General features: G+C 38.7%; 2 protein-coding genes across 4 annotated transcripts; one reads left to right on the top strand and one right to left on the bottom strand.

Moving 5' to 3' along the window:
* Positions 1 to 16,975: 16,975 nt before the first annotated feature.
* METAP2 (methionyl aminopeptidase 2) lies at positions 16,976 to 44,948 on the top strand. Of its 2 annotated transcripts, none has more exons than XM_060111862.1 (11): positions 16,976 to 17,220; positions 18,995 to 19,099; positions 23,206 to 23,271; positions 26,990 to 27,092; positions 36,591 to 36,752; positions 37,521 to 37,702; positions 38,940 to 39,034; positions 39,275 to 39,371; positions 42,852 to 42,955; positions 43,463 to 43,578; positions 44,265 to 44,948. In XM_060111862.1, the coding sequence occupies exons 1-11, from the start codon at positions 17,070 to 17,072 to the stop codon at positions 44,515 to 44,517; spliced, it is 1,434 nt and encodes a 477-aa protein (XP_059967845.1). In that variant the 5' UTR covers positions 16,976 to 17,069; the 3' UTR covers positions 44,518 to 44,948. The 2 variants fall into 2 exon arrangements, with proteins under 2 accessions (XP_059967845.1, XP_059967844.1); XM_060111861.1 differs by having other exon boundaries at positions 16,977 to 17,220; positions 18,992 to 19,099.
* Positions 44,949 to 48,002: 3,054 nt separating this feature from the next.
* Positions 48,003 to 71,077, bottom strand: USP44 (ubiquitin specific peptidase 44). Of its 2 annotated transcripts, none has more exons than XM_060111859.1 (6): positions 71,005 to 71,077; positions 60,029 to 61,520; positions 56,159 to 56,354; positions 53,621 to 53,729; positions 49,458 to 49,663; positions 48,003 to 48,614 (listed from the first exon to the last, which is right to left on the bottom strand). In XM_060111859.1, exons 2-6 carry the CDS (start codon positions 61,448 to 61,450, stop codon positions 48,415 to 48,417), a joined length of 2,133 nt encoding a protein of 710 aa, XP_059967842.1. In that variant the 5' UTR covers positions 61,451 to 61,520; positions 71,005 to 71,077; the 3' UTR covers positions 48,003 to 48,414. The 2 variants fall into 2 exon arrangements, with proteins under 2 accessions (XP_059967842.1, XP_059967843.1); XM_060111860.1 differs by lacking the exon at positions 71,005 to 71,077 and adding an exon at positions 70,744 to 70,802.
* Positions 71,078 to 72,089: the final 1,012 nt, after the last annotated feature.

Raw genomic sequence — 72,089 nt, 5'->3', positions numbered from 1 at the left:
GCATTTTAAATTTTTGAATCGTACCTTTTTCTCTGTCTCCTGGGCTTCTGTGGCCCCATTCTCTTCTGTTTTCTTCCTATTTCTCTGTCTTCCATCCTAGTCTTTGTCATGCACGCCTTTTCTCTACTTGGCCTCTAAACATCTACTGTACTAAAATCTCCAGTTTTGCCTCCCACCATTCACCCTCTTCACACAGTCCTTGGGTAACCCATACGTTTAACTATTTATGTCTACACCAAGTATCTTCCAAAGCTAGTGCTCTCCTCTGAGAGATTGAATTGCTTACTTCTTGATGTCTCCATTTTGATGCCACTCTGGTACCTCAAGTCAGCATTCCCAGTCTAATTTTTTCATCTTTTTCTTCAAATGTTGTTATGGCAGATTAAAGATGGCTATAAATCCTTTGCCATGCCACTCGTCGAGGGATGGGGGTCGATTTCCACTCCTCTGGTCTGGCCTTTGGCATGTTTTGACTAATCACATACTGCGTAACTGCAGAGATCTCCAGCTTCCATTTTCACCTCTTAGAACATTCCTTCTCAAAACACAGACCCCATGGTGTGAGGAAATCTGAGCAGCTTTGTGGAAAGGCCCTCCTGAGGAGGACAGAGACCCCTGGCCAGCAGCCATAACTGAGCTCCCAAATGGCAGAAGCACCACCTGCCAGCCATGTGAATGAGGCTGTTCTTCAATCCTCCAGCTGTACTCAACCTTCCCCAGCCAGTGCTACCTGAAGCAGAGTCAAGCCATCCCTGTTAAGTCCTGAGCAGGGTCCTGAGCAAACACATGACCATTTCTTTAAGATTCTAAGTTTCTGGGGGGTTTGTTATGCAGTGATAGATGACAGACATTTCTTCTTCTCCTCGTGAATTCCCTATCTCAACAAGGGGCGCTGCCCATTCTTCTAATTGTCCATATGAGAAGCTGAGAGACATCTTAAACTCTTCCCTCACTCAACAGACTAAATTTTATAGTCTTGCTTCTAACTCTCACTCATACTCAGCATCCTTTTCCATCCCACTGTCACAGCCTGATCATTTCTCACCTGGTAAAATGTAGTAACAGGCCTCCCTGTCACTCAGAAATTTTCTGGATCATTCTGTTAAAATGATCCTTCTAAAATAAAAAATATCTTCATGTTACTTCTCTGCTTAAAATCCTTCAATGAATGCTCTTACTGTCAAGGGGAGTTCAAATTCCTTATTCGATCTCACAATCAGGCTTTCTTGAGCCTCTAGCTGCTACCTCCTTCAACATGCACCCCCCAATACTCATTTATTTCCAGTCTCCCAAATTCATCTTCCAATTTCCTATCCTCTTGCCTTCCGACATGCACTTTTCCAACATGCCTTCCAAAATGCAGTTTATGGGACATGTTCTCCACCAAGTTAATTCTTATTGGTCCTATAAGACACTTCGGACTCGAATATTCTGTTCACACTTCTGATCCATCACTCAATTCACTGTGTTGTGATTGTCTGTTCTCTGGATTGTCTTCTCCTCATGGACAAAATCAGAGTCTAATTCATTATTCTACCTCTAGTTCCTATCACATGCTCCATCATTTGTAGGAACTCAGTAAATGTCGGTTATCTGATTTAATGAATATATAGAACTGTGCTGTCAAAAATGCTCCTTGGACTGATTATATCCAAGTAGATAGTGTTTTGGAATTATTTCCTCATTGTTAAAAGCGTTCAGCCAGGAATGCCTTCTTTTATCAGCTGCATGGCCTCTACAATTCCTGCTGGGCAAACATACGAAGCCCCTTCCACACCTCCTACCCACACAAGCCCAAGCACATATTCCTGAAATGCTAATATGAACCATTCCTCCCAATCCATTCACCTCATTCAATTCCACTCTTGTTTCCCTTAGCTGCTGATTTTCTTACTCCATACTGCTATATGGCATGCTGTGGTGCCTATGAGCACAGGTCCTAGTGTAAGACTGCCTGGTCTGAACTTCAGCCCACCAGCTTCCTAAGTGAGTAACCTTGGACAAGTCACTAACTGTCCTTCATCTCAGTTACTGACCTGTACTCACTATCATATGCAGAAAGACAGCTATTTAGAGTTCTTTTGAGAAGCAAATAGTATTACAGGTAAACAGTTGTTGCAATGCAGTAAGCACTCAATAAATATTTGCGCTCTTGATCTTATTCTGACTTTGCCATTTCTGATTAGTTCAGCAAACATTTACTGTCTATTAGTTGCCAGGCATGAGGGGGTGGTGAGGTGGGCAGGCACTGTCTACACCAAGGATATCAGAGCCCTTGGGTTTGATGCACTTTGTTGTCATTCCAGCGAGGAGCTGAACTCCTGACTAAAGTCTTGCTCTCTCATCCACTCGGCTTGTCTGTCTCTTTAGGGGAGACCTACCTCAGTTCACAATAGTCCAAGAAGCACCTCTCATGAGACCAAGAAAGAATTAGCAGCGACCATATATCCGCATAACTGGCCCTCAGGATGAAGAATCATTCACTCATTCATTGGTCCATTTATTCATTTGACAAGTATGTTTTAAGTGTTAACCATGTCCTTAGATCCAGTGATAGGCACTGGGGCTATACTGTGAGCAAGACATGATCCTGCCATCAGGAAGCTTCCAGCCTCTGAGCAGAGGACTCCAGCTTTAGTGCAGGCTGGGAGGGTAGGGCTGCTTCTCCCAGAATCTGTGCTCCCTGTGCTCCCCAAACCCACCAAACGGCCTCTGGGGCTCAGGATACCCTTTTGAGGGCTTTGTCTATACCCTGGATGCTTTCACCAGAGTATCCAGTGAATTCCCACTGCTGTTCAACTTCCACGTATAACTTAGCAATTTCAGCACCAAGCAGGAGGCCTCACAGGTCCCTGGTTAGGTGGAACGGAAGAGAACTAAGGCCAGACAACTCTTTGGGGGGAGACTGGGATTCTCCCGTGAATTTTCTGTGTTTTATAACCATCTCCATTTTTATTTATATTCCCTTTAGGGTCCCTGGTATGGGATCATTCTTTTCCTTTTTATGAGCTAAAACAGAATCTACTTTTTGGAAGCATAGGGTACACAGCCAGTTATGCCCAGATTCTTTCTTCCCCATCCAAAGTTACAAATTGACATGTCACCTCCTTGCAAGTTTACTCTCAACTCTGCTAGACAAAATAATATTTCTTAGCCAAATTTACATTTTAAATTTGTTTGTTTGTTTATAGTCTTCCTTTTTAGCAAAAGACCTGAGATGGTTTATAGGAAGAATAGCATAAAGAAAATCATAGGGGCTTCCCTGGTGGCACAGCGGTTGGGAATCTGCCTGCTAATGCAGGGGACACGGGTTCGAGCCCTGGTCTGGGAGGATCCCACATGCCGCGGAGCAACTAGGCCCGTGAGCCACAACTACTGAGCCTGCGCGTCTGGAGCCTGTGCTCCTCAACAAGAGAGGCCATGATAGTGAGAGGCCTGCGCACCGCGATGAAGAGTGGCCCCCGCTTGCCACAACTAGAGAAAGCCCTCGCACATAAACGAAGACCCAACACAGCAAAAATAAATAAATAAATTAAAAATAAAAGAACTGTTGTGTTAACACATACCTAAACCTCTAAAAAAAAAAAAAAAGAAAAAAAAGAAAATCATAAATTATAAAAATTACAATGAGAAGATTTCAATATAAACAGAAGCTCTAAATACAAAAAGAAGAAATGGATTTCAGATTAGTGATCCATAAGTTCTTACCCTATTGTTATAATTCAGTCTAAAACTTTGCTCTGTACTTTCAGGCAAAGTGAAAAGAAAAACTCAGTTGGGTACCAAAACTCTCATTACCAGGGAAGAAGAAACCTACCTGTTCCTCATGGGTAATAAAGCTTTTCTAACTTCTCATTCAGAGAGACATTTTCACATTTGGCTTCATATAGGAGACATTGGATCTGTAGCAGATAATTTAACATCCCTCAAAAGAAGCTCAGGGCATATTCAGGGCAACATCCTAAAAGGCAACTCATTGAAAGTAGTTCCACAAGGGGCAATGTGGTCCAAGCCCTCAGCTTTCACATGCTTCAGCCTAATGAAGAACAAGACCTGGGCTCTGCAATGGTTCTGTAAAGTATCCCCTGGGGCTGTCACTGGGGTTTGGATAAGGAACAGACCAGGCTGGGTGTGAAGAGCCCCAGTAGGAGCCACCCTCAGTATCACACAAAGGACCTTGGACTAGACCCTACAAGAAGTCCTTAGAGAGTTTTAAGCAGAAGCCTGGTGCAGTCATGTTTGGATATTAAAAAGAACACCTTGCAGTGTGTAGGAAATATCAGAGCAGCCAAGAACAGAAGCAGGAAAATCAGCCAGAGAGTCTGTTGGAGAAAATCAGGTGGGAAGTGTTGAAAGTCTAAAATAAGCAGAAGCTTTGGGATTGAAATGAAGGAACAAATAGGAAAAAAAAAAAATGTCATGGTAATAGAATCGATAAGACTTAGAGACTTATTAAATGTGTTGTGGGTACAGGCTATCATGTAGAAGATGTTTCATTAGTGCCTACATATATCAACTTGTAGTGGCTATTTGAAGTGTAATTAGAAATAAGAGTTTAGGGGCCAGTCCAGGTTCAGTCGAAAATAATGGATCAGTAATGTCTGCCATGGATGCAGAGTGGGAGGATGTTGGCATAACCGGTTTTTACCATTCTTATTCTCTGACAGAGGAAACATTAAAAAGTACTGTGTGTTTTGAAATGTGCACACTGTATGATTCCATGTATATGAAGGTCTAAAACAGACAAAATTAATTTATGGTGATAGAAGTCAGAATAGTAGTTACCTGGGATGGGTAGGTGGGTTGAGTATTGACCGAGAAGGGGCAAGAGGGAGTTTTTCCGGTCTGTAAATATTCTATATCTTGATCTGGGTGGTGATTTTATAGGTGTATACATAGGTCAAAGTTCATTAAGCTATGTATCATTAAGATTTGTGATCTTTATTATATGAAGGTCATACCTCAATTAAAAAAAAGTGGAGGAGGGTAAGCTGTGACAAAGCGAAAGAGAGGCATGGACATATATACAGTACCAAACGTAAGGTAGATAGTGGGAAGCAGCTGCATAGCACAGGGAGATCAGCTCCATGCTTTGTGACCGCCTGGAGGGGTTGGATAGGGAGGGTGGGAGGGAGGGAGACGCAAGAGGGAAGGGATGTGGGAACAGATGTATATGTATGACTGATTCACTTTGTTATAAAGCAGAAACGAATTAAAAAAAAAGAAAAAAAAAGTGGAGGAAAAACTCCTTCCATGATCCTTTGGCTGAGGAAATGTACTAAGGTATAATATGCAAGGAAACATTATTCCACAATTTGCCGTTATACACATGACACTCACCTGAATGCAAGGCGTGCTTCTAGATCTATTCAGTTCCCTGTACAGTTTGGCCACTTCTTTCATAGTCTTGTCCTTTTCCTTAGAGGAGAACACATAAACTATAATGATCTGATCCACAGAGAACGGCTGGTCGTTTATTATGTGATCATACTCCAGGTCTGTCACTTCAGGGGTACAGTAAGTGCTACACTGGCATGTGTTCCCTTCATTCCCACACAATGTCTGCCTTAGGACCACAGGACAAACCAGCTGGGAAGCAAGCCACACCTCCTTGCTCTCAATGGGGAGAGGAAGCCTAGAAATGTAATGGTAGAAATCATGTTTTAAAGAACTTAAAGGAGAGAAAGAACATCATTTTTAGAAGTGCCAAAGAACCAAAGTGGCTACTTTAGTAAAGGATTGAAATTTAATTCTGGACAGAATTTTATTTGCCAATATGCTAAAATACTTGTCAATACACCAAAAGAGTTTAATGTAAATTTTTTCAGCTATATAGGCACCTATGGCTCTGAAACAAACTAAGCTAGGTATTCAGGGGTCTAATTAATCCAAATGATTGCAAATAATTGACCAGTAAGAATGACAATAGAATGTTAATTGCAGTTTAACAATGTAAGAAGAATGCTGGTCTGTAAGATATTTACTATTTCCTCTTAGAAATGGCGACACTGAGGCTTGGGAAGTTCAATAATTTGACCAAAAACACACAAGTCGTAAGTGACAGCTGGAATTTGAACCAGTGTGCATTTTTTTTCTATTATTGTACTGCTGCCTGACTTCTGAAGATGAAATACCTATAGCATACTTCTGAGTTGATTTATGTCTATTAATAGAGGGGATAAGACATGTAACCCAATAGCCAGAATAGAAATCAGAATGCTAAATCCGGATCTGTCACTCTCAATGTGACTGTAAATTTTCTGACTCCTTTGTGCCTCAGTATTAACATCTGTAATGTCGGGGTAAGTTCACATTTCCCCAAAAGTTCCAGGGAAGTTATGAGGCTTAAAAAAACAAGTTTTGTGGGACTTCTCTGGTGGTCCAGTGGTTAAGGCTCTGTGTTTCCCCTGCAGGGCACATTGGTTCCATCTCTGGTCAGGGAACTAAGATCCTGCATGCCGTGTGGCTAAAAAAAACCAAGTTTTTTTTTTAGGGGGAAAAAAATCAAGTTTTGTGCATTTTAATTATACTTAAAGAATTATTAAAAGATGCTGAGGTTTGTTTTTAAAAAAGTTGCTTAAAACTGGCATTCCTGGATAGCTAGAAGAGTATTTTTTAATTATCATTAAATTATTCAATGTTGGCTTCATTATCTTTACCCTGAACCTGAGGAACTTAGTATTAATAAATGTGAAAAATACCCAATTATGTTTGTTGAAGTCATGCTTTTTGAAATGTCTTGATGTCTCCCCTCGATAGAAGCACACTTCTACATAATGATTTACTTGTCATAAGAAAATCCATGCTTGCAAATATAAGACAGTATATCAGTACTTGCCTTAATGCCCCCCAGATCTATTTTCAATGTCTTTTTTTCCTCTTTCTCAGCATAATGTTTATTAGTGAATTTAGATACAGGCCAACTTAGAAGTGGATCTTTTATGGAAAGAGAGGCAGATAATTTCAATAGAGTATTTTTGCTCTGATCAATTGTGTACTCATTATAGTAAAAGTTTATATATATGTGTGTATGCTAGTGTGTGCATGTAGTGGAATAGTTCATATATTCAAAAAATATGACGAATAATAAAACAAACTACTACCCAGCTTTATCAACTCTTAATATTTTACTACATTTGCTATAAATATATATATAGTTTTGGCCGTGCCACATGGCTTGTGGGATACTAGTTCCCCGACCAGGGATTGAACCCAGGCCTTCATCAGTGAAAGGTGGAGTCCTAACCACCGGACCGCCAAGGAATTCCCCATTTTTTTTATTATTATAATTTTAGATATAACCGAAATTTCCAAGGAGTCTTGCCTGATTTCACTCAACTTTGTACCCTGATCTTGGTATATGCCATTCTCATGTATGTTATACAAATATGTCATAATCCATAATCTATCAGGGTTAAGATTTTTAGCTGCCAGCAACAGAAACAAACTGACTAATTTAAGTAAATAAACAAAAATAAAGGAACTTATTAAAGAACTTAGAAAACCTTGGAAGGGTGGAAGAATCAGGTTTGCAGGCTTCACTGCCGGGGAAAACATCCAGTGGGGTCACCACAGTCACAGCTGTGGAAGAGACTCTACAGTTTGCACTGCTGGCCCTGACCAGGACACGGCTACGAGAGCTACAGCCACTGCAGCTTCTGGAAGCCAGTGGAGCTGCTCCTCCCACCTAAAGGGGGTCTGGGCAGCCTCTGCAGCTGCCTGAAAGTCTGGGGCAGGCTCTTGGGATTGGTGGAGCCTGAATCATGTGCCTGGACCCTAACTTCAGAAGAGACTGAGAAAGCAAGAATCTGGCATTTTGGGCCTCTAGAGTGGAAATGAGCTCGCTTCAGCAGGTAGGGGAATCCCCTCATGTGGAAAGTAGGTTCAGAGGCTGGATGGTCAAAACAAATTAGCAGTTGTCCACAATTTATACATTCTCTTGTTAATGGACATTTAGGTAGTTTCCAATTTTCCACTATCACAAACTGCTGCAATGAAATTTCTGTACATTCTTTTTTGTACATAAGACTTTAATTATAATGTAGTTAAACTTATCCACCCTTTCCCTTATATTTGTGGGGGGTTTTCTTGTGTTTAAGAATTTATTTTCTACCTCAAGGTGATAATGATATTCTCCTTATGCTTCTTCCAAATGTTTTATTATTTTGGCTTTTTATATGTAACTCTTTAGTCTACGTGGGGTTTATGATGGGAATTGGGAATCTAATATAGATAGATAGATAGATAGATAGATATAGATAGATAGATAGATAGATAGATAGATAGATAGATAGATAAGCAGTTGTAGCACCACATTTAGAATAGGCCATTATTTCCTCTCTGGTTTGTAATGTTAGCTCTGTTGTATATCAAGTTTCCATATGTGTATGGGGCTGTTTGGGGCTATCTATTCTGCTCCACTGGTCTAACTAGCCTGGTGCCAATACCACAATATCTTAGTTACTAACACTTCAAAAAATGTCAGCAAGGCCTCCCTTTGTTTTTCTTCAAGTGTATTAACGTTATTTCTAGAATTAGCTATCTTACACCCCAAAGAGCAAAACGATAAAAAAAGAGAACTTTTTCATGTATGGTTTGTATACAACATGAGCCACAAAGAGCAACAATACCACCTTTGCCAGTGGCTGGACAGCAGCAGAGAGCTCAGAGAAGGAGGCAGGGAGTTATCATCGAAGACATCAGGTGTGTTTGGAGTTAAGGCTCTGATCTCCCACCCTGTAAAGAACAGGCTGCTAGGAGCTCCAGTCTCAGTGATACTCTCTTGTTTTCCCATGACCACTTACTCCTCCATCCCTATGTTTGCCTTCACAGGGGAACACAGAGTATATCAACATCAGGGCCCCTGGAGACACCTTCTGAGCATCCCTGAGTAATTGCAATGTGCCAGTTAGTGTGCTAAGAGAGGTACATGATTGCTGAAGATCTCGTAGCTAGTATGCTCTGCTAGTGTGTTATCAGGACTGTATACGGCTGTCCCTCTACCAGGTGTCCTCTGTGCACAGGACTGGGCTGGAAATTGAACTAGAGCATGCAAACCATATGAAACAACGATTGCACATCAGGTGGGCTTTCTTATGCATGGAGCTTATTTTTAATTCATGGGCTAGGTGAATACTGGATTAGGTGAATGCTGGGTTAGGTGAAGACTTTATGGTTTTTTAATTCAAGATTTAGAGTCCAACTCTAGATTTAAAAGTTTCAGTTAGGGTTTGCAGAAATAGGCCATTATTGAATTGATATTCATCTCTTCAGATGTCACTGCAACTTGTGTAGCTGAGCCATAAAAATAATTCTACATTTAAATGTGAGATGATTGGGTTTCGATTTCTTACAACAAACTTGAAAGCCATTTTAGAGCTGCCTCACACAGTGCCTGCTTGCTTTATCATTGTAGATTTTAAAGGATTTGGACTTCATTATTTGCTTCCAATTCCAGCCTAGGGTCAAGGCCCTCCATGATCTGGTCCCAACCCTGCCTATCCTACCTTCCACATTCTAAGCATCAGTGAAACCAAACTGCTTAGCATTCTTCTGATTTGCCTGCACCGTCCCTCCTTCATGCCCCTGTTCTGCTGCTTACTCGCTGGGTCTTTGGGGGTGAGAAGGGCATGGTGGGATTAAATATTGTTACCCCTTAGGTGTGTCCTGGATGTTAAATGAAATCTTGCAAGAACAGTGTTTAGCATGGTACCTAGTGTATAGTAAGTGTTCAGTAAACGTTTACGGTCCCTGACCCAGTATCCAAATTCTCCTCATCGCTCGAGACCCTACTCAAAGGCTTCCTAAAAAATCCTTTAAAAAAATTTCTCCCTCCTCAAAACTTCCTCAGTGTTCTATCTATCTATACTGCTCCGACAGCACTTTATTCCTTATTTTCCATTGATTAATGGTATACATTCTTAATCTCTCTGTACAGACTTGAAGCCTTGGAGGGCAGGGACCAAGTCTGTACTGCTGGCTGTGACTGTACACCTGTGGGTGGCAGATGACAATTATTGGTTGAATGAAGTCATTCCATGGTCAGGTGTCTGGTAGCACTGCTTGTTTAGCGGCATTAGCAAAGTCTGCTGACAATACTTCAGGTTCTGGAAACATTTCCCTCGCGGCATTTACCACTTTTCTTAAAATTCATTGTCTTCATCAAATGTTACAGAAGCAATATTAGGATTGAGAGCTCTAGGGATTCTCAGCTCCTGGGAGTCCTGGCAGGTGTCTGCCCAAAATCAACCAAACATCAGTGACTGGGAGACAATGTCAAGTTGATTCAATGTCTGCTGATGTCCAGCTCCCTGGTTTGTAGACAGCTGTCTTCTCACTGTGTCCTCCCGTGGTGGAAAGGGGTGAGGGAGCTCTCTGGGATCTCTCCTAACAGTACTAATCCCATTCATGAGGGCACAGCACTCATGACCTAATCAACTCCCAGAAGTCCCACCTCCAAACACCATCACATGGGTTTCAACATATGAATTTGGGAAACAAATGTTCAGTCTATGGTATAATATAAACAAAAAATCTGTGTGGTCCTCTGTAATTTTTCAAGTATAAAAAGGGTCCTGTGTCCAAAGGTTTGAGAACCTCTGTCTAACCCTTTTCCATATTACAACCTCAGTCATAGTATATTCCTAGTTCAACTCTTAACTACCTCTGCTTTCAACACTAAAATAACCCTCATTCTTTAATAAATAGTGGGAATCATTAACTGGAGTGATGGATAGAGAGAGCCTGTGAATGGTACTGTCATTTGTCCTCCAGTATTTCATGTGGCTCTCATCTTCTTTTGTAAACCCTGGATACTGATTCCCATGTAGCCCTGGTCAATGAACACTTGAAACTTCCATGTGGGCAATAGTACTCCTGATATCTTGGCTATAGGAATATTGCTTGGAGCCATATATGTGTTTCCCAAAGTCCAGCCTAAATATTTGGATATTATGGGGAGGATAAAGAAGTTCTATCATTAAGGATCTAACTATTCTCCAGTTACAAAAGGAGATAATAATATATTGTAAGATAAAAAGTAACAGGATGTTTTTGGACAGAACTAAAATAGGTAAAGAATTACAGAAGAGAATGTGGCAAGGGAGTCACATTTAATTTCAAGAAAGGCACTCTCCAGGAGAACAAGAGGAGGGCATTGCAAGAGTCATTGATGAAGTAGTTTTGAGATAAAAGGATCCTTTGCTCTATGAGCTAGTGTCTAGGATAGTGCATCCCAATCTCTTGTGAGAATCCTTTTTTTGTGCCCTTTCACGATATTGATCTCTCTAAAGCCACCAGGGCCTTCTTTTTAAAAAAAAATTATTTACTTATTTATTTTTGGCTGCATCGGGTCTTAGTAGCAGTGCACAGGCTTCTCTCTAGTTGTGGCGTGTGGGCTCCAGAGTGCGCGGGCTCAGTAGTTGCAGTGTGTGGGCTCTGTAATTGCAGTATGCGGGCTCTCTAGTTGTGGCGTGCATGCTTAGTTGCCCCTCAGCATGTGGGATCTTAGTTCTCTGACCAGGGATCAAAGCCATGTCCCCTGCATTGGAAGGCGGATTCTTAACCACTGGACCACCAGGGAAGTCCCACCAGTGAAATCCCACCAGTGGCCTTATAATAGCTAAAATCAATGGTCTAGTTTAAGACTTTGTACTACTTGATCTTTATTCAGCAGTTCATATAGCTGACCAAACTTTTGTTTTGTAAAACTTTTTTCTCTCCTTACTTCCACATGATTATTCTCTACGTTCTCCTTCTCGTCCTACCATTCTTTTGTAGTTTCCTTTACAGAATCTCCCACCATTGTTTCTTATAAACAAACAAAACCCCCAAACATTAGTGTCCCTCTGGGTTGTGTACGGTTTTTTATCCTTTTCCCTGAAGCACTTCATTCTTAAGCCTTCTACCACACCCAAGCCCTAATGACTCTCATGTCTGTATCTCCACATCCATATTTCTAACTTACTACCAGATATCTCTGCCTGGATGCCATGCAGGCATCTCAAACTTAAAATGCCTAAAGCTTATCTTCCCTTCCGTCTCCTCCAAGACCTCCTCCTCCTCCTTTATTCCCTATCTCAGGGAGTGGTACCGCTATCCATCCGGGAACCCAAGCCAGAAACCTGGCTTGGCGTGTCATCTTCAACTCCTCCCTCTCCATATTCAATGGACCATTAAGTTCTCTTAATTCTAAATTAGACATGTTTCTGCAATCCAATCTCTCCTCTCTAGCCCCCAACAGCCTTCACATAAGTTCTCATCAATATTGTTATCAACAATAACATATTAGCAAGTTTCCCCTACCAGCAGGCTCTGCCATTTCCAATTTTTCTTTCTTTAGAATACAAGCCATCAGACTTAGGGATATCACTGCTGATAAAAGTTTAAAAAATGGTTTTGAGAACAGACATGGTGTGGGCCCCCCTTTTTCCAAAAAATTTTCAGGGCACAAGAAACCATCCTCTACTCTGTTATTTCATACTAATAATTTTACACTTATTAAAAGACTGTTCAACTTCAAAAACTACAAAGTACCATACTCTCAGAATAGAATACAGTTCTTTAAATATATCTGGCTTTTAAAATAAAACACATGGATTTACTGGATGGAAACCACTGCTCTAGAATCTAAACTGCCATCAGAGTGATCTTTCACAAAGCAAAAATGACCACATTTCCCTAGCTTGCAGACATCTGTATATATTATATAACCATATACATTTATCCACAGAATCTACATGAATATCATTTTACTGGCTTTTAATGGCTACACAGTACTATTCATTGTATTGCCATGCTGGGGACATGTCTGTCGTGGTAGATTTTAAGCATTTTTTAAAATATTAAATTTTAAATATCCCTTGTCACATATCACCTTGAGACCTTACAATAAAAGCCACTCTTCAGGGTAGCATAGAAGGCTATTTACAATCTGGTCTCAATTCACCTACTCTTCAGCAAGAATTTCCCCTAAACATGCCACTGTCAAATGAAAAATAATGCACAACCTAAAAGTTGAGAGCTATGTTTTATCAGCAGACATTCTTAGGACTTCAAGCCCAGGAGACAGCCTTTCAGATAAACGCTGAGCAAACTGTTCCAAAGATCAAAAGCGGGCAGCCAGGATACATGGGAGTTTTTGCACCACCACCATGTAGTCGGAACAAAGGGCTACTGTTAATAAAAGAAAACGAGATATCCCAAGTTAAGGAATTTAGTGTTTCTCTACGTATGGGAAGATGCAAGAGTCTGGGCTCACTGAAATCCTTCCTTTGATATGCACCTCAGCTATCGGGGCCAGCATCCTGTTTCCTCAGGCTGCTTCATCAGGGGTGGCTGCAGTCCTATGGCTGCTAGACGGCAGGGTTCCCTTGTTTCCATCCTCAACTACCCCAGGGCTCACCACTGGGGATGGCTGCAATCACTGATGACTGCGACATCCTTTGTTTACTAATATGGCAGGCAATATTTTATTTCTCACCACATTCTTTCATTCCTTTATGCCAGGGGCTCTCAGTCAGGAGCAATTCCCTGCCCCTTCTCCAAGGGGACATTTGGCAAGGTCTGTGTTATGGTCTGAATTGTGCTCCCTCCCTCCAATTCATATGTTGAAGCCCTAACCCCCAATGTGACTGTATTTATGTATCTGTATCTATGCCATATCATCTATACATTTTAAAAGTTATATAGCACTTTTTAAACCATAAAGATATGGAAAAAAATCCTCAGTATTTCCCTTAATGTCAAGAAAACAAGGGCTTCCCTGGTGGCGCAGTGGTTGAGAGTCTGCCTGCTAATGCAAGGGACACGGGTTCGAGCCCTGGTCTGGGAAGATCCCACATGCCACAGAGCGACTAGGCCCATGAGCCACAATTACTGAGCCTGCGCGTCTGGAGCCTGTGCTCCACAACAAGAGAGGCCGCGATAGTGAGAGGACCGCGCACTGCGATGAAGAGTGGCCCCCGCTTGCCACAACTAGAGAAAGCCCTTGCACAGAAATGAAGACCCAACACAGCCCTAAATAAATAAATAAATAAATAAATAAATAAATAAATAAATAAATAAAATTATTGTTAATCTCTAAAAAAAAAAAAAAAAGAAAACAAGCTTTCCCATTTTTTTCTTAATATATTTCTTGTTAACCCATTGCCAAAGGTCACAAAATACATGTGTGCCTTAGGATAGTCAGGCCATCATATAATACACACAAATGGAAAAATTTCAAGAGCATGGCTTATTCACAGCAATGTTGGCTAACACATATCATTACTGTGTCAGATGTTGTGCCGTCACAGGTGCTTTTTCTCCATTTTGGAATTTAATTTCCATATCCTATGATGTGGTACTATTATTATCCTCATTTTACAAATAAGGAAACTTGAAATTTGGAGCGATTAAGTGATTTGCCCTAAGCCACACCACTAACCAAGGACTTCAAAGAAAATAAGATGGAGGCTAATTATGTTGCTCAGTTTGGAATTAATATTTTCTCACCAAAAATACATTTTTGGGACAAAATAATAAATATATCTTATTACATTGATTTTACAATAGGAAAAGTCTCTCTCTAAGGAAAAAAAACTTATTTTTGTCTGCTTATCTGGTTAACCATCTAAGACAAAATGACTTCATGTGATTAGCTAGAAAAAATATTTTCATCTATGCTGGTATTGAGTTATATTTAATACAGGTTCTCTTAGATTCTTACTTAGGTTTTCAACATTTCTTATTCCTTTACCCCATTCAACTTCCTCTTATAGAGAAAACCAAATGAAGAAAAATGGTGAAAATAAGGAGTGATGGGCTGTTAAGTATAATTTCAGTTATCTCAGACTCTGCAGTGTCCTGGAAAATTATCATCCAGTAAATATTCACTACCGTACTGTCAAGATAGGTTTTTTTTTTTTTTTACTATTACCTTGAAAGTTTCGTTTTCTTGCCTCTTTTCGGAAAGAAAGGGGGAAAAGTAGAGTACAATCCCTTTGCAGCAAAGAAACAGTACTTTGTGTTATCAGTGCACTTTAGCATTACTTTTTTTCATTGAACAAATTTTTTTTTTTTTTTTTTTTTTTTTTTTTTTGCGGTACGCGGGCCTCTCACTGTTGTGGCCTCCCCCGTTGCGGAGCACAGGCTCCGGACGCGCAGGCTCCGGACGCGCAGGCTCAGCGGCCATGGCTCACGGGCCCAGCCGCTCCGCGGCATATGGGATCCTCCCAGACCGGGGCACGAACCCGTATCCCCTGCATCGGCAGGCGGACTCTCAACCACTTGCGCCACCAGGGAGGCCCTCATTGAACAAATTTTGACATTGATAATTCTGTATATCAACTTATACCTCAAACACCCTTTGTCAGAATTTATCTACTGACCCTATAGGATCCTGTGTCTACTGGACTGGGTCTGAGGTAGTAGCCATGGCCCAAGTGTTCCCAGAACTTACAGTGGAACTGGGAAGATTCACAACAAAGCTTGAAGGCATTTTTCATACAGCAGATCTTACTTATAAGGATGCTTTTGGCAGTAGCTTTGCCTCACAACCAGGGTGAGCTTTGATTCCTCCTGAGGTTGACAGCCACATCCTTGCCCCCAATCTTAAGATCTTTTAGACCCTTTTAAAAATCTTCATCTTTATGACAGACTAACTTGGACTAGAAAATAATAAATGATGTAAGGAAAGTATTAGCATCTTATTTTATTATTTATTTATATGTCTCATTGAATGCTAAACTTTCTTGAGAGTACTTTTCTTTCACTTTTGTATCTTCCACCAAGAAAAATTACTTCTAGTCTACAATCAATACATATTTATTGAACTGATTAGGAATTTCAACTGGAAAGGCACAATACAGAATTACTAAATTTCTGGCGCCTGATTACTTGGGTTTGGATTCTAACTCTGCTATTTACTTCCTGTATGACCTGGTGCAAGTGACCAAAACTCTCTAGCTCTAATTTCTCCAACTCAAAAGTGGATTAAATGAGATAATGAATGTAAAGTACTTGGCACTTCTTAAGTGCTATTTATACAGTGAGTATTTACTGGGCTCCTACAATGCTTTAGGTTAGAGGTAGGTGCTGGTAATAAGAGTACAAAACAGGCGAGGTTCCTGTCTTCATGGAGCTCAAGGTAGTTGGAGAGACACACATAAAACAAATAATCACACAAATAAATTAATTACAAATTGCCATGAAAAAAAGTTAAGAATTCAATGCGTGGTTGTATGAGCAGGGCCTGATATAGATTGTTGAGGAAGGATTCTCTGAGGGAGTGGCATTTAAGCTGAAACTTGAAAGACGAAGAGATTCTCTATTTCCTCTCATTCCTCAACTCTCTAATCTGGCTTCCATCTCTCTACCTAAATAGCTCTTGCTAAGGTCACCAGTGGTTTCCATGTCACTATAATATATACATCTAGCATTTTTCATCCTCTTACTTGACCTCTGAGCACTCAACGCAGTTGATCACTCCCTCCTCCTTGAGACGCTGTCTTTCCTTGGCTTCTCTAGTAATAGACGCCTCCTGATCTCTTAGCCTCTGCCTGCCTCTTCAGTCAGGCCCCTTTGTAGGTACATCTCCTTAAATGATTGGACGGCCTCGCCGTGAGCTGTAATTGTGAATAAAAACGCAGTCCTTTTGAGTCATAAAAAAAGAAGTGTGTACACGTGAAGGCATTTTTTCGCCCCTCTCCTCGCTTCCTGTGCGCTGTATAAAACCACGAATATAAAACTTTCCGGTTCCAGCCGAGAGGCCCCTCTCCCGCGCGCGGGCAGCGCCTCTCCACAGGGCAGGCACGGGCACTCAACTTGACCCTAGCAAGCAGGTTTGCCCGAGGCGCGGGACGAGGCACGGGTCAGGTTTCGCGCGGTTTTCCCGACCTCCACGGCCACGCCCGCCTGAGGCGAGCCCGGCCCAGCTCCACGCGCAATTCTCACAGTCGAGTCCTCCAACGTCCCAGCATTCCCCGCGCCCGGACCATCGAGAGCAGCTTCCGGCGTCGCTGGTGTAGGTGGGTGAAGAAGGAGCGGGCCCTCGCCGCCCTGTCTTAGTTCCTCGCGCTCTCTCGGGCAACATGGCGGGTGTGGAGGAGGCAGCGTCCTGCGGGAGCCACCTGAATGGCGACCTGGATCCAGACGACAGGGAGGAGGGAGCTGCCTCTACTGCTGAGGAGGCGGCCAAGAAAAAAAGACGGAAGAAGAAGAAGAGTAAAGGAGCTGCCACAGGTAAAGGGAGTTTTTATGTTTTCCCAGTCCCCGCCGGGATGGCCGAACGGCTCGACTCAGGCCCGGCGGGGCTGACAGGGACTAGGGACTTAGAATCCTGGACTGATTCCCAGGACTGAACGTGTGTCCGGGCCGAGCTGCAGATTCCCAGTCCCTGGGAGAGGCGGCTTGTCGCGTGGTATTAGGGACCTGGTGGGGGAGGGGTGGAGAAGAGGGTGCCTCAGCTTCTGTGGGGTCGTTGGGCCGGAGCCCCTGCATTGCCGGCGCTTAGCTCCCACGCAGACGGGGCGACGGACCTGAAGCCGTGCCCAGGGCCCAGCCCTCTCACCTTCCTCACGGGTTGGCCTCCTCCATAAAAATCTGGTTCTGACCCATACTGCCGCCTCCTTGCTGGAGCAACGTGGGACATATTTTCGTTGAGGGTTGGGGGTGGAGTAACCGAGTCTTAGGGCCTCAGCAGCACCTCCCCCCACCATCCCAGTTTACGGAGAGATTTGTGTGGCGCGCTGCCCTTTTGGGGGGTGTGTGTATGTGTGTGAATGCCCACGCGCTCTTGTCACTGAGTAGTAATAGCAGGATGTGTGGTGGTGGTGCGACTCTTCACCTGCCTAATCCCACAGTATCGTCAAGCTTTTGGGCTTTTAGGCCTGAATTATGATGCCACTTGTAGGCAGTCTGGGTAGGATATTCTGTGGGTCCGAATGGAGCTTCTCTGAAATCTACTGGTAAGGCAAGGAAAACAGCTGAAAGCTTTCAGTTGGATTATATTATGAGTTAGAAACTTAACTGTTTGATTGTGAGAAGTCAGTGTTTTTGTTGCATCAAGGCCTTGGTTTTAGGAAGAGTTATTTGTACTGTTAAAATCAGCCACAGAAAGAGTGAGAGGACAGTGGAGAAGCCAGAAGTGATGAAGTGGAGTTGAGAGAGGTTAGAGAGGGCTAACCTGTATCCTTTTGAAATTTTGATTAGATGGGAGTTGAAAGGGGAGAGCTGTAGGGGCTAGGACGCTTCCAGAGCAAAATTGAATCCCAGGACATAGTCTGGTGGCAGTTCCTGGCTTTCAGATGAAATCCAGACCCTTCAGTTTGTCCTTTTAAGGCGTTTAGCAGACTGACCCTAATATATCTTTAACAGTTGTATCTCTCAGGATAAATTCTCTGCTGTAGCCAGCATGTCACTTCATTATGTGCTACATGGTAATACTACCTCTTTTTACGCATACATATTACTCCTATAGCTACATTCTTATCACTTCTACTGCAGGGCCTGCTCTTGTGCTTAGCTGTTGGAGAAGTTTGTTTTTTATTAATGGAATATTTTTTCCTACTTATTTTTATTTTACCCAGCCCGGCTTGACAGTTTCTTTCTTCCCGAACCCCTGAAGCCCCCAGGGCTCCACAGAAATCCTCTTACTAAGGCCTTCAGCACTTATGGCCCATCTTAAGTCCTTGCTTGGTTAATAAATTATTTGTTGTAGTCTAATTGTTAAATACTTTAAAAAAGTTAAAACTACTTAAGGGTAGGGAACAACTTACAGTTTAGCTCCTAGCACAGAGAATGTGTAATGAGTATTTTGTTGAATGGGCAGTACCACTTAGATATGGAAGATTTTTCTGTCATTAAATAAATTTTATTCTGCTTCAAGTAATGTTTCTGCTTTTGTTTTATGAACACTTATCAGGAAGACTTAACGTGTTTTTTAGAATCCTTAGAACATATTCTAGTGGGAAGATCTTTATTAGATTTGATGTATGTTATTATATTTGATCAGCAGAGCAACAGGAGCCTGATAAAGAATCAGGAGCCTCGGTTGATGAGGTAGCAAGACAGTTGGAAAGACAAGCATTGGAAGAGAAAGAAAGAGTTGATGACGATGAAGGTAAATGGTTAATTTGATTTTTGTGGTTAGGAAAGCAAGAAAATATGACATTCTTTAACCAGAGTTGCTTATTTGTCCATATAGTCCAATATTCTCTGATGTTTTACTTAACTGATGTTAAAGCCTCAATGTCACAGATGAAAAGGAAAATGTATTTAGTTATTAGCAACTCTTTAAAAAGTTGGATATGTTGAATGCTCAGATAACACAGATCTCAACTTTAAAAATGTACTTAACAAAAGGCCGAGTAGTGGGTGAGTATTAATAAGATAAAATTGAATGACTGTTTATTTAACTAACTTTTATTGAACAAATAACATGTACTAGGCACTATCTTAGGATACTTTCATCCATTCTCATTTTACCCTCACAAAAACCAAGCAAACAGGAAATGATAGTTATATGATTTGCCCAATGTGACACAGCTACTTTGTGTAGAATAACAGAGCCAGAGTTTCAAACCTAGCACCTGATTCCAAGTCTATTCCTTTTACTCTATCAAAGGTACTTCTCTTTATTGTCAAAGGAGCATGTTGGAGTGCTTCTCAAATCTATTATGAATTTCCTGACCCCAGATCCTTGTGGTATTTTGGAGCTTTTGCCAAAGATTTCTTTAAAGACAACAACTCTTGGAATTGCAGGAATTGATGCTATCAGTAAGACAGTGGAGGGAGTGATTAGTTAGGAGGACTATTTTTATTTTACGGCCTCTTTTGGCAGAAGAGGAGATAGGGCTTTCCCATTCTTAATTATCTATTGCTATGATCTGCTGTTCTGCCTCAAGCACTGCCAGCTTGGGCTTATGCCTTCCAGTCCTTAGCAGCAAATACTTGCTGTACTTTATCATGTTAGGATAATGCAGAGCAGTTATTTTTCCTTTAGAAGGATAAATTCTCTGCCTTCAAGGAGCTTACAGTCAAATTTAGTGGAAAAAAGTGCCAAGAATTGTTACCAAACTCAGACACCAGGTTGCAGCAAAGGAAAGTACAGCATTTATTGCAAAATGCCAAGCAAGGGGCCTCCCTGGTGGCGCAGTGGTTGAGAGTCCGCCTGCCGATGCAGGGGATACGGGTTCGTGCCCCGATCTGGGAGGATCCCATATGCCGCGGAGCGGCTGGGCCCGTGAGCCATGGCCGCTGGGCCTGCGCATCCGGAGCCTGTGCTCCGCAACGGGAGAGGCCACAACAGTGAGAGGCCCGCATACCGCAAAAAAAGAAAAAAAAAAAAAATGCCAAGCAAGGAGAATGGGCAGCTCATGCCCAAAAGACCTGAAGGCTTTTAGAGAAGGGTTTTTAAAGGCAACATTAGAGGTGAGGGTTGCCAGGTGCCTGATCAGCTTGTGGACATTCTTCTGATTGGTTGGTTGTGCAGTAACAGGGTGACTTTTGGGGAATCTCAGTTATTAGTTTTCTGTTTTCAACTGATCTGGAGTCTGTGTGCTGGTGGTCAGCATACAGCTAACTTTTTCCACCTGGTGGGGGGGTTAGTATCTGCAAACCAACTCCAGGATATGGTTCAAGATATTATATGTAGCCCTTGAGGAGAAACTAAAGGTCCTTTGTTTTTATGGCCAAACTATTATTATTTAGTCTTGTTTGATTGTGTTTCCTTTGTTTTTGCATTCTTCTCATGTCTCTGATTAAATTTGCTCTTTGGAACTCAGGGAAAGCCTAGGAGTCTACAGCTTTTTTACAAAAGAGGTGAGAGACTTGGGGTCTGTCCCCAGGAAGGCCCCACAGTATCCTGCTTGGTTTCAGATTCAAGGGAGTAGTTAGCTTTTCCTTTTCCTTAAGCAAATCTCTTGTCCATTCTGCCTTGGTTTATGCTTCAGATTATAAACATATTTTGAACTCTTAACAAGAAAGGTATTTGTAAATTCAAGGTAATATAATAGGTTGCTGTTGACCCACTGTGTGTAGAATATCAATCACAGTGCTAATTTGAAGAGAGTGCCTGCCTTGTTTCATTGCACCTCTGCAAAGTTATATGAATCTCTTGACGTTGAAGGAGGAAATTTTGCTTGTCAGAATGGAAATCTTCAGTGTACTAAAGAAGATTTTAGGAATTATCAGTAGCTTTCTCCAGTTTGGGTTCATCGTTTTCCTAATTCATTTTGATAATCAGGATCAACCAGTACTATTAAACTGTTGTGAGAAGTCTTTGAGAGGATGGAAAGCTAATATTTCAATGTCTTTTTTCTAAAGGAAAACTGATTATTGTGGAGAGACAAAATATAGAGTTAGAAAGATATACTGGTATCTGCAATAAAATTTATTGAAATTTCGGGGGCTTCCCTGGTGGCGCAGTGGTTGAGAGTCCGCCTGCCGATGCAGGGAACGTGGGTTCGTGTCCCGGTCCGGGAAGATCCCACATGCCGCGGAGCGGCTGGGCCCGTGAGCCATGGCCGCTGAGCCTGCGCGTCCGGAGCCTGTGCTCCGCAACGGGAGAGGCCACAACAGTGAGAGGCCCGCGAAACGCAGAAAAAAATATATATATATATTGAAATTTGGAGGTGGAATTGTGGGCTGAATGCTGATGGAAAGCTCATTGGAAGGAATGGGACTTAAAACCAAACGAAAGAGACCATTTGGGGGCAGGACAAAGTGTAGTGAGCAGTGCAAACTGCCCTCATTATGAGACGATTCATTGAGGGAGCTTTTGAGCAATTTTTTTCCTGTCTTTCGTTTGTTTATTCATTCATTATTTGTTTCCTTCTGGTTTTATTAAGATAAAACTGACATACAGTTCTGTGTGAGTTTAACGTATACAGCATAATGATTTGACTTAGATACATCATAAAATGATTACCAAAATAAGCTTAGTGAATATCCTAGTTATTTGCTCTTAGTTATTTTAGTTATTTGTGGGTAGATTAGCATACTTCAGAAATGATTGTTGAAATTTATTGAGCAGCATTTTTAGAAATTCAGACACTTAGGTCTATTTTTGATATCTTTATTTAAAATATTTTAACTCACTTTAATCTTGGTCATAATCGTATTCTTTATTTTTTCTCAAAGTTTAAGTGTATGGTCATTGAGCTTCAAGCAAAGTTGTTATGAAAACTGACAGGCAGATCATGGCTATTTTGTGGATTCTTTTGCCAGCTGTTTTTTGAAATAGTTCTTATTTTTGGTCATCGGGTTCTTTTGAAAATCTGAAAACTATGAACCTAGGAAAAGTAGAAATATTTTTGTATACAATTTGATCCAGAAAGAAGAACTCTTTTTCTCTAATAACAACTATGCAGGAAAAGATATTTTGTTTGTTTGTTTATTTTGGCTGCGTCTGGTCTTAGTTGCGGCACACGGGATCTTCTTTCTTTGAGGCATGCAGGATCTTTCATTGCGGCGCATGGGCCCTTCGTTGCTGCGTGTGGGCATGTGGGCTTCTCTCTAGTTGTGGTGCACGGGCTTAATTGCCCCGTGGCATGTGGGATCTTAGTTCCCCAACCAGGGATCGATCCTGAGTCCCCTGCACTGGAAGGCGGATTCTTTACCACTGGACCACCAGGGAAGTCCCAGGAAAAGCTATTTTAAAAGATGAGACCCCACTTACCTCTCACTGGATTAGGAATCAGGTGATATTCTTGGTTCAATTTTGCTATTTATCTGTTAGGATTATCTTGGTCATGTCCCTTAAACATTCCTTGTTACCTCATAGCATTGCTTTAGGATCACATGAGGTCATGAAATACAGGTGTTTAACTGCAAAGCATAAATAAACTTGCTATTATTTCAGATGAAGTCATATAGTCATTATTACAGGTATTTCAGTAACACTAGTGATTTTTCTTTGCTTTAAAAAAAAGATGTTATTTAATACATGTTTTATTCTTAAAAATATCTGAAAAATTCTTTTAGTAGAGTAAGTCAAAGTAAAGTTTACTAGTGCTTTTGATTGCACAAGTCAAATTCTGATACTTAAAGCTAGCAATATACAAAATTCTAAGAGTATTGGGTCAACTTTGTTGTATGCTATTTAAAATGCACTCTGTGTGTGTGTGTGTGTGTGTGTGTGTGTGTGTGTGTGTGTACTTGTCTGCTTGTGCTTGTTTCGTCCCTCTGCTTATAAGGCTTAAGTGATCTTGACGTGTCTTTTCTTAGATGGAGATGGTGATGGAGATGGAGCAACTGGAAAGAAGAAGAAAAAGAAGAAGAAGAAGAGAGGACGTTAGTGTCTTTAGTTAATCCTACTTGCCACATTAGAAGTGGTTATTAACCAGCAGGTTTGAAGAGTAAATTTGAAGTTGCTTAAGATCCTGGTATATGTTAGGGAAATAAATGTAGGCTTAATAGAGGTAGAATTTAGTGAAACTCACAGCTATTTGGCAAGTACTTTGGTTTAACAGTCTTGTTATTTTCCTTAGCTGTTATTCAGCCAGGGGTTGTTAATAATAAATTTGTTGTTATTTTACTGCACATTAGGGATGAGTTCCTAAAAACTTTATAATTTAAAATTTGAATAATTCAAATAATTTTGTCAGTGATGACTAAAGTAATGCCACCAAGTGGTAATAGGATACACATAGTTTGCAGTTCATAGTTTGCCAGTTTTGGTATTACGAGATTCTTGACAAATATTTAATGAGGAGTCCCATTATTTAAAATTTGTGTGTATGGTGAATTTTTATTAATAACATGTATTGTAGTATTTCAAATTACACTTAAAATATGATCCTCCTTGTATTTTGTTTCTATAAATGATATAACCAAACATCTTCATAGACCTGAAGCTCTTAGGGAGACTAAGGGGAGACTGTATAGTATTGGGGAATAAAGGTTGGGTTGAGAATCAGAACAAGTTCTAATCTTGGATGCCCTTTGGTTATTGGGGACCACTGAGTGTCTGGCTAAACCTTCCTTTAAAATCTTTAGGCTGAAATTTTATGAATGAGAATATTGAGGGTTTGACTTTCATTTTTATCTCTGGGTTGAAATACTTAAATTATTTTTTTAAGAAACCTATTGGCTTTGCCAGCCATTCCCCTGATATGTCCCTAGGTGGAGATGGAATAGCCTTCTTTCTAGTCAGGCATCTATCCTGGTTAGATCCTTCTAATCAGGATGTCAGCTCTGCCCCTAGCATAATCTGTATTTAATGAGCACAGATTACTTGCATTCCAGGAATCTCCAGGTATTATGATGTCATGTTCCTTCCATTCAAAAATTGTTTGTAGTGTGCTTGTGAGACGTATTACCTGAGAATGGCTTGAGAAAGAAAGATCTATTTCTCCAAATACTCTAAAATTGCTTCCTAATGAAGGTAGATAAGCAGGGAGGAGCGTTAAGAGGCTGCTTTGTACTTGCCCTTGGTAGAACTCTTCCACTGACAGATGTTTTATTTTGATGCCATCAGCCTTTGTTGTGTCTCCTCTGAGGATGTTGTTGAACTTACTGTTCATTATATTTCTTTATGAGCAGTCTTGAGAGACCCTTTTTTGTCTGGTCTTAGTATCAAGAATAATTGTGCTTTTCCTGAGTAGTTAATGTGTTTTATTGCAGAAGCACCATGAACTATGCAAATAACCTAGCCTTTTTTTTTTTTTTTTTTGATACTGGCTACTAGAGGATTTAGAGCCAAATCTGGTTTTGTATTGGCCTTATTTCAGGTTCTATTTTAGGTTCTTTCTGTGTTTTGATTTTTGCTCTCTGATTTGCTTTGAATGTCTCTTATTTGTGTAGGCTGTCATAAATCACTTATGAAATAAGCCAAATACTGTAATCAGGGGCAGTTTACTGCCCTCATTTTCCTCATCTATAAAGTGAGAGAATTGTAAGTGATAGTTAACAATAACTGCAATACAGATATTTATAATTATTCATAGTTTTAGATAATAACTTGGACATAGTACGTTATAAGTTTCAAAGGTTATCCAAGATTTCATCTAGTTCCTCATTTTGTAGATGAGGAAAACCGAGGCTTGGCGCATTTAGGCATTTGTCCAAGTCACAGCTAATAAGTGGTAAAGGCTAGGCTTCAACTTACTTCAGTGACAAATTCTTTATTTTTTTCTCTAATGAACTTTTTGAGTCCTTTAACTATTTTGTCTTAATTTGTGGACAAGATAAAAGCCATCTTTATTAGATTTGTAAATGAAATATAAAGCTGAGGATGATAATACTTTGGCTGACAGAAATCAAGATTTCAAAAGAAAACTGAGACAATAGGCTAATATTAACAAGCTGAAATTTAAATAAGCATATATAAGGTTAGTATAAGGTGATAGAATCCTAAGGCTTTTGAGTGCTTATACAGTGTGAACCAAAAAGCCAGGAATCTTAACCTTTCAGTAGCAGTAGGATTTTTAGAATCAACAGTGTATTATACTAATTGTACCTTATTTGAACTATTAATAGAAGTCAATTCTAGTACCAACTTAAAAGGAACACTGACAAGGTTGATGAATATGAGTGAAAGTGTTAAGAACCACATCCCTTAAAGTGGTTTCTCATCATAGAGAGGAAGGAAGCAGTAGAAATGAAAAATAAATTTTTTTTAACTGCAAGGAGTTAAGTAGCACTAACAGATGTAAGTAGCAGGGAGATTAGTGTTGGAAGAGCTTTCTAACAGTTACAGTTCTCCCCAAATGAATGTATTTTAGCTTGGGAATAGTGATTGCCTCCGCTGCCAGGCACTTAGTGCCATCCGTCAGGGTGTTAGAGGATTCCTGGATTTGAGTGTGAAGCTAAATTAGATGACCTCTAAGGTCGTTTTTGATTTCAAATTCTAAACGTTTCCTCTTTGGAGGAACCTGAAACAGCATTCCCCAAGTTTATTTGTCCATAGGACACTTCTAAACATTACATAAAAAAGAGGAAGATGGTGGGTGTTTGTGAAATATTGAATATTCAGATTAAAAGAGGGGACCAAAAAATGGTTCTGCAGATAAATGATTTGGCTCAGTAAATTGTCAAATTTTTCTTTATATGCGTCCTTTTGTTTCCCATTGCAGAACAAAAAAATCTAAAATATATGTTAAAATTTCAGATAAAAACCCATAAGACTGGTTAAAATCAAAAGAAAACCACACACTTCAACTCAGTAGTTGTTACATGATGCAGGTATACATTGAAAGTCATATATTATTGCATAAATTAAGTCTTATGTAACTTCCTGACATTCCTTGGATACAGCACTTGTTACTAAAAGAAAGTTCTTTGTAGAATAAGAACTATATAAGAACTAGTTCTTACGCATTTAAACAGATTTTTAGAAGACACATCTCTAAATATTTTTAAAAAGCATTTTGGAACACTGGTGTCTTAGAATATAGTTTGGGAAATAATGTGTCCTTAAAACATATGCTAAGTACTGTAACTTTTTTCAAGTATCTGGAAATTTGTATATGGCTACCTAAAGTCTTTTAGCCCTGGGGTATGTATACATACTAAGTATGTATGTATACATAGTATACATACGATGTATACTAACTTTTATACATAATATACCCTTGGAATAAGTTTTTTACCTATTTTATTAATACATAATAGCTTGATATTTTTACTTTATCGCTATAGGATTTCTTTTTTATTTTCCTGTTGCTTCTTTGATTTTTATTTGCGAAAGCCAGCCTCTGTATGCTATTCCATTTCCAGTATAGTAAATGAAGACAAAAACATTAGAAGTGTTCTTTGTGCCAAGGCATATACTGTTTAAATACATAATGAAGTTCTGAGGAGTTGAATATTTTTATTCCCAAGTAATTAATTATAAATCAGGAGGTGGCTATTGTGGTGAAATATCTTCTGTTTTTAACTGTAAATTGATACCAGGGAGGTTCCTTAAAGTCAGGACGTACAATAACTATTAGGAACTGAGAAAAACTAATGCTAACTGCTTAATTTTGTTTTTAACTACAGAAGTTAATGCTTTATTTGTATCTCACAGCAAAAGTTCAAACAGACCCTCCCTCAGTTCCAATATGTGACCTGTATCCTAATGGTGTATTTCCCAAAGGACAAGAATGCGAGTACCCACCCACACAAGATGGGTAAGGATCATAAAATAACTTCCAGTTTGACTTTTGAAAGTTGTAGTTTAGCAATAAAGCAGATTTGATTTTTCTTAGGGCTTTGCTCCACTACCTTAATAAAAAAGCTTATGAATTTGTTGCAGAGAAGATACAGTAGAAGCCCTCTTATCCAAAATGATTGGGACCAGTAGTTGGTTAATCTTTATTGATAAAAGTTAACTTAAAACAAACATTTGTTTTTCATCATTCTTGATCTTTGAGCATGGATTGCATTGAACTCCACTTTTTTTTTTTCCATGGGCTGAATCCATAATGCACTGTCTGGTCTGTTCCATTTTGAGTTTCTGTGAACAGTAAGAACTAAGTAATCTGCGGGCTGATGCCTATATCTACACTGTTTTTTTTCCTGAAATCATTTACAGTTCCATTTGACAGAAGTATTTTTTGACGACTTGCCTTTATTGAAACTTCTCTGAGTAGTCAATTTAGTTTTCATAGAAACAACTCTTTTTATGTAATGTATAATTAAACTACATAATTACAATAACAAGTACAGATGACTTACACTGGTTTGGGCACAGATAACTTGATTCTTGGAAGTGTTCTGAAAGAATGCATTTTATTTGGTTAGCAGACACTTGAAGTGGCATTATGTAGACTAGTTAAGAGCCTGGAAGCTGGGACCTAACTATCTGCATTTGAATCCCAGTTCTAACACTTATTAGCTTTGTGACTTGGGCAAGTAATTTATCATGTCTGTGCTTTCATTTCCTCATCCATAAAATGAGCTCTTCATAGGGTTGTTGTGAGGAATAATAATATGTAAAGCATTTAGAAGAGTGACAGACACATAGTAAGCATTAGGTAAGTGTTAGCTGCTATTATTATTATTCAAAACAGGAACCTAGCCACTAGTATTCAGACTACAGTGGGCATTGGTCTGTATGGTTTACAGGGGGATCAGGAGCATTGATTGGTTAATTCAGTGGTTGCAATAGTTGGTTAAGAAAGCTTCTACTGTAGCACTGTTTCTTTGACCTGTAAAGACATCATTGTTTTTCTTTAAACTTAGAAAGGAACATGATGTTATATTTTATGGCATGGGCATCTTTTCTTTGAATTTGAATACATCAGTCACTATCCCCGTCTTAAAACATTTATTTTTAAAGTGTCACAAACATGCAGTTTTATATTAATTACATAAATTTTCATAGTACATATGATGTGATATAATCTTTTTAATATAATCTTTTTTTTTTTTTTTTTGCTTGTTTCCTCTTCCTTCCCGACCCATGTAACCACTTAGCAGGTAGCCTTCCATATGTTTTATGCTCATGTATGTGTACATCTATCTCTGTTTGTGTAAGGAGACTGTTTTGGTTATTATTTGTTTACAAAAACAGAATCGTAGGCACACTTTCCTCCTCCATGCCTTTCTCATCGGGGCTGCATCTTGGAAGTCCCTCTAAGTCAATCAGAATAGCTCTGTTATTCTTTTGAATGGCTTCATAATCTGTGGCATGAATATACCGTACTTTATTCCACCATTTTGTAATTGATGAGCATTCACTTTGTTGTTTTTTTTGTTGTTGTTTTTTTTGCTGTTGTAAACCATTTGCAATAAAGATCTCTCTTAAGTATATACATATATATGTATATATACATATATGTGTTTGGGAATACACATATATATCTCCTTATGTGCTGGCAGTTTTATTATGTGATAGTTCTCCAGGAGTGGGATTGCTGAATCAAAGAATATATTAATACTTTATGATTCCCAGATTGCTAGTGATTTTTGAGCATCTTTTGATTATTGGCTTTGTTCTTTTGCTCTTGCAGAAGTTTAAAGATTATACTTTTATTTTTTATTGGGGTATAGTTGTTTTACAACGTTGTTTCTGCTGTACAGCGAAGTGAAGTAGAGTTCCCTGTGCTATACAGCAGGTTCTTATTAGTTATCTATTTATATATATTAGTGTACACATGTCAATCCCAATCTCCCAATTCATCCCACCCCCACCCCCCACTTTCCCCCCTTGGTGTCCATACATTTGTCCTCTACATCTGTGTCTCTGTTTCTGCCCTGCAGACCAGTTCATCTGTACCATTTTTCTAGATTCCACATATATGTGTTAATATACGATATTTGTTTTTCTGACTTACTTCACTCTGTATGACAGTCTCTAGGTCCATTCATGTCTCCACAAATGAGCAAATTTCATTTCTTTCTATGGCTGAGTAATATTCCATTGTATATATGTACCACATCTTCTTTATCCATTTGTCTGTTGATGCACATTTAAATATTTTATATAACAGTATATATTCATATTTTGTACTTCTGGGTTCCTAGCAGTCTCTTCTATTTTCTCAAACTCTAATTTTTTGTTTTATTACATCTTTAATTGGTCTAGAGTTTTTTGTCTAAGGTTGGGAGTGCTAATTTTACTTTCTTTCAAAGGAATAGCTAGTTGTGCTAGAATTGTTTCTGAAGTAGTTCATTCTATTTAATTGAATGACCACTTTTGCCATATACTATTCTCTTTTTTTTTTTTTGCTGTACGCGGGCCTCTCACTGCTGTGGCCTCTTCCGTTGCGGAGCACAGGCTTCGGACGCGCGGGCTCACAGGCCCAGCCGCTCCGCGGCATGTGGGATCCTCCCGCATCGGGGCACGAACCCGTGTCCCCTGCATCGGCAGGTGGACTCTCAACCACTGTGCCACCAGGGAAGCCCCATATACTATTCTTACATAATGGAAGTCTGTTACCTTATATAATGGAACCAATTTCTGTATTATTTATTCTATTCCACTCATCTATTTGTCTGTTTCTATACTAATGCTGTTTATTTTGATAGTTTGATAAGTCAGTTGTTTCTCCTCTGCCACACAACCCAACCAAACAGTTCTTTTTTTACTTTTCTCAGCTACTTTTGGTCATATTTTTAGTTTTAATACACATACCCACAGAAAAATGCCTTTCTTATTGGAATCACATCATATTTATGTATGTTTCAGAAAACTGACACATATCACATTGACTTCTCCATTGTCGTCATATATTTTCCACCTTATTCTGATTTTTTTTTTTAATGTAGGTCCTGTCCCTTTTTTGTTAAGTTTGTTCTTAAGTGTTCTATTGTTTTGTTACTGATGTGAATGAGATATTTTAATTCCCATTTCCATTTCTGTTTTCTTATTGCTAAAGGGGAAGAAAGCCATAGATTTCCTATACTTGTTAACACACTGTTAATATTTTTAACAACATGAATATGGTGGAACACTTGAAGTACTGTTCAATACAGGAAAAAATAATTGAGATTTTGTAAATCTTAGAAACTACCTTTTCCTTTTTGCTATCATTTTCTAATGCAAACTAAACATTGTATAGGTGGAATAAGTTCCGTTTTTGAAACAATACAGGAAGATATTAATTATATATTATAATATCTCTTGGGATAATACTTTTCTAAAGTATTGGAAGCAATGTTGTGTGCTGTCCTGGAGAAATACAAAAGAAATTAAGATACTGTGGTTATGTTTGTTCTTTAATAAATCTCAATTTTTTTGAGATTCATATAATCAGTTTTGACTACTTGTAAATAGATTACAATCAGTATTCTTACGGATTTGGTAAAGTATTAAATATAGTTTTGTATCTTGCCTTCCTTGATTGAAAATTACATGAATTATTACAAAGAACTTACCTGTGTAACTGCCACCCAGGTTGAGTGCATTATGTTAACTTTTTATTTTGAAGTAATTTCATACTTAACAGAAGTAATTCCATTCTGTGAGACTAGTACCCAGAACTCCTGTGTACCTTTCTCAGAGTATCTTTAACATTTTGTCACATATGCTTTATCGTTCTTAATCTCAGTGGAATATGACACTTATGTATAATATACAAATAACACTCCATTTTCTCCTTGGAAGATAGAAAGATAGAAGGCAAATGTGGAAAAATGTTATATTGGTGAATCTGTACACATACTGTTTTTCTGAAGTATTTGAGAGTAGGTTGTGCATTTTGGGGTGGGTTACTAGATAAGTAGATATTGTGTCCTTTTCAGGGTTGTCAAATACGAAGGCACACGATGTCAATTTCTTTCACTTGGATAAGGTATTAACCAGTTTCTCTATTATATCATTATTGTTTTTCCTCTTGTAATTAGTAATTTGTGGGAATTTTGAGAATGTAAATATCTCATTCCTTAGGAACATCTTCCTTACGTGTGGAAATCCATGATTTTTTAATCAGTTTTTACTAGGATGGTTGTTGCTGCTTAAAAAAATTCAACATTCTGCGTGCATTTCCTGTGTCATTAAAATTTTTTGAAACCAGTTTTAATAGCTATAATGCTGTTCTGTTCTGTATCTAGCATAATTTTATTAGCTGTTACCCTATTTTTGAACATTAATACTGTTTTCAGTTTTTTGCCACTAGGAAAATTTCTGTGATGAACATCTTGGTACGTTAATTGGATCTGATTTTTCCCTTTTTCTAGATCTCTAGAAATAGAACAAAGAATTATTTTGAAATTCTTGATATATATTTCTAAATTCAGTAGGCAATTTTTTGAGACACTTGTTAATTTTACAAGCAATACATGTTCATTTTAGGACAGTTAGGAAATACAGATAAGCAAAAAGAAGAAAGTAAAAATTTCCTTAATTCTGCCTGTGATTGAAAACCACTGTTTACTATTAGTTTTACTGTATTTGATCACTTGGTTAATTTGGTGACAGCCAGCTGTTTCTTTTGTAAAGGTACTTTGTTCTTTTTGCAGTTTCCAGGTAATCTGTGGGATACTTTGGTACTGTTGGAAAATCCATTTTTAAAAACCTTTCACTTAATTATTTTAATATCCATTGATGATCCTTGCTTTATCAGTTATTTTGTGAGGACTTAATAATGGTGAATTTCTAATTCTGTCATGCCTTCTACATTTATTTGCTGACATTATTCTATAAGAAGAATTTTCCTTAACCAGCTGGGGATCAACTATAATTTCTTCTTATAGGTAGTTAAACATGCTTTCTCTCTCTCTCTCTTTTTTTCTTTTTTGGGCCATGCTCTGTGGCTTGTGGGATCTTAGTTCCCTAACCAGGGATTGGACCCAGGCCTTTGGCAGTGAGAGCCCAGAGTCCTAACCCCTGGACTGCCAGGGAGTTCCCTTTTTTTTCCTCTTTAAATAGCAATATTCAGAGGAAGGAATTGGTGTCATATCTGCACCATTCTTAATTATTTCTGGGCTAAAGATTTTTTTTTTTTTTTTTTGTGGTACACGGGCCTCTCACTGTTGTGGCCTCTCCTGTTGCGGAGCACAGGCTCCGGACGCACAGGCTTAGCAGCTATGGCTCACGGGCCCAGCCGCTCCGCGGCATGTGGGATCTTCCCGGACCGGGGCACGAACCTGTGTCCCCTGCATCGGCAGGCGAACTCTCAACCGCTGCGCCACCAGGAAAGCCCTGTATTTATTTTATAGATATGCATTTTAAATGGTTTTTGTAAATGTGTCATATAGTGCTTTAAGAATGCATGTATAATCACTTTTAAGTTATCTGCAGTGAGTTCAGAAACGTGACTCTTAGAAATTGATACCTTTGTATCTTTTGGTTTTACTTATATTTTTCTGCTTTTAATACATCCACCAGTAAAGATGATGAAATATTAAAAAGGCTCAGAAATATCAAGGGGTGTGAAGAATTTACATACTCTATATTATTATTATTTTAAAATATTTATTTATTTATTTTTGGCTGCATTGGGTCTTAGTTGTGGCACGTGGGATCTTTCATTGTGGCGTGCAGGCTCTTCATTGTGGTGCGTGGGCCCTCTAGTATAGCGTGTGCACTTAGTTGCCCCACAGCATGTGGGATCTTAGTTCCCCAACCAGGGATCGAACACATGTCCCTTGCGTTGGAAGTTGGATTCTTAACCACTGGACCACCAGGGAAGTCCCTATATATTCTATAAACACTTCCTATAAAGATTCTCTTTCAAGCAGTTGTTTTGATAGTTTTGTTCTACAGACATAATTTTTTTTTAAAGCATGCCTCACCTGACTCTCAGTTTAACTGCCTTTTGGAATAATTGGTATGACTTAGAATGATTTTTTTCATCTTATTTATAAATTTTTGTTAAATAGACTGTCAAAAATTCTAATTTAGGTAAAGGGAAGACTCCTTCATAATCTTTCTCTTTCATTTGGGCCTGTAATTATAATTATAGACCCTGGCAGTAAGCTCTCGAATATCTCTAATGACTTTCAACTTGAACTGAAGACTTAGCAAAAGAATTTATTTAATTCAGTTGATTGATAGTTCTTTACTAACAATGCAGAACATTCTATAATCTTTTGAAGAATCCACTGCTTCTAAGAGTTAGCCAGGGACTTTTCCTGGCGGTCCAGTGGTTAAGACTCCATGCTTCCCCGGCAAGGGGTGCGGGTTCGATCCCTGGTCAGGGAACTAAGATCCCACATGCCACCCTGAGGCCAAAAGAAAAAAAAAAAAAAGAGCCATTCAACCTTCAGAAGTGTAAGATAGTCATGAGATCTATTGATTTCAGTATTGGGTATCTTTATTGTATTATGTTCTGATTCTAAAATGTCAAATAGCATTTGAAATTTAATTACACTTATGTTTTAACCTATAAGAAGTCGATTTGAAGAATCTTAAGGGTTGGACTGAGGAGACGAAATGGGAATTGATAATGACCAATTCCCTTTTCACATCCCTACATGCGTAATATCCATCAGTTCCCTGTGGACATAGTCTTTTATCTTACCACCCTAGAGTAAATATTAGTTGATATTTTTACTTTCCACAGAAATCTTTGGCTTTTGAAGCAGAAGGTGCTTTCAGACTTTACTGTCAGGTGTGGCTGTAGGTATATGTGCCAGGATTATGGTCCATGTAAAAAGATGAAGAATTGTGATTTATTTTGCTTAAAGATTGATCTGAGAATAAAGCTAGTACTCTTGTGCCTAAGAATGATTTATTCTTAGAATGTTAGGATTCCTGGTTTTCAGGAAAGGTTTTTGGACTTCTGGGAGAGACAGGGCTAGAGTTACAACTAGAGGTCAGGAAATTGAGGCTTGTCTGTCCGGGCATGGAGTGAGCAACTATAAGTGTACTGCAGCTGAAAAAGGTTGAGTCACATCTTGAGAATATACTTTTTAAAGGATCTTATCCTGTTACTTTCTGCTCTGAGGGTGTTTGTTTGAATACTTTGATTACAAGTTGCCTCTTAGTTTTTACTATTCCTATAAAAGTAATTGATAACACATTTAAGTAAGTAAGGGGTTTAAAATTGACCTTAAACTGATAATATTTCAGTTTTCTAATAACATCAGTAGATAGATCCAAAATATATTTCCAAACAGTAAATAAGCTATAGAAGCCTCTGTGACTCTTAAATACCCTCAATTTCACATAGGACAGCTCCTTTGGGCCTTTGTAGCAAATCAGAGGAAGTAGATGTTGGCACAGGTAGCTGCTGCAATAGGAAGTAATGATAATGAACTTGATGCTGACACAGAGAAACTCTGAAAGCATTTTGGGACATTAACTTAGGGGGCTGTAGTTTAAAGCAGTTGGGTAAACTCTTTTTTGTAGAGGGTCATATTGTAAATATTTCAGGTCTTGAATGTTAATTCACTTCTGCTGTTGTAGCATGAAAGTAGGTATAGATGGCATATAAATGAATGAGCATAGCTATGTTGCAAAAAATTTTTAACTTTTTATTTTTTAGTTTTATTTTTGTTTATTTATTTTTGGTTGCATTGGGTTTTCGTTGCTGCGCACAGGCTTTCTCTGGTTGCGACGAGTGGGGGCTACTCTTTGTTGTGGTGCACAGGCTTCTCATTGCAGTGGCTTCTCTCGTTGCAGAGCATGGGCTCTAGGCGTGTGGGCTTCAGTAGTTGTGGCACGTGGGCTCAGTAGTTGTGGCTCACGGGCTTAGCTGCTGCACGGCATGTGGGATCTTCCTGTACCAGGGATTGAACCCCTGTCCCCTGCCTTGACAGGCGGATTCTTTTTTTTAAAATTAATTTTATTTTATTTATTTTTGGCTGCATTGGGTCTTTGTTGCTCTGTGTGGGCTTTCTCTGGTTATGGCGAACAGGGGTTACTCTTCGTTGTGGTGTGCAGGCTTCTCATTGCGGTGGCTTCTCCTGTTGCAGAGCACGGGCTCTAGGCACGCAGGCTTCAGTAGTTGTGGCTCGTGGGCTCTAGAGCGCAGGCTCAGTAGTTGTGGCACACAGGCTAAGTTGCTCTGCGGCATGTGGGATCTTCCCGGACAAGGGCTCGAACCCGTGTCCCCTGCATTGGCAGGCGGATTCTTAACCACTGCACCACCAGGGAAGCCCGGCAGGTGGATTCTTAACCACTGTGCCACCAGGGAAGTCCTGTTGCAAAAAAATTTTATTTACAAAACAAGTGCCAGGCTGGATTTGCCTGCAGGCTATAGTTTGCTGACCACTGGCTTTGAGGCAAATAAGAGTTATTTCTTGAAGGCATCACTCTTATACTAAGTATAATTTATACTTCCGTGATCACTGACTTGTGAATTCTGTATTCAGTATTGCTTAAGAATCTGTGAAAGCTGTAACTTTAAAAAAGATTTTCACTTGAAGCAGTTATTGTTTTTGAAATGTACTGCTTAAAAAGGGAGTCAGTAGGGCTTCCCTGGTGGCACAGTGGTTGAGAGTCCGCCTGCCGATGCAGGGGACACGAGTTCGTGCCCCGGTCCGGGAAGATCCCACATGCAGCAGAGCGGCTGGGCCCGTGAGCCATGGCCGCTGAGGAGCCTGCGCGTCCGAAGCCTGTGCTCCGCAACGGGAGAGGCCACAACAGTGAGAGGCCCGCGTACCGCAAAAAAAAAAAAAAAAAAGGGAGTCAGTAGATCTTCTCATTTGCAAATACTGAATATAAAAATCTGTTTGTTATCCTTGGCAGTTTTCAAATATGAGCCATCTCCTTCAAGGAAGATTACCTCTAACATATATACAATTAGAAAAATCCTGCAAAAGCACATAGTGTTTTATGTTTTGAGTAAGGTATATGCAGGTTGCCAGGTCAAGTCTTTGGATTAGTACTTGCCCTGTTGGTGAAGTTAAATGTTAATATTTGGTGCATCCTTAAAATTTATATTAGCTCAAGGGGAAGGATGACTTTTTTTCCTCCCCTCTGCTTTGTTTCTAGGACTCTTTTCTGACTTTTCTGGTTCTCTACTTTTGTGTTATTTTATGTGGTGTAGAGTATTAGTCCCTCTGACTATGAATAAAATCTCACTTGAGGATTTTTTTTTTTCTAAGAGTCTTATGAAAGGTTTAACTTGATTAGGTTTGGTTGTACTTGTATTTCAGAAACTTTGCCGACTTCTAATAAAAGAAACTGAATATATAATTTTTTGTCCAAAATATCTTAGTGTATTTTTATCTCTCAGCTGTTATGCTTATTTTTCTGTTTATTAAATGACTAATGCTATACTATGCATACTATAAAGGCGAACAGCTGCTTGGAGAACTACAAGTGAAGAAAAGAAAGCACTAGATCAAGCTAGTGAAGAGATTTGGAACGATTTTCGAGAAGCTGCAGAAGCACATCGACAAGTTAGAAAATATGTCATGAGCTGGATCAAGCCTGGGATGACAATGATAGAAATCTGGTAAAAGGGATATGTTTTTGTAAGAACATGATAAAAAAAATTGTTTAGAGCTAACTCTCCAATTGTAATGTTTGGCTTTCATTATGTAATGCTTTGCCAAAAAACTTTTAAGTGAAGGTTCTAGAAATACCTTCTAAATTCTTGTAGTGTCGATGTAATGAGGAAACCGTAAGAGGACATTTGCAACTTCATTCACCCTATTTTGTACTCATGTACTCTCATGTGCACAAATGTACACATTACTGATTCTTATTTTCTGTTTGGAAATCTGTTACTTTGCTCTCCAGTAAATAGTATTAAATTAAAATTCTGGGACACAAAACATTTATAATGCAATGAAGAAATCAATAAAAGTAATTATTTCTCCAGCTTTCCCCTTGAGAAATACTAAGCTATAGGGCAACTTAATACTCTGATCCCAAGAATATTCAAAACATGCAGCATTGAGAAAATAAAATGTAATCAGCATTTAAATCAGTCTAAGTCAAGAATCTTATTTCCTGGTAAATCAAGTTGAAAGTGGATCATGTTTTTCTGTTTCTCCAGATTTCTAGTGGAATTAAATTCTCTCTATTTTTTAGAGATGAACTACTGTGTTCATAACGTCAAAGGACTGTTATTTAGTCACATGCAGAAAGTGCTCAGATCACTCCCAGAAAGTAATTTAAGAGTTTTAGTAAACTTTCTGGAGTTGATGAGCTGTAAGGTATATACGGGTAGGAACATAAAAGTAAACGAATTCCTTTTTTTTTTTTTTTTTTTTTTAAGTGAAAAGTTGGAAGACTGTTCACGGAAGTTAATAAAAGAGAATGGATTAAATGCAGGCCTGGCATTTCCTACTGGGTGTTCTCTGAATAACTGTGCTGCCCATTATACTCCCAATGCTGGTGACACAACAGTATTACAGTATGATGACATCTGTAAGATAGACTTTGGAACACATATAAGTGGTGAGTTGTTAGAAATAATTCCCACTCCACCCTCCTCCTGAAAACTCTACTCTTGGCCCTGTTGGGTGGGGCTGTAGATACTGAACTCTCACGTTTTCTTCTTCTTTTTTTTTTTTTAAATAAATTTATTTATTTTATTTATTTATTTTTGGCTGCATTGGGTCTTCCGTTGCTGTGCGCTGGCTTTCCCCAGTTGCAGCGAGCGGGGGCCACTCTTCGTTGTTGTGCGAGGGCCTCTCACTGCAATGGCTTCTCTTGTTGTGGAGCACAGGCTCTAGGCACGCAGGCTTCAGTAGTTGTGGCACACGGGCTTCAGTAGTTGTGGCTCACGGGCTCAAGAGCGCAGGCTCAGCAGTTGTGGCACACGGGCCTAGTTACTCCGTGGCATGTGGGATCTTCCCGGACCAGGGCTCAAACCCGTGTCCCCTGCATTGGCAGGCAGATTCCCAACCACTGCGCCACCAGGGAAGCCCACGTTTTCTTCTTGATGCCTCACTCTTCAGTAGAGCTGTGTTGAGGTAGATTTTGAGATTTACTTTAAAGCATCCTACTTAGTGGAGTACAGTGAAAACTATTGGGTAATTGAGGTTTATTACCTATTGTATCAAGGCATGAAAAATAGAATCTTACATCTCATTCAGTTCATTGTTGTAGACATTTTTTATTCATATAATAACAAAAAACATTTACTTAGAACCTTTGAGTTTACCAACCTTTATATATAATTGTTAACTTTTCTATATTCTCTCCCAAACCCTGTTAGGTAAGTACCTTTTACTTTCACTTAACAGGTGAGAAAGCAAAGCTTAGATTTAAATACTTACCTGAGGTTTTACTAAATTGGAGAAGCTAGTCTGATGGTTAGTGTCCTGTGGACCTATACATTTTCTCTGCCTACCGTGCTCTTCCTTAGTTCCCCAGGCTTTTCTCACTTTGATTTGTTTCTGTTTATATTTTTGTATAACTGCCTGGGTGAATATTGAATTGGTGCTGTCTTGAAGTAGTATATACCAACCCTGGAATTAATTTTTTCATTTCAAAACCTTTGTATAACTTACTTACACTTTTTTTTCCCTTTGATTATGATTGCTGTCTGGGTACTTGATGTGCTGCCTTCATTTGAGCCCATCATTTTATGTTTCTGTTAACTAGCAAGGTTAATTAATAGAGTAGATACTATAAAGTAGATCATTTGACTAGCTGATAAGTAAACTTAAAGACAAATTTTCTCTTTCAGGTAGGATTATTGACTGCGCTTTTACTGTCACTTTTAATCCCAAATATGATACATTATTAAAAGCTGTAAAAGATGCCACTAACACTGGAATAAAGGTATGTGAACTGTAAGCACCATTTCATTCAACATATTTTGAGCACTTTATAACCTGTTTGGGTTATGTAAGACTGGTCCACCACCCTTAGGGTTTTAAATGGGTTATTGTAATACAGTGTATGGAAGGCTTTTATAGAGGAAGTCATTTCTGCTTGTCCCTTATTTTAAGATATTAAGAAGTTAAGTTGCTATAAAATTCTGCACTTTGAATAACAGAGTATACATGATTCTATTTTTAGTGTGCTGGCATCGATGTCCGTCTATGTGATGTTGGTGAGGCCATCCAAGAAGTTATGGAATCCTACGAAGTTGAAATAGATGGGAAGACATATCAAGGTATGTTCTCTAAAAATGCATCTTATTTTGAAATGTCTGTGACCTTGGCAGAAATAATTTTGCAAGATAGCGTTGAGTTCTTTCTTTAGATTAGCTGCTTCATCTTTATCTCTTGGGAATTGGGAACATAAAGAGGAAAAACAAGGGAAATGACCTGTTCATGGTAGGAATTCTGTGGTAGCTAGCTGGTGGGAATTGTTGTCATCTACCCTGGTAGCTGATAAGAAGACACCTGGGGATTTATCCAGGATGGTTGAAATGTAGGCTAGATTTTCTGTGACTAATCACAGGCTCAGACAGAAGCCAGAGGCCCTTTCCATTGATGACTCTCCCCACCTTTTTTTTAAGTTGAATTCAAAATTTAGAGGCCAGTTCATTCCTTGTGTGTCCTTCCTTTAATCTTATTCCCCTTGCTGCCTAGTCTTTCCCAGCCAGTGCCTGTGTACACAATCCCAGAATCACCTATGCTTTCTGGTGTTGTCAGTCCAGCCTTTCTCCAACTCCCAGGGTTTATCTGACCACTTTCCAGCCACCATTCTCCTTCCTAATCTGTGCTCATGCTCTCTGTAACTCCTGTCTTAAAAACTTTCTTATAGAATGTTTCCTACATTTCCTTTAACCAAATCCTGACTCCTTTGTAATTTAATTTAGCATGGAGACTCTCACGCTTCCTTGTCCCTCAGTAAATTCACATCATTCACCATTCTTTGCATTCCCCTGTAGATACTTTTGGCCTGTGGTGTTCTACCAACTGCACAGTGGTTCTTCCTCTTAAACCTGACACAGAGCCTGTCCTTGTTGCTCTCTTGCAGATCCTTAAACCTGTGAACGTGTGTACAAGTCAAAAATTCTTAAGACTTCTCACACTTGGATGGGAGGTGTTACAGGCTAATGAAGAAAACATGCTTTGGGGTTAGGCAGGTCTATCTTTGAGTTTAGATAAATTCTGTCACCTCTAAGAACCCAAGTTTCTTTTTAAAGAGTTTTTTTTTTTAAGATTTAATTTTATTTATTTTTGGCTGCATTGGGTCTTTGTTGATGCACGCAGTCTTTCTCCAGTTGTGGCGAGAGGGGGTTACTCTTCGTTGTGGTGCGTGTGCTTCTCATTGCCGTGGCTTCTCTTGTTGCGGAGCTGGGCTCTAGGCATGCAGGCTTCAGTAGTTGTGGCTCGTGGGCTCTAGAGCACAGGCTCAGTAGTTGTGGCTCACAAGCTTAGCTGCTCCGTGGCATGTGGGATCTTCCCAGACCAGGGATCGAACTGGGGTCTCCTGCATTGGTAGGCGGATTCTTAACCACTGCACCACCAAGGAAGTCCCTCTAAGAAACCCAGGTTTCTTTGATTGTAATAAGATTCAAGATACCGTGTTTTGTTTTGTTTTGTTTTTGAGAAATATAAATTTTATGACAGTGCCTGGAATTTATTAGTATTCAACAAATATTTGTTGTTTCCCACTCCCAGTTTTGAGATCGGTGCCACAACAAATACGTATTCACGTCTCTCTCAAATCATCTTTCCCTTCTATTTTCTCCTAATTCTACAACTTTGGTTGGCATGTGGTCTGCCTTTCAAGGTATATTAGGTGACAATTTGACTTAATGTTTAGTCACCACATAACAGTTGTAGCCTGCAGTGTTGGAATCCTTAATATCTATTTTCTTATCTCTTCCACTAAGCCAATGCAACATTTTAGGTTCTATTATTTCAGTACCCACCTTTTTTTATACCAGTTATTTTGTTGATCAGGGTTCTTAGTTGAGGGTGACAGAATTCATTTTTACTGGTTTAAGTGTAAAGAGTATAGACAAATCATGATATTGGGAAGGTGAAGAAATGGACTGTAGGCTGAACTTTAAGAAGCAATTCCCAGAAACCACATAACAGAACTGGGCTGGGCCATCAAGGGAGTGGTTTTATTTACTTTGATCAAGAAGCTATAGAATTGGAAAATTACCTTTATACCCATTCGTTCCAGAATTAGCCTGCCACTGTACACAACCTGTATACTATAAAAATGGATACCCCCGAGCCCTGCTTCTTCTATGTAACTTAGTTATATGTGTTAGGTTGGTATGGCTAAGAAATCTTTTTATTTAAATGTGTTTTTGGTTGGCCTGGGGAGTCAGTTTGTCAGGTGTTAGAGGAATAATAATGCTTGCTGAATTTTAAAATAAATTTAGCTTATCATTTATATAAGAAGGTTTTTTTTGTTTGTTTGTTTTGTTTGTTTTGGTTTTTTTTTGCGGTACGCGGGCCTCTCACTGTTTTGGCCTCTCCCATTGCGGAGCACAGGCTCCGGAAGCGCAGGCTCAGCGGCCATGGCTAACGGGCCCAGCCTCTCCGCGGCATGTGGGATCTTCCCAGACCGGGGCACGAACCCGTGTCCCCTGCATCGGCAGGCTGACTCTCAACCACTGTGCCACCAGGGAAGCCCAGAAGGAAGTTTTTTTTTTAAGAGCTAATTAAGAGTCTTATTTTTCTGTACCACCCTGTAAATTTGTAATATGCTTGTCATTATTAAAGATTTGAAAAAAAAACCTTGCTACCTAATTCTGCCCTAGAAGAATGGTAACTCACACTGAAGATTCTAGCACTGTAGAACTAGATTTTTTTCTTTTAACCTTCATTGTGGAATATAATAAAAACTGAAAATACACACAATGTAAAACTTCAGCTGAACAATTGTAAAAGTTATGTACCTTACCCCTTGACAAAGAATACTGCCAGCATTACAGAAGCCCCCCCTATTCTATATACCCCTTCTCAGTTGCAGAAACCTTCTTCTAATAAGCCACTGTCTTGAGTACTAAGGATTGGCATTTCCTTTTCTTTGTCTTTACCATTTATTATGCATCTCTAAACATTAGTTTAATTATGCTTAATTTTGAACTGTTTGTGTGTGTGTATGGAATTGCACCGTATGTATATAATTTTGCCGCCTTTTGCTCATTTGGTTTTATTTCAGGTCAGTGTATCTGTAGCTTTTCATTTTTATTGTTGAGTAAGTGTTGCGTTGTGTGAATGTACTCAACAATTTGTTTATTCTATCAGTGATCCCAGGACCTTGGGATTGTTTAGATTTTCTTTTTTAACATTTGAAATGTTGATGTAATAATAAAATTTAAGGTTTCTTAGTTCTATTATTTTGACACAGAATCGTCATTTTCAAATTACCTTTTGGTCCATAACCATGAAAATACATATTTTTCATGTTTGTAATGCTTATATACATGATATTTTATGACTGTATTTTTATTAACAGTAACTCCCTAGATGGACCCCCATCATGTCCTCATCACATAGTTTATTCTTTTTCTATCATTTTCCCTACTCCTTCTAGTTTTTAATCAGTAACATTGCAATATCCCAGTAGTTTTCCAGTTTGTATTTAACTATCTTAATGTGGGGTTATTTAATAGAGCCATACCTGTTTGTGCTTTTAGAGACCCTGAATAACTTTTTTTTTTTTTCTGTTATGCCAGTGAAACCAATCCGTAATCTAAATGGCCATTCAATTGGGCCATATAGAATACATGCTGGGAAAACAGTGCCCATTGTGAAAGGAGGAGAGGCAACAAGAATGGAGGTATGTATGCCATTAACACTGTTCTTTTGTGAAGCATTTTGACTTTTTTTTCCTACCAAACTATGAAGCTAGTAGTAGTTGAGTATATAGTCTATGTTGAACAAAATTAATTTGCCGTCCATACTCACCCTGACAGGAATTGGGCTGTGTGAGTGTGCAGATTGTGTCTGGTCAGACTGGGGCTCAGTCAGCTGTGGAAGTGAGGCATGTCAAAGGTTCATTCAACACTTGGTGAATATTTACTGAGCATCTCGTAGGTGCCTGTCTCTTTAGTAGGCACTGGAATGTATTCAGTAGTAGCGAACAAAATTCCCTGCTCATGTAAAGCTTACATTTTAATAGATGACACAAAGACCAAAAGTGCTAAGGAGATAAAACAGGAAAAGGTAGATAAGGACTGCCAGGTATTGGGACTACCTCAGCCTGAAGTTGAGATGGGAATTGTAATTAGTTCTGAATTTCTGAATTTTTCTTCTCTACCCTTGACCCTTATATATGTATTTTTAGGAAGGAGAAGTATATGCCATTGAAACCTTTGGTAGCACAGGAAAAGGCGTGGTTCATGATGATATGGAATGTTCACATTACATGAAAAATTTTGATGTTGGACACGTGCCAATAAGGTGAGAGACTGTAGTTTTTATATGACTGATGAGTTTCTCTTCCCAGTTAACAGCATTTTAAAAAGTGTGACGGACATCCACAGTGGCACATTCATAAATGCACAGTTCTATGGCCTAAAAATAAGTTCTGTGGATTTCTATAATTCAGCAGAAAAATTCTCCTGTTAAAAATTTTAATTGAGATGAGAATGATGTAAGTATTCTCTTCATATCCAGTTTCCAACAAGGGTAATAATTTCAGAGATTATCATTTTGCTGGCATTCCTAGGTTTTTGTTCTTAGTATTTTCTCATTGGTAAACTTTATATTTTTATTTACTTTTTTTACTTTTCGGAGATGGTTGAAGTGTCTACTTTTTGTTCAGGTCTTTCAGCTTACTGCCGAAATTTCCCCCAAAAGGGAAATTCCCACCTTCATACTATTGATGAGTCTGTACTTGGAATTTAACACACACATGCATAGACACATAAATATAAGGTAGCCTTCATCTGGTCTCCTATTCACCTGCCATCTATAATTGGGTATTATACATTCTGGTTTTTGAATGTTGAAAGAGGCAGCAAAAAAGAGTTTTTTGAACTTTAATTACTAAGTGAAGTCATAGCTTTGGTTTGAGTTTTCCTTAATGAGGGAAATGAGTTGCTAACTTTTTAGCCAACTATTAATCTTGGATTTTCTTGTCTTAGGCTTCCAAGAACAAAACACTTGTTAAATGTCATCAATGAAAACTTTGGCACCCTTGCCTTCTGCCGCAGATGGCTGGATCGTTTGGGAGAAAGTAAATATTTGATGGCTCTGAAGAATCTGTGTGACTTGGGTATTGTAGATCCATATCCACCATTATGTGACATTAAAGGATCATATACAGCGCAGTTTGAACATACCATACTTTTGCGTCCAACATGTAAAGAAGTTGTCAGCAGAGGAGATGACTATTAAACTTAGTCCAGAGCCACCGCAACACCTTTTATTTTCTAAGCTTTGTTGGAATACATTATACCAGAATTTGCAACGTGTTGTCTGTTTAACAGTGGACGTATGTCATACTTTTATCCATGTTTAAAAAGGAAGGAATTTGATAAAAGGCAAACCATTTAATGTAATTAACCAAGGAAAAAGCTTTCAGGACTTTGAAATGTTAACTGTTTTCCTTCTGTCTAGGAAATGCTATAAAGCTCCAATTAATTAGGAATGACCTAACACATTTTGTTTCAAACACCTAAGAGATGCTTTTCAGATATTTATATTGCCATATTCTTAATTGAATGCTTTGAATGACTACATCCAGTTCTGCACCTATACCCTCTGGTATTGCTTTTTAACCTTCCTGGAATCCATTTTCTAAAAAATAAAGACGTTTTCAGATCTGAGAGCTACATTTCAATGTCTGTGGTTATAATTCTGTACAGGAAATAGTTTAGCTTAATGTAGGAAAATGTAGAGCCTTTTATCTGGATTGTAGACCTCCACACTGAAACTTTTCTTCTGACATAGTGGCTAAACAAGATCTATACATGCATAAAGTGGGAGGAGAATCTTCATAAATTAATATACAGCTTTAGGAATATTTTACCTTTATTTTCTTTTTAGGACCATATTAGTCCTCGTCTTTCATTTTTCTCCTGACGTTGGAAAGATCTAATTAAAACATATTAGTAGGAACATTGTACCAACTTAAAACCTTGATTTACTAAAATCTCAACCTTTAGATCCTTTGTCCAGTGGTAGTTATTTATTGAGAAATGTATTCAGCTTAGTAAGTGAAAAGGGTGCTTAAAACCACACAAATAAAGGAAACCAGGAGTACTTCCCATGTTTGGATCTTGTTCTAGTTAATTTTTAGGCTTTTTCATTAGCCAGCCAAATTCTCTGCCCCCTGTACTGGCTTGAATTCATAACATCATGGGCGGTATTTCAGGAAGTGAGGTTACAGTGATGCTCATAGCAGCTAAGTGCAGAAGTTAAATGTAAGATGCCTAACACTCGTTTGAACTGAGCCCCACAGTTCTTGAGCAGATTGCTTGAATTCCGTGTAAATGATTCATTGGGAATGTTCCCACGTAATTTCAAAATTGTTATGTACCAGGGAAAAGCCTTAATTTGTATATGCTTTAGCACAATAAGATTGCCTCTGGGATGCTATTTAGTTTGTATTTTGTTTAACATTTTTCTCCTAAGAAACCTGACTTCTGTACTAAATCATTTATTATACATTAAAAAGTTGCTCTTTCAGATTAGAGCTATAAATGTTATCTTGTGGGATAAACAGTATAGTTTTTAGCTATATGAGCCATGTTTATTATGGTGCTAATGTTCAGTAGCTACCTTTGAATAATCTCACCATTTTCTCTGATGATGTGCAAGTGGCAGAGCTCACCAGTTCACGCCTGGACATGTTACAGGGCTTGGGCCCTCCAGCTAGCTCTTTTGGGGTTTTGAGTCCATACCTTTTTGATGTGCTTTGGTGGGAGGTATAAAGTATCTGGATTTCTAAACCCAAGAACTTTTGAATTGAGTCAAGAATTTGTAGCTTTGTAAAACCTCTTTAGCAGTAGTGATCTCAAACCGATTATAAGCTTGAAGCTCCCTTCCCAAGTTGGGAGCAGTGGCATCACTGCATATGCCCCAGAATGGCAAGGGATACGATCTTGTAAATAGGAAAGCTGTTACTTAAAAATTGTATTGTTCACCTACTAGCCATGTATCTCTTGAAATCATTTTGTCATGTTTACAATGATGTACCTTATTGGTAACAAATTATTAGCTTGATGTTTAACAATAGTGCCTTTAGTAAATTATTTTACAACCAAAACACGTTGTTTTTTGTTAGATCAACTTAGCAGAATGTCTAAGTCCACAATGAGATGTACTGTAAGAAATCTAAGTTTCTTTTCATTGACTAGGTTTTAGTTTTGTTATTTTAATAGCCGTCATTTTTTTAGATGAGTTTTAGGTTCGTAGCAAAACTGAGCATAAAGTACAGAGTTCCCATGTACCCCCCTTCCTTGACTTCAGACACACAGAGCCTCCCCCGTAGATTTTAGTTTAAAGGATTTAAAAAGTAAAGGGCTAAGTCACTTACTACTTTCTCATATATTTACATTGAAGTAAGTACTGAAACAAGCAACTATACCATTGTAAACAACATAGCTTCCAGAGTTGTTTTTAACTGTTCCACTAAAATTAGGTACTAAAAGGTGTAGCAGTTTAAGTATAAAGCAATCCTTGACATTAAGAAACGCCAGACTCAGGTATCTTGACCACAGTAAATCTTTAATGAGGTATAATAATGTTAACAGTTGAGGTAACAACTTGCATAGCTATTCAATAGATGAATGATTTTAAACCATAGCCATTTAATACTCAAGCTGTAGTTTTGGCATGAATGATCTGTCTGTTCAGTGATAAATTCTCATTGCACTTCATGATCAGCTGCCTCAAATGATTTCAACCTGCAGGCACAACCCACTTGAGAAAAAAGATAAATGATGTTCCAGTGGTTAACACTTAGCTAAGATCTTACATAGCTCTTCTATAGAGGTTAGTGGATTCTCATCTTTCTGAATAAAATTAAATTAGCAGCTGTAGGACTTTAAAGAGATCTAATAAGGTTGTTAGGGAAGAGCAAAGAGTATTACATACTATATTTTTAATAAAATGCAAGTATGATTTTTAATTTTAAGAAAGTCAGGGCCCAGTGTTTGAATATCTAAGAGGCTCTTAGTAGTCACATAATCCTAGCAAGAGTAACTTAATCTAGGCTTTAGTTATTTAGAAAAATGAGATACTGAATATTTTGCCCAGATGCCAATATCTCAGTCCTATGCAATTTTTTCTCCTCAAGACTTATTTTTATCCCTTTAAACTAAAAATTTCAAGATACAATATAGTACAAAGCTTTAAGAGATCTAATGTTAAATATATAAAATGAACTCATATCCAAGTTGAACTGTACTTGTATTATATCATAATATACTGTTTGCTACATTCAGTTTTTTTATGACTGCTTTATTAGAATCTGGACAAACCTATTTGCTGCCAGACAGTCATTATAAGTCTCGGCCATCATTGTTTTCATGTCCATAGTACTGAAGTCATTTAAACATGCTATTTATAAAGCTGTCATCTTCATTTGTATACAGTTTGACTATGCCAAATAAAGAACAGTTATTAAAACTTAATAAATTTTTGAAAAAAGGAAGTTCCAATAACCAAAATAATGTCTGTTCTGAGCCCTGTAACACACAAAGCCTCAGGAATATTAATGAGTGTGATCAATGAGTATTTAAGTGATACCTTGATATTTCACTTTGTAGTAGTTTAACTCCCTTTAGGGGGCAAAGGTGACTTCAGTATACAAATCTGAAAGAAATGCCTTTTTTTTTTTGGTAAGACTATTAGTGAAAAAAGTCTAATATTCTGTCTGATAAGAATTTGTATAGAAAATAGCTATAAAAGATAAATAAGAAATGTATAAAATGATGCCACCTGAACTTCTTCAGTAGAAGATTGCACAAATGATCTGAGCCAATTAAGACATCAAAATATAAAAGAGGTAACACCAGGCTGAGGTAAACACTAAAAGTTTAAAACTCCCAAGTACTTGAGAAGTTTAGTTACCTGCTGACATTGATACACATATACTTATGCTAACTTCCTCTGTAAAAAAGAGATTTGTTGTAGTTAGATACAAAATGTGTAAACATAGTGTGCACTGATTAGTAAGTAAAAATAAAAACAATGAAGCTCAAAATTGTCAGCCCTTTTAAAAAGTATGTATACAAAAAAAAAAAGTATATATACAAATCACAAGAAGAAAGCCCCACTGTCTTTGGATCAGCTAAGCATTTCATTAGAAGAGGCATCAGCTTCTTCATTGGGATGTTGGCTACCAGACAGGAGTTCTGGAGGCAAGAGTTTAGAATGTCCATTCTCAGTAACTCGCTGGGTATAAAATAAGATATAAGCTTGGGCCTTGCGTACTTCATCCATAGTGCACATGCTTAGCTTGGAATCATTGCAGTGTACCCAGAACCCTAGAGTGAAGCACAGAAATACATCTTAATGTTTACAAAGGAACTTTAGAAGTTTCTAGTATAAATGAAAACATGGATTTAAAGACAGTTTCAGTGAGAGTTAAGCTTTTTTCAAAGGGAAAATAATTGTCTAGCCAATTTATTTCTTTTAATTAGAAATACAGCTTGGGCAGTATGTTACTCTGGAATTATCTACCTTTATCCTAGAAGTAATTTGAAGTTACAGAATCTGACCGATTAGTTCACTTGACACTAGCTTTAATTCCTGGTATAATCTTACCAGTTCATGCTTTGCTGGTAATTATACTGTAAAGCAAATAGTGTACAACTCATGGTAGTGTTAAATTAATTGCCTTCATGGGTTATTTGGGCCTTTTGTCCATATCTCTTTTTTCTAAGGTTCATGGAGGCAGTAAGTAAAAGTGAGTTTTATATGTTAGAACTTGAACTCAGTTTGTTCCAGATATCTGTGATCCCCCAGTTCATTAGACGCTTTGTTCTTTAACGAAAGTAACTGAATTAAACCAATAAACAGAGGACCTACTCTTGGAAGTGTGCCTTTAGCACTCTCTGACTTTTTAATTACTGAGACCATCCTTACTATTTTATCCCTTCAGCTCTTTTAACTCAAAACTACCACAATCCTACATAAAATATCCCATTTTCTGCACATAACCCCCTGTTTTTTATGAACAATACTGCAGAAGCATTCTTCTTGCAAGAAAACTAGAGGTCAAGTGGCTTTGCTTAAGATTACTTAGTGGTCAGTTTAGAAACCCCGAAAGCCTGAACTCCGGCTTCCAAAAGTCTAACCCAAGATAAAATACTTTTTCTCGTCTCTACCTCCTTCGGAATTATAACAGTAGGCAGTGTAGTGTCCTGAGCCAAATCCTTTCCCGTGGTGCATTACTACAGCAGATAAATCATAGATAAAACATTCTGGTCTGAGGGATTTCAGTGATTCCCTGCAGCAATAGGGCTCCATGTTTAAGATTTCTTCAAAGCCAACATGAACACCGATCTTCTCTCGGTTATTATGTCCCGACCACCTACGAACAAATCAGGGTAAAATTATCAACAAAGTCAAGGGAAAATAACCACGTACTAGGTCCAAACTCATAATAATAGAAGGCCTCAGCGTAGAGTACAATCATATATAATAAATAGTGTAAATAGAAAATCTTTTCAATGCTAAAGTTGGCTATAAATAGAGGAATGTAGGCTTATTTACCAAACAGGTACAGTCAGGTTGTAAAATAAATTATTTGGCTTCTGTGGTTAGATGACAGTATAGGAAGAAAATTAACTTTCAGAAAAATATGGCACTATGGCATTTTCCCCCTTTGAAGAGAGAAATTCAACACACCAAAGGGTTTTTAATTCATTACTGTCTTGTCCGTACTTTGAGGAGGATGTCCCAGAACCTAGAGTTTGTTTCTGGGAGACATAACCTGGACCTTTCTTGGTCAGGGGTGGAGAAAAAACAAAACAGGGCACCTCTAATTCCTCAGAACACTTCAGAGCTCTTCATACTAAAAAAATAGAAACTGTGACCCTTCCCTGTGTGTAGATCAGTATAACACCTGTTAGTGACAAAACTCAAATAATGTCCCTGTACTGTCAGTTTCTCAATCTGTTGGTCATGCTTCCCAGTATGGGGTCTATGCATGTAAAGCAATGTTTTCATCTTATGCATAGTATGAATTGGTGCTACAGGAGAAAAATAATGTAATGTATGTTAGTTCTTTCAAGAGATTATAATCCAACTTGGGGTGGTATGGTGCAGAGGCAAAAGAGAGACAGATGAAAATATAGTATTAAAGTATTGGGGCTTCCCTGGTGGTGCAGGGGTTAAGAATCCGCCTGCCAATGCAGGGGACACGGGTTTGAGCCCTGGTCAGGGCAGATCCCACATGCTGCGGAGCAACTAAGCCCGTGTGCCACAACTACGAGCCTGCGCTCTAGAGCCCGCGAACCACAACTACTGAGCCCACATGCCACAACTACTGAAGCCCACGTACCTAAGAGCCTGTGCTCCGCAACAAGAGAAGCCACCACAATGAGAAGCCCGCGCACCGCAATGAAGAGTAGTCCCCTCTCGCCACAACTAGAGAAAGCCTGTGTGCAGCAACAAAGACCCAATACAGCCAAAAATAAATAATTTTTTTAAAAAGTATTAAAACATGAGGTTAAGACAGTAGGAGGTAGAGAAGGGAGAGGGGCATATAGACAGGTTTTATGAAGAAAAAAAAAACGTGAAAATGCTTATTAGTATGATGTAAAATGTGGTATGGAACTAAAGGTGAGACTTGCAAATTATGTCATCTGCTGGACTAGAAGTCATATCCCAATCTTTCCCTATTAAATGTATTAAAAAATCCTGTATCCAGTGTACCTTTAATCTTAGTAAAGATGGAAGACCAAGCATGGAAAATAATGGGACTTGCTTAACCAAAGTTCCTGTCATTCTCACTTTATCTTTTATTTTACCATAAAATTCAAACCTTAAATTATTTAATTATGCTAAAAAGTTATCTAATTAGAAAATACTCATTTCTGCCATTTGCAGCAACATGGATGGACCTAGAGATCATCATACTAAGTGAAGTCAGAGAAAGACAAATACATGACATCACTTACATGTGGAATCTAAAATGATACAAATGAACTTATTTACAAAACAGAAACAGACTCACAGATTTTGAAAACCAATTTATTGTTACCAAAGGGGAAAGATACGGGGGAGGGAGAAATTAGGAGGTTGGGATTAACCTATACACATCACTATATATAAAATAGATAATCAACAAGGACCTACTATATAGCACAGGGAACTCTACTCAATATTCTGTAATAACCTATGTGGGAGAAGAATCTAAAAAACAATAGATACACGTATAACTGAATCACTTTGCTGTACACCTAAAACTAGTGCAACATTGTAAATCAACTATACTCCAATATAAAATAAAAACTAAAAAAAGAAAAAATACTCATTTCTATCAATATGTGGGTACCCATTTTTTTTCTGCTGATAAAAATACAGTAAAATGATAAAGAACAAGATAACACTATACCCAAAATTCATAATGGTTTACTTCTGAGAGGGAGAGGGAATAGGACTAGGAGGCACACACATCAGAGCTTCTAAGGTATTAGAAATGTTGTTTCTTATGCTTCTTAAAAGCTCTTGGGCTCCCCTCCCCAATCCCATTCTCCCTTTTATCTTATATACCCTATGTATTGTATACACTGGCAAATACAATAGTACTTTCTGAATAGATGAAGAGAAAGGAAAGAGATAAATGTGGTGGTAAAAGCGGCATAAAAATGGTCTCTGAATCAGAAATAGGGCATGAAACGTCAAAAATGTTTTGGGCAGAAGATGGAAGGGGGTCAAATAGGTTTAAATTAAGGCCAGCTTTAAATGGCAGATTAAAGAGGCAATTATGAAGAACAGGAGGTTCTTCAACAATTTATAGTAGCCAATTAAGTACCAATTTAAGTACCAGAAATTTAAGTCCTTTCAATTCTGTCTTTATGGAATCTTACATGTTCTCACCTCTCCATGCTCCCTGGCCCTGAACAATATTCACCTCCTAACAATCTTCCTGTTTTCATTCCACTTGATTTTACACACCATGGCAGGTCTCACCAGACTTTTCACTAAACTTTTGTTATATACCCTTTCCTTCCTTCATACCTTTGTTCAGGTTGCTCTCAGGCTAAAGTGCTCCTCCTGTATACACCCCATTCATTCACTTAATATTTTGGGGCATCTACTATGTACTCAGTTCTAGGCTTTGGAATATAGGAATGAAAAAGACAAGATCCCTGTCATTACTGAGTTTCTGTTCGTGGGGAGAGAAATAAGTAAATAAACTATCGCAGATAGTGGTTTTTGCCATGAAGCAAAAATAGGGTAGGTAACGTGACACTGAAGGTTGGGTGGTGCTACTTTTAAATAGGATGGTCAGGGAAGTCCTCTCTAAAGAGAGGAAATATGAGCTGAGATTTAAATTATACAAAGTCCTCTATGCCATTAGAGGGGCTTTGGGAATGTTTAGATTTCGCCTAACTCTCTCCTCCAAGGCGCTGATAAATCATTTTGTATATAGTTTGTGATACTTGATATTTCTACTTCACCATTATTTCTGTGCATGCCTGATTATAATCTTGTTGAGAAAAGAATCCAACCTTATATTCCCCAAAGAATATGAAACAACATCTGGCATTAAAAAGCACTCACATGGTATCTGCTGACTGTACTTTTAACAGCTTAAATAAATAACTTTAGTCAGTTATTTCCATTAACAGTGATTATCTCTGGGAAGTGGGACTGAGAGAAAGAGGTACTTTTAGTTTGGGCTTTTACATTACCTTCTGTAATGTTTGAATTTTTTTTTAAACATGTATTCCTTTAATTTAAAAAAGAAAGAAACCAGCAACAACTAATACGTACAAGAAACATGATCTCAATAGTTTTCAAATCATAGCACATAAAGTAACTTCTCATTTCTTAAGAGAACAATAAACTCTCAAGTTAACATGGTTATTACAAGGTATGAAACCATACGCTTTGATTAACCAACAGATTTGCCAACTAATCTAAATATATTTCTGAAAACTGAAGTTTTTTGTTTTTGTTTTTAACTGCTTGGAACTGAACTGCTATACTATTGTTCAAATATTTTCCAAGCATGAAGCAATTGGGTCAAATACTCTCAAGTTATAGATTTAAATTTAAAAAATTTTATACCTAAAATATGCTGAATATTAAACGCTATAAGCAGAGACTTACAAGGAGAATGATACTAGCAGACCGAAATACAAGGGGTCTGCTGATCAGCAGTACATTCTGCAAGGGAAGATAGTCAAGGAGAGTTATTGAACATGGTGTCTATGATTAGGGCTAGAGACGATGACAGGATTTTTTTCCTTAAAAAAAAACAAACAGAAGTAGATAAGTCATCTAGCCAAGTATTAAAATTTATTCTACTACTAACCTGAATCGTTTGAGATGTAGTCTGAGTACCTGAGGTAGGTGGCAAATCATAAGCTGTTTCTGAGCTTCTGTGAGCACAACTGGTTTTGAGGAAAACCTTCTACGCTTTGCTGTGATATTAAAGACAGAATGAGATGCAAATTTAAGGATATAAGGAAAAGCTGAGTAAACTCAAAATAATTCAGACATGTATTATCAATTAAACATCTACTGCGTTACTGTGCTAGAGATAAAGGCATGGCCTTGCCCTCAAGATACTTAGAATCATGTAAACACACAAAACTTATGAGCTAGTCAAGGTATACAGACATGTAAACAAATAAGCACAGTTGACTCTTGAACAACAAAGTCTTGGACTACATGGGTCCACTTACATGCAGATTATTATTTTTTTCAATAAATGTACAGTCGGCCCTCTGCAGGTTTCGCATGCACAGATTCAACCATGGATCGAAATTTACATCCGCAGTTGGTTGAATCCACTGATGCGAAATCTGCAGATACAGATGACCTACTATGGAACTTGAGCATCGGTAGATTTTGGTATAAAAGTGGGCGCTCCTGGAACCAATCCCCTATATATACTGTACATGATTTAATATAATCCTGAAAATAAGGCAAAAGAATGATACTGTGCTATAATATTTTTAAATGGATTTGGCTATGCCAACTAACAGGAAAAGTTAAAACTCTCCCTAAATATACTTTAATATACTCTTACCAAAGTCTAATTAAAAAGTTTCATGGTCAGTTCATTTCTTAAGGCTAATCAGGATCCCCGGGGCATGGGACCTTCCTTCCAAGAACACCCATCCCTGCTTCCTGGGGATCCACCCCAGCACTGCCCAAGAAAGCAAGCCTTTACTAGCTCAGCATCTGAGGTCTCCTTCAGTATCTTGCTATTTTAGTACCAAATCTTAAACAAGTGGAACTGAGGATTCTTTTTGTTTACCCCCCTGGTTCTCTAGAGGTCCACCTATGGACCTTGTCCTGGCTGGGCCACTGGCTACCAAAATTTGCTCTTGATGTCCAGGAGCTATTCTTCAACTTGTACAACTGCGACTCCAGCCGTAGCAGCAGCTGCTTCTCATGTAGGAAGTAGAATCAGTCCACCATGAGGCTGTCCTCTAACCCATCTCCTCTTGCTACCAGAAAGCTTTCCTCCAGGTCTGTGCCCCTGAGATCCAGGTATTGGGCTGCTGCTGAATGTCAAAGACCTACCTTTGGATTGTCATCCAGAAATATATGGTCCAAGTGTAGCTAGACAAAAGACGTTAACTCCTTGAATTATAATTTTAAACATTTGCCATTATGTATTAAATTAAAGCAGCTCTTTTAGGCCCTTATTTGGTGGACCCAGGAGACACACACAAACATGTTACAAAGCCATATTCTGCATTTATTCATATCTTTCTACTCCCAGATTTGGTGATGAAAGCATCTAGGACCATTCACATTTATGTCCAAGAAAAAAATACTTCACTATACAAATTTGATAAAGGTTTATTTTCTTTTAACCTTATAAATCTTAGGCTCCTATAAATTAACAGATTTTATATTAGGCAGCACACAGAAAACAATGTTAGTATGTGTTCTAGAATACTATCAACTCATGTGCCATTTTTTCAATGCTGGAACAGCCCATGTTGCTTTTATATTACCTTAGAAGTTTAGTATCTAAAGCCCTAGAATCATTTTTTCAGACATGGAGCTTAAGGAGAATATCTGCAAATATAAACACTAAAATGCCATGTACACATTGACAGAGATAAAGAAACTGGATAAAGACACAGAAGATCTGATGTGGTTTTATATACCATTTGCCTGGAGGATGATGCTTCTTTAATTGAAATGGCTATTTCATCCCCCAGTGCTGGGTTCCTATGCTCGCCTCTATCAGAGAGCTTATCATAGTAGATCTTAATTGTCTGTTTCCTCCATTAGGTATGTGAGCATCTTGAACGCGTCTTACCTCTATCCACAGCAACTAGAACAATTACTAATATAGAAGAGACAGTCAGTAGATGGTTTTTGAATAAATTTTTGTTTTTATGAAGCCAAAGTCCATAGCAGCAGTCCAGCTATATGTCTTATTTCCTATTATATAAGTATGTAGACACACACACACACACACACACACACACACACACATATATTATCTATATATCAATGTTTTGATATGTAGCAAAAAGACTCATAAAGCAAACATTTCATTCAGTACTAAATAACATGGTTATCTTTTACTATTCCCATTTGCTACTTTATTCTGCCCTCACATATTAAATTTAAATTTTATTTTATGAAGCCTTTCTATACTTTACTATAGGATCAAAAAAGTTTTAATGTCATCAATAAGGCAAAACAAACATATAGTTCACAAATGCCAATTAAAAAGTAGAACTATCCAGCCAAGTTTCTTTTGATAAACTAACAGTTTATTTCTATACCTGCTACTAAAGGAATTTGTTCCAGCTTCCTTCATTTGTGTTTCTCTTTGCTAACCTTAGAAAAGCAAAGAGAATATACAGCTTCTACTTACAATTACACTGGTCACATACGTAGATTTTTCCTTCTAAAGCTTCAGTTTCTGTGAATTTGGCCAACATTTCAGTAACCAGACATGGCTGGGAAGCAATATCTTTTCCACTGCATTGGTATCTTTCTGGAAATTCCAGTGACAAGTCCCAGAAAGGTTCTATGGTGTTTGATTTGTTGTCACATGCAAGACATGTAACCTGCAAATAAAAATATTAGTTTCTCAGATTACAATCCTTCTGTCAAAATATTTATTCCTTTCACTAGAAGTCACTGCCAGTAAATTAGCTCTTCTTCTGAAAACGCACTATCAGAATTCTGAATAATCTGTTTTATATTATTTTCAGGGAATAATTTTTTTCTTCCGTAAACCCATTATGCATTGATGGGCTTTAGCTACTAGGCATTCGAAAAGCTCCAAGGGCATTAGTCAAGTCTGAATTTAGTAGAAAACCAAACCATGGACTCAGTTATATACCCATTGTGTGTATATATATATATGTGTGTGTGTGTATGTGCGTCTATACATATATAATATATATGATATATATTTATATGCATTTAATTTAATGTGTTTAGATTATTAGACTTGAGGTTCTTTGCCCTTTTTCCTTCCTCAACTTTCATTGATTAATTTTCTCTCCCCAAATCCCTATAACCTCTTAACCATGATACAAGTAAAATACTATTAGTATATTTTTATATACAGATTTTAAAATATAGTATATTTTTATATATGGTATATTTAGTATATATTTTGAAGCCCTTCCAACTGATAATTTCAAAAGATAGTACATATAACATAAATATATATATATAACATAAATATTCCCACTTAAAGCAAACATCACTACATTAAAATCCTCATCAAAATATAGGAACCACACAGAATATGAGGCCTTTCTAACAACTTATGTAGGAAACACAGTAACTGGAAAAGGAAAGAATAATAATTTCAGTAAAGCATTCAGCAGGATTTAATGTCAACAAACACTGCCCATAACTGAAGACAGACTCTGTAGATCTAAAAATCCACACATGATATGAAATATCACTAAACTCTTTCATAAAAGCTATATTCCTGGGGCCTCCCTGGTGGCGCAGTGGTTGAGAGTCCGCCTGCCGATGCAGGGGATACGGGTTCGTGCCCCGGTCTGGGAGGATCCCATATGCCGCGGAGCGGCTGGGCCCGTGAGCCATGGCCGCTGGGCCTGCGCATCCGGAGCCTGTGCTCCGCAACGGGAGAGGCCACAACAGTGAGAGGCCCGCATACCGCAAAAAAAAAAAAGAAAAAAAAAAAAAAAGCTATATTCCTGGAACAAACAAAAAAATAAAGAGGCCAATTTTTTTTTTTTTTTTTTTTTTTGCGGTATGCGGGCCTCTCACTGTTGTGGCCTCCCCCGTTGCGGAGCACAGGCTCCGGACGCGCAGGCTCAGCGGCCATGGCTCACGGGCCCAGCCGCTCTGCGGCATATGGGATCCTCCCAGACCGGGGCACGAACCCGTATCCCCTGCATCGGCAGGCGGACTCTCAACCACTTGCGCCACCAGGGAGGCCCAAAGAGGCCAATTTTAATGTAGATTTTAGATTTAACACATTGACACAAAGAAAATAATACTCCTGGTGTTTAGTTTGGGGACTCACTAGGACCGTGGTCTGACCTTTTGAGAAAAGTTTCTTGAATTTGGTGTGGGGGTGGGGTGGGGCAGGGCATTCCAACCTCTGAATCTCCTGAGATGACCAGTTTCCTAAGTGTTTATTACACATTGAAAGGAAGAAAGCAAAATGCTAGCATAACAATTTTTATTAATTTCAAAATTCATCCATAAAGGAAAAAACAAGCACATAACCATTCTCTCACTATTCAAAATACAAAATGGTAACTTTCTGGAAAGAAATTTGAAGCCAAGTATCAAAAGTCCTAATCTTTGACAAAGTAATTCTACTTCTAGGATTCTGTCCTAAGGAAATCATTAGAAAAACCATATTAATTGATCGTGACATTATAATGATGTCTGGAAACAGTTTACAAGTCAACAATATGGAAATGGTTAAATAAATTATGGTATATACATATGATGGACACTGAAATGTTGTGAAAAGAATGATCAAATATTTTGATGACTATGAAAAATCCTTACATTATTAAATGAAAAAGTGAAAAAAGCAGGTAAATTCAACATGACCATACAATTAGGGGGAAAAATATGTATAAATATTCAGAAGAAAAAAAAAACCTAGATGGAAATATACCAAAATATTAATAGTTTTATGTGTGGGTTATGTGGAGTTATGGTACTAAGGGATGATTTTTTCTTCTGCATAGATTTACTGTACCATATAGATTTTCTATATGGTATATATTATTTTCTTTATAATTGTGTATTTTAACTTCTGCATAAAAAGTTTAAAATGACAGAGAAAGATGATGGAAAAATAAAATTGCATGCAACACAAGAAGCACAACTCTTATGTGCTAATTGACACAATGTAGAATCTATACATTTCTGAAATATGAAGGGAAATAAACTTCATAGATATTCCCTAAGAAGAAATACATTTGAAATATTTAAACAACATTCCAGAAAAGTATGCTATAAAAACAAAAGGTGGTACCATTACCATGAAAGCTGAACTGAGGAACAGAGGCATGTGTATAGGAGCCTAATTGCCTCAGTTAAAAAACAAACTTTTTTTTTTTTAACATCTTTATTGGAGTATAATTGCTTTACAATGGTGTGTTAGTTTCTGCTTTATAACAAAGTGAATCAGCTATACATATATCCCCATATCTCATCCCTCTTGCAAATAAACTTTTTTTTTTTTTTTTTTTTTTTTTTTTTTTTTTTTGTGGTACGTGGGCCTCTCACTGTTGTGGCCTCTCCCGTTGCAGAGCACAGGCTCCAGACGTGCAGGCTCAGCAGCCATGGCTCACGGGCTCAGCCGCTCCGCGGCACGTGGGATCTTCCCGGACCAGGGCACGAACCCGTGTCCCCTGCATCGGCAGGCGGACTCTCAACCACTGCGCCACCAGGGAAGCCCGCAAATAAACTTTTTAATAGATCTTTATTGGAGTATAATTACTTCACAATACTGTGTTAGTTTCTGTTGCACAACAAAGCGAATCAGCCATATGCATACTGACTTACTTCACTCTGTATGACAGACTCTAGGTCCATCCACTTCACTAAAATAACTCAATTTTGAATAAAGTTTTTTTAAAGCTCTATGCTCTGGAAAAGTAGAGAGCCGATGTTTAGTAATAGTCTACCAACAAGTCCACTCATTCTAGAGAATCATTAATTAGATGGAAGATTCTGATTTTGTGACTTTCACAAGGGAAATTTTTGCAGGTATAATTAAAATAAAGGAAAACCATTTAGGATCTTTCTAGATGAAATCACATTTATTTACCTTAAAATTTTGCTACCTACTTGTTAAAGTTTTCAAACCTTGCCCCCTTCGGTTCTATAGGAAATCCTCCAGGGCTACTCCTTTGTCCCTGAAATTTCTCAAGTGTATACCAAATCCATTCCCAGTACAAAAGTATCTTCAAATCTGTTCCTTGTGGGATTAAACTCTTCTCAATCCCTCAGAGAACGAATGCAATATTATTAACCTATGAAGTTCTGTTTCCTGATTCCCTCTACCCATCAAAAAGCTTTAATACCATGGATGTAAAACTACTTCCAATGATTCATGAAGGAAACAACTATAAGAGTGAGCTGACTTCTTCAGACATTGTAAAAGTGACCAAGTTTGACCTGAGAACAGTACTAGTGCTAACATACTAGATATACAGAGAATATGCATTTTTAGGCTTCACTTTATGAATTCCCCAAGATGAAAATAAGATTTAAAAAAAATCCATACCTGACTAAGAAGTTGTCCATGAAAGATGTTATTTACAACATTCAGAACCTGCTTGATAAGTTTTCTTTGAGAAGTGGGGATAAGAGCTGGTAACCTGGTACCAGTTGTCTCTAGTTCATGTTGTATTTTATCCAAAAGCTCACAAAGAAATTCCTGAGCATCTTGTTGGGCATAACCACGAAAAGCAGGAATTAGTCTCCATACTGAGTGTAGCATAGCAAATGGTGAGACCAAGGCCCACTTTCCAGACCACATGACTTGGAACAAAGTATGCAATTCATGACAGAGAGAAATGTATTGTGAACTTGGCTCCCTTGGCTGAATAAGTTCCATCTTTCTACTCTTTGGTGCTCCACCGCTTAGTCCTGATGATAAACTTGGATGTCTGGAGCGAACAGAGCATGTTTCTTTTTCTTGGCATTCATTCATTTGATATACTGTATCTGTGATTGGAGGATGCTTATAAGATGATCTTGTTTTATCACTAGCTGTCACAGCTAGCCATTGGTTCAGATCAAGTTTTAAAAAACACTGTCGAAAAATAAGTAAATGACTTAACACTTGAAGAACAGAATTCATATAGCAAGTATTTCCCAAATTTCTCAATCCTGTTACACCAGGAGTTACTATTGGTCTTTGTTTAACAGAGGAGTCACTGGCTTCTTTTAGTCTTATATCTTCTGAGGTAGATACTACTTCATCTTTTGCTGGTGATGCTGAGGCTTGCAGTGGTACTTGAACAGGAACTATCTCTACTGTGGTGGACTCAGAGAGACCTTGCAAACGTAAACTCTTTCTTGGAGGCACACTTTCCAATTCTGCTTTAACTTGATACTCTAATTCTTGCCGTCTTTTCTTCGCTTCTCTTTTTGCTATTTTTTCCTGAAATTGTTCTTGCCTTTTTCTTCCAGTGGGTGACTGTTCAAACCAAGTTCGAAAGATTTTACCCATTAGTATCCTTCTCCTGTGCCAAAGAGCAGTATACGTTTGATCTTCATTTTGAAGCAGAGATTGGGTGTCATCATGTAAGAAATAAGAATCATCACTTGTACCCACAGACCGTAAAACCCTTCCACTACGAGTGGTGCAGTGATAATTTTGACTTTTGATTGCACTTAACGTACTTCGTAGTAACTTCAGGTCTCCAATTGCATTATCATTAAGAACATAATCATCACAAAGGTAACAAAAAACATACATCTTGTTCACCTCCAATGCAACAGGATGACTGCTTTCTTGAAAGTGCTTGAGTGCATGTTCTTCAATATATCTTCCACAGGCCACATGGGAACAGCTAAGGCAAGCCCAAATAGACTCAGTTGTATTGCAGTCCACACAATGCCATTTCTGAGGGTTGAGGATGGAATGGTCTTGAGCAAGCTGCAACTGCCCAATGTGTTTGCACTTATCCATTGTTAGCATTTATTTAGTCTAGCTGAGAAACACATAATCCAAACAAGTCTCTGTTCATAACATTTGAAGCATCTGAAAACTAAGCAGAACAATGTCAATTTTTAATAAAAGAAAAACAAAAAGCCAATATTTTTCTTTTTCACAAGGTATTTTTCCAGGAATTATTTTATTTTTCCAGGAATAATTTTATAAAATTGTTCTCTCTGCTCCCAGTACTTGGGCTGCCCGTCATAATACCATAGGCAGTTCTCACTTTTCATTTACTCTAGACTTCACTAATATTTCATCCACCTTGCTCTGAAAGCACGCACACATCACTTTACTTTCTCTGATGGTTCCTTTTAAAAACTTTGTTTTTAATTTTATGCCACCATCTACTGGTAAAGAATGGGTAGCAGTCCCTTTTCATATCCCCTTTTATCCAATAGTCTGAAGGCAGTTTACAAAAATATTCGTTTTCTTAAAAATTGGGACTGGCAAGACCCAAATACATCTCATTAGTGTCTATATTCTGAGAGCCCTAAGTGGAGCTACTAAAATATAATCACAGTTAAAAGCATGGGTTTTGAAGTAGAAAGACTTAGGTTTGAATGCTACCTCTGCCACATACTGTTTATATGTCTGATTTGAGCAAATATTCTAACTTCTCTAAACTTCATCTGTAAAACAGGGAAAATCAAACCACCTTCACAGAATTGTTAAAGGACTGAGATAACAAAATATCTGGCACATAGTAAATGCTCAGTAAACAATAAATATTTATCTGACACATAGCTATAGTGAACAAATCAATATTACATTCTATTTATTTAAATAATACTAAATAAAAATACTAAATATTCTAATTAACTACCATTTAAAATTTGGCTTTCCAGTAGTAAATCAATAATGACCTTTAATTCATGGCTCTGTAATGATAGACTCTGATTTGATAGACTTGACAGTTTGCCTTAAGGAAAGAGAATAGTATTCTCCCATTCTGTCTTTGTATTTGAATAGACTCTCAGGAATGTGCAAGGATGTATAAGCAAATTAAGAAAAAAGAGGAAAAATATGAAGTGAGTGGCAATATAATGAACTTCTACATTCTGGCAGGCTAAGCATTACCTGAGATTAGAAGCTTATTTCAAAAAACAAACCCACAGGGCTTCCCTGGTGGCGCAGTGGTTGAGAGTCCGCCTGCCGACGCAGGGGACACAGGTTCGTGCCCCAGTCTGGGAGGATCTCACATGCCGCGGAGCGGCTGGGCCCGTGAGCCATGGCCGAAAATCTATTTAGATGATGGCAAGGCCCCTGACTTTCAACAGGAAGTGGCCTATAATCAAATAGCATAATTCCATTTGATGCGAAATTGTAAAAAGGGTGAAATGTTGATCAGATGCCATCTCTCTGAGAGGCAATATAGCAGGCAAGAGGTCTCACAGCAAAACAGCCCTAAGGAATCCAAATGCCTGAGTCTAACCCTCGGCTGCATTTATTACGTGACATAGACAATTATTTATGTTCCACATACCTCAGTTTTCTTATCTGTAAAATAACAGTGGTAATAACATCAATAGGGTTGATGAGGGAATTAGGGAGATTTATATTTGTAAAGCACTTACAACAATTCCTGGCACTTAATAATATGGCCCTTAGTACATCTTACCTGCCAATAATAATAATAATATTACTACTACTATTATTAATATTAATATTATAAATGCTAGCTTCCCTCTAGTTTTATCACTTTTAGCCAGGGGTTCTTCTCAGGCAAATGTGTACTAAGGCAAACTTAGGTACTAACTGATAATTAAGATGTTAGCTGAGGACTAAGGTCAGACCTCTCCCAGGGGTATTTGCATTTTAAAAGGGGATCTTTCAGATTAAATCTTTTAAAAAATCCAAAGAAGTGAAACCAGAATGGTGGAATGACAGATCATGAGATTAATATTTTAGAGTAGGGTGCCCACTTGCTCAGTCTATTTATGAAAGAAACCAGTAGGGGGTGGACGACCAAGAGAAGGGCAGGGAAGAATGAAGGAGCTAGAGAGCCAGGCAGCTGCCACCAGACATCTCCAGTTTGCTCTGCTGCCTGGAGCCACTGCTCAGAGACAGTTACTAGAGTACCCCAAAGGGGCCTGGCCACAGCTCGGAGACAGTTACTAGCGTAACCCAAAGGGGCCTCATCACACAAAGATCTAAAAGCCTGGACACAACTCGGAGACAGTTACTAGAGTACCCCAAAGGGGCCTCGTCACACAAAGATCTAAAAGCCTGGACACAACTCGGAGACAGTTACTAGAGTACCCCAAAGGGGCCTGGCCACAGCTCGGAGACAGTTACTAGCATAACCCAAAGGGGCCTCGTCACACAAAGATCTAAAAGCCTGGACACAACTCGGAGACAGTTACTAGAGTACCCCAAAGGGGCCTGGCCACAGCTCGGAGACAGTTACTAGCATAACCCAAAGGGGCCTCATCACACAAAGATCTACAAGCTTGGAAGAGAAGAAAGGGGGATGGGAGTATTTCTTGACACTTCCTATTTTTCTCTACTGGGTTCAGAGCACTTCTTTTCATTTGCTAATCCACTGCTGAGAAGCTATGTATTAGCTCTGTTTGGCACCAGCAGATAGGAGAAGTGATTTGGGGCAGTATATTCATTTTATAGAGAGTTAACAAAATATTTTTGTACCCCCCATGTAGATTCTGGTAAAACATTACCTGTATCTATATGTAACAGCAATATACAAATAGTCAAGATATTTTGAATGAAATCTATATATAAAGATTAAAATTACCTATATCATTTTCTCATATTTTTAAAAGTTTCACACTTTAAATTCCAATTAACAGCTATGAAATAGCTATTTTTAAACCAGATATGCTATCTTTATTTTAAAGACAGATGGATTTATAAATATTCTGAAAGCTTTGCTTTGCATTCTTCACTGCTTAAAGACAATAAAAATTTTAATTTGTTCAAAGAAAACCATTCAAGCTATTCAAACTTTTCATGCCATATAAATGAGCAAGCATCTTTATTTTTACAATTCCCTTCAGCAAATCTCTAAAGTTTACAAAATAATTGTATTTGACTTGTTGAAACCTAATTATTTTACAGAGTTAGCATATCATTAAAGCAATTATAAAATAGAAAGCTAAAATGACTAGAAGAGAAATAAAACATAAGATCTTATTAGATATAGTATTTATAGTCAAAGGTTTATATCACACACAAATATCAAATAAGTTTACAGGTAAAATATTTAACTTGTTACGGTTCGACAGCACAAAACTGCTTATACTTACCACACAGTGAGGACACTGTGGAATCTATTTTAATGGCTCTTCAAACCTCTTCTTGTAATGAACCCTTTCTACCAGCAGAGGTTCAATGGTCAGGTGTAGATAGCCATCTACCAAGTCTTTATCTTCAGACCTAGCCCTTCTGAACCAGTGCCAGGCACACTTCAACTCAGCTTACCTATACATTTTGCCTTCACAGAATTAGCTTTTCCAATATTCTCTTATTAAAGATACTGTATTATCATTCAAGTACCCAGGCTAGAAATCTTAAACTTTTTTTTTTGATTCCTCCCTCCCATCTTTTCCATGCAAACATTCAATTTGTCATATATAGTAGGGTTATCATTCCCCAAGCCTTCATTCCTTTCCATTTCCAGAACTATCATTCTCATTATGGACAAATCACTCTGAAGCACAGCAGTAACCTCCAAACTGGTCTCTCATCATCCGGACTCTCGCTTTCCTTCATAGTACTATCCTGCCAAATTAATCTTCAAGTTTGCTTTGAGCCTTTAACACTTGTACTTAAAACCCTCTGTTCCTCATAGTCAAGTAAAGCAGTGGATTTCTAACTTCGACTAAGATTCCTTAGAAACTTTACATCAGGTTCCAGTAAATGTGTGTATACATGTAACACACATACCTGGAGCAAAAGTTTCACAAACAATCCTTATAAAAATAATGTATTCTGATATTTCCTATTCTATTTTATTTAAAAAGAAAATGCTGGGCTTCCGTGGTGGCGCAGTGGTTGAGAGTCCGCCTGCCGATGCAGGGGACATGGGTTCGTGCCCCGGTCCGGGAGGATCCCACGCGTCGCGGAGCAGCTGGGTCCGTGAGCCATGGCCGCTGAGCCTGCGCGTCCGGAGCCTGTGCTCCGCAACGGCAGAGGCCACAGCAGTGAGAGGCCCGCATACAGCAAAAAAAAAAAAAAGAAAAAAAGAGAAAATGCTGCTCACAAATCACTAAATGGCAGTTTTTCAAATACTGCAGTAAAAAAAATACTTTACATTTGACAGTCGTGCTTTCAAAATTCTCCAGATTCCAGCCTATCTTCTTCGTCTCATCTTATTACCCCTCTGTCATGAGCACTCCAGCCAAAAGGAATAATCTCCAGTTCATTTCCTGAACTCATCTTCCTCATTCCTTCACTTCCACCTTTAAAAAATTTTATCTATCCTCCAAGGCCCAACTCCTTCATAAAGTATTTCTAGTTAAGAAAATCTTCTCTCCCAACTTCCTAAAAGGCTTGAATTGTGCCAAATGTGAATCCTTGGGTTTATCTGTGTGCACATCCTTTCTCTGCCAACTATCTGCTAGGTAGGTTCCCTGTGGTAAGGAGGGACTACTTCTCAAACATCTTTTATCTCCTTCATAAGAAAAGGTAAGGGCTTTATGAAGATCCTCTAGGTTCTATAGCCATACTGTTTCAGGCACCAAATTCTTGGCACAGTCAGTCAACTAGTATTAACTGCAGGCTCGCTTCAATTTTCTTTGTGTCTTTTAAATCAGTGGTTAAGAATAGAAAGTCATTGATCACTAGTGACCAAAACTACCCCCTCCTCTTAACCAAGTGGCCGTTTTGCCCAGCTAAGGCAGTTTCCAGATAGTTTGTGATGCCATTATCCTATTTCCTCTGTTCTTAACCAAAGCCTACCATGTGTCTTGACCCATCCTACATGCTTCCAGATGCCCAAAATAGATATTACACAAAAGCAGACTGAGAAATACTTCCCCAACCCTAATTGGGGTATTTTAAATTTTGGTATGACATGTAGTGACCCTTTAAATAAATATTTAAATAAATATTTATACCCTCCAAATATAAGTATTACTAAAGGCTATAAGAATCATTGAAAAATTAGAAGGGTAACTAATTTTTACTTCAAAAATGAACATTCCACTATAAATTTTTAGTTATCTTTAACATAATGATCTTTCTCAGGTGACTACTCACTTTCCACCTCAGTTTCTTTAGAAGACACTTAGAAAGAAAGCATAGAAACTACAAGAGGTTAGGTACCAAAGATCAGTTATATGAAAGTAATTTAGATTTTCTAATCAGTGCAATTAGTAGCATAGTTTTTAGATTTTTCTCATTAAAAATGTTTTTATGGAAGTCTGGAAGTTACCATGAAAAACAAACACAAAAATAGCCAAACTAAATTACTATTTTAAAAAGTGACATAAAATGAGGGAAATAGCTAATATACATTTCTAGAAAGAGTATTTTAAAATCTGAATAGTCACTAATATGACATCATCATGCTCTATTAAGAAACTTCCCTCTTTCATAGTTCATACTTAGTCAAATAATCATCATATAAGATTTACATTTTATATAATGCCTAGTGTGTCTTATAGGCACAGTTTTTACAACTATCAAAGGATTGTTTAAAAACTCTTATAAGACCACATGATAAATTCAAACTCCTTAACATGGTATGTAAGAGTTTTCAAATTGTGGCACAATATGTACTTTTCTACTCTTATCTATGACCAGCCATTTCCCACACATCTTTTGTTAAATGTTTTTATATACCAATGACCACATGGTGAATAAGTTCAATTTTTAAAACATTTCATAACTGGGATATAACTATTGTTTCATAGGAAATGGGTATGTGCATTTTATATAAATACTTATATAAATTATATTCTTATTGAAGAAAAAAACATGTACCACTGGGCATAAAGTAGAATATTTAAATAAAATTGTCACAGTAACCATCTTTATCTCATTAAAGAAAATTCTCCTGAGACTTCCCAAGAGGGATGGCATATGTTGAATCTTCATTTAACAAAGAAAATTTTTGTAACAAAACTTATTTTTCTTTTAACAATACCAAATAACCTAAACAGATCCTCTAGAAGCTATTAAAAGTAGGAAGATTTGTTATTTTCCATGATAAAAGATAGGAGGAAATGGCAATTTCAATAGGAAGTAGGCCTTAGGAATTACTAACCACCACAATCTTTACATGCATCTGGATAGGAATGAAAATAACTATCCACAGTAATTAGGGCAAACCTTACCCACTCCTTATAAGCAGTTTTCAATTTTCCATTTATTTCACGGAACCACCATAGCACCCTGTTCTCTTAAGAGATGTTTATAAAATGCCAAGGGCCAAGCATAGTGCCTGGTACATATAAAGGGATTCAATATTTTTGAATGAACAAATTATTGAATGAATAAACACAATGGGCTCTCAAACTCTCTCTGCTCCATCTTAGGTAGGCTATTATGTCTATTATGTGTTTTGGCACCTCTCCTTGTCAATCATGATGTATTTCCTTTCCTTTATCCTTAGAAAGGCTCTGGCTATTCTTTCTTCCTCTAGAGATCTAGAATCTATAATTACCCGGATCTTGCTTGAAACTTATTAAACAATAAAGGATACTCTTTCCCTGGGCCTTCTTCAAGTCTCTAGCATGCCTCTCCTGAGGCACAGAGATTGTATCTAGTTGACCATCTAAGGAAAAGCAAGTTCCGCTGCCAGATTATTTGATTTCCTCACCCACCACAACTTACAAGTATTTCATTCATGGGCAATTTTGTTCCAAAATATTTATAATTACATCAACCTACTGCAGCTAACTTCATAACAACAGGGGAAACATTCATAAAAAGATCGGGCATTCTACCGTGGGTCTAGTAAATTGAGCTCAAATACTTTGTGTGAAATGGCCAGACTATTATTCTAGTACATATATGACTTGGCCTAACAAGTATATTCTTGGACTATAAATTAAGTTTTCTATGGCATGTAAAACTCCATTAAAAATGAATTTCTGATAATAAAGTGTTTATGATGTCTGAAAGTGCTATGAAAAATCAATTGTACTTCTTATAGTAATCTTTGTCAGAAGCCAGTATTGGTAGAATCCTTTTATATTTTAGTTACTTGTCACCTGTTTGGGCTGGGCCTAATGGTAAAACTGTCCCCATTACTGAATTCAGGAAATGATTGGGCATACATTTCCTACCTTGATTAGACTCCTAAGCCCATGCTCTCAGCCTCTGTCTAATCTCCCTCAACCAGACAACTCCATTAGAATCTGGCAATGTTCATTCTGGCTAACATTGCCAGGAAGGAGAAAAACTTCAAAGCACAGTTTTTTTCTGCTACCAAGATGCCAAAATATTGCCTTTCCTTGTACTTCTGTATGATCCAAAAACCCAATTGAGCGAACATTTACGGAGGTTTTTCCTCCATGTTAAGCAGTAAGTCAGGTGCTAGGGTTACAAATAAAATACAATCAGACTCTGCCTTCAAACAATCCAACGAGCAGAAAATCCTCTTATGTACTACCAATGCTATAACACTCAGTAAGATTCAAGTGTGTAGTGGAAAAGTTTGGTAGAGGTATATATGATACCTATTTCTTTCTTTTTGGAGTGCAAGAAAAAAAATATGTGAAAAAGGGGGGTAAAGACAATTGGGTAGAAACAATATACTTCAAACATTTAACCCAAGTCTTCAACGGATTTCCCATTTTAAATATTCCAAAAAGTTTATCATTGTATATTACACTAAACGCGGATTCACCAATCACTTAAATTTTTTAAGCTTAAACAAAAATGTGGGACATTAATATTTTCAATGAAAAATAAGACATGCACAATCAAACCAGTCAAAACACTTCAACTTTCTACCATGTATGTATTGAACTCTGTTCAATATCAGAATGTGTCTAAATTTCAATATGAATAGTCTACAATGATAAATATTGGATTGAAAAATCTGCTACCCATTGCAAAATTAATGGCTAGGACACAAAAAGCTAGAGAAATGGCAGTGCGGGGGAGAGAGGCTCAATGAGACAAAATGTATTAAATCTCTTTCAAATGGCCTGAGACGCTAAATTAAGGATAAAAAGATTAGGGTTCCAAGAATACAAAGTGTTCATCTCTTTCAAGACAACTAAGTACTGAATCTCACTGTGATTATGAAATATTCTATAAACATGTGCTTAACTTATGCTTGGCTTTCCTAATTTGATCACAGTGAACAGCCAATTCTTTTTCCTTGTTTATACCTAAAGCTGGTTTTAAAGACAACTCAAAATGGAATTCCAGGCCCAACATTACCACCCCCCTACTTTTACCCCACAGGCAGCTACTTAACAGATAATAAGGAATTCAAGTGCAGGGCCTGAAAGTCGTATTTCTATGCTAATTTCACAACCCCGTTACTCGCAGGATCTGACAATTAAGGCTTAAAAATGGGGAGCGGGGGTTTGAGGATAAAGCGGCTCTCTCAAGACTTGCTTATTTTTTAACTTCCAAAATTAAAACTGCAAGAAATTATCCAGTTACCAGTAGAATTTACAACAGCTCAAACTTGAAGTTGAAACAATTACCATGTTTCACTTTCTTTTTTATTGCGGGGGTGGAGGAGAGGGCGAGTCCTACTATTTCGTAAACTTGAGCAGTCATTTTCTTCTCCCTATGCTGACACATTTCTTTATGCCCCCCCCCAATAAGTTTAGCCTATTAGCATTCCTTCCCCGAAGGCCAGCGGGAATGGTTTAGAAAGCTGGTATTCAAAAATCCCAAGTGTCTGTAAGTGGCAGCAGGTGCTGGCAGTGCCGGGACCCGATCAATGGAGGGAAGGCAAGACATTCCTTCTAAATGGAGGACTAGAACCGCCCTTCCAAAGCATCCCAGGGGCGCTTCGAGCATCACTTGGCGGCACTCAGAGCCAGGAGGAGGATGCGGTTTTATCTCGACAGTGCCAGCTCCACAGAGCGCCCCAGCCCGCATCAGATACGCGATCAGATTCGCGATTACATCTCCTCCACGGTCCGGCACGCGGGTCGGGGCACAACTCCCCCTCTGCATCCCCTCAAGTCCCCCAATTTTGCCCCTTCTCCCAACTCGTCCCCCGCCCCCAGCCGAGCGCAGGGTGGCTACGCGGTGCCCCTGGCCACAGGGGACGCCGCTGCTGGCAGCATCTCCGGGGACTCATGAGGTGCCGGAACCGGCCAGGGCATCGCTCGACCCACCTTAACTTCCCAGAGGCGCCAATTCTAAATTCGCCGGACCCGCCGCCGCTGCCGCCACCTCCTCCTCCACGCTCCCCTAGGCTCGCTCCCCTCAGTCCGTCGGCAGCCCCTCTCCCTCCCTCAGGACCCCTGCGCCCAGCGCGGCGGGAAAACGTCGCTAAGTGCCTCCCGGCCCTGGGGGCTCCCGTCGGATCTCTGCTCCAGCAGGGAGCCTCGCTCCGCCAACCGCCGCAGCCGCGCGCGCCTCTCACGCACACTCACCAGCTCGAGCCGGAGCGGCCATCTTAGCGCTCGTCTCCCGCGCCCCCCTTCCCCGTTCCCCGGTGCCGCGGCGACAGCAGCAGCAGCAGCGGCGGCGGCGGCCCGGTCGGGCGGCTACGTCAGCGGTGACGCCGCGGCCGACCCCGCCTCCCTCCCCTCCCAAGGCTTCAAGGGGGCGGGCCGCGCTGCGTGGCGACTGCGGACCCGTGGGTTGCCGGCCTGAGGGGGGAAACCCGCGCCTGGGCTCCGACTGGGCGTCCGGGGATGGACGTCCCCCGGCGCCGCCTGTGGCTCTGCGCGGGCAGTAGAAGCTCCTCCGGGGCGGGCTTCGCACCTGTCGTAGCCGTCGGGGCCTGGGAGGGGGCATCCAGTGTTTCCTCACAGCCTGTGAGATGCACAATATCCCCCGGGCGTCCTTACTCCTTCATAGAATTTCTGCCACTCAGCGCCGAATTGGTTGACAGAAACGCGCGCCAATCTCGTTGTCAGAATCTGCCCAAATTGGCGTAGAAAGTTTTCAAGAAAACGTTTCCTTCTCGAGGATGCCCTCAGGTGTGAGCTCAAGTGGCGGCGACTGCTTTGAATTTGGCTTCTTCAGACGGGCAAGGAAGGTTCCAGAATGGGAAACTCCCTGAGAAATCAGAGGTAAGGGACACGAAAGTCACCTCTGTCCAGCGTTACTTTACCTGAAATTGCCAATTTAAGGTAATGAAGTAGATTCCGAAAAGAAACGAAGGGAAGAGACTGGGGGATAAAAATCTGGAGAAGAGGAAAGTCAAGCCCATATGTACGGGAAGGTTAATCCGTTACTGTTTATTGAGCTTTTACTTTGCGCTCGGCTCTGAGCCAGTTCTGCTCCGCTACCCCGCGGGGAGTGTGGAAAATGAAAAGACACTGTCTTCCTAAGGGGGGAACTTGAAGAATCAGCGAGACAAATGTGCGAAGTTAACATGTCAATGGAGTACAATATCTTCCAATATATAAGGCAAGCTATAAAGTTGTTCATATCTTTTAATCAGTTCCACTTTGGGGAATATCTTTCAATGATATGACCTTAAAAAAATGAGTGCACAAAGCTATTCATA

Source organism: Mesoplodon densirostris, chromosome 11 (genome assembly GCF_025265405.1).
Source record: "Mesoplodon densirostris isolate mMesDen1 chromosome 11, mMesDen1 primary haplotype, whole genome shotgun sequence".
NCBI lineage: Eukaryota > Metazoa > Chordata > Mammalia > Artiodactyla > Ziphiidae > Mesoplodon > Mesoplodon densirostris.
This window is presented reverse-complemented; position numbering and strand designations above follow the sequence as displayed.

Coding starts and splice junctions, on each gene's coding strand:
- METAP2 (XM_060111861.1), top strand. CDS start 17,070: ATGGCGGGTGTGGAGGAGGCAGCGTCCTGCGGGAGCCACCTGAATGGC. Junction 17,221..18,991: donor GAGTAAAGGAGCTGCCACAG/GTAAAGGGAGTT, acceptor ATATTTGATCAG/CAGAGCAACAGGAGCCTGAT. Junction 39,035..39,274: donor CCACTAACACTGGAATAAAG/GTATGTGAACTG, acceptor TTCTATTTTTAG/TGTGCTGGCATCGATGTCCG.
- USP44 (XM_060111859.1), bottom strand. CDS start 61,450: ATGCTAACAATGGATAAGTGCAAACACATTGGGCAGTTGCAGCTTGCT. Junction 49,664..53,620: donor CTACATCTCAAACGATTCAG/GTTAGTAGTAGA, acceptor ATTTGTTCGTAG/GTGGTCGGGACATAATAACC. Junction 48,615..49,457: donor CTGTTATAATTCCGAAGGAG/GTAGAGACGAGA, acceptor GCTTCACTCTAG/GGTTCTGGGTACACTGCAAT.